At 40.7% G+C, this 72089-nt stretch overlaps 1 protein-coding gene across 2 annotated transcripts; it reads left to right on the forward strand.

The window, feature by feature from the left end:
- The first annotated feature begins 1411 nt into the window (after positions 1–1411).
- On the forward strand, positions 1412–45253 carry tafa5l (TAFA chemokine like family member 5, like). Of its 2 annotated transcripts, none has more exons than XM_085260259.1 (6): positions 1412–1669; positions 2173–2587; positions 15036–15185; positions 26653–26780; positions 40922–40966; positions 43367–45253. In XM_085260259.1, exons 2-5 carry the CDS (start codon positions 2491–2493, stop codon positions 40943–40945), a joined length of 399 nt encoding a protein of 132 aa, XP_085116385.1. In that variant the 5' UTR covers positions 1412–1669; positions 2173–2490; the 3' UTR covers positions 40946–40966; positions 43367–45253. The 2 variants fall into 2 exon arrangements, with proteins under 2 accessions (XP_085116385.1, XP_085116386.1); XM_085260260.1 differs by lacking the exon at positions 1412–1669 and adding an exon at positions 1681–2070.
- Positions 45254–72089: the final 26836 nt, after the last annotated feature.

Below are 72089 nucleotides of genomic sequence, written 5' to 3' on the forward strand. Positions count from 1 at the left end.
CTTAACTAATAAACAGGCTTATCAGCTAAACAAAGACGAGAAGAAGCATAAAGCAGTATGCAGTGGAAATAATCAAGTACATCAAAACCATGATTAACTACAGCACTTCAGTTACTAAGTATATTATCACTTATATCACACGCACATCCTCTTGAATCAGTCACAGCTTTGAAATCTTTCATATTTTTCTTAAGCACAGCACGTCGAAAATGCATATGTATTACTACTATGTTATTACTGCATCATTCTTACTATTATTACTTCACACATTCCCAAATTCAGTACGGAAAAACCGTCTGTATCTCATTGGTAAAAATGAAAATAAATATGATGGGTAAAAATAAACTGGCAGAAACCCTGTCAGTTACAGTTATGGATTATGATTAATTACACTGGAACCCCTGCTGAGACGTCACTCAGACAGACGGAAACGTAGTTCTTAACTCTGAGAGCTGGATGAGCCTCACTGCATACAAGAGCAGAAAATACATTTCAACTCAGCAGTCGGCCCGGGCTTGTAGCTCTTCCACCGGCCAAGTAAAGTAAGCTGCTGCAAATGGTTTCACTAGTGCAGAAAAGTTCAGATGGAAAATCCGCAAAGTATCCTTTTAATATAACAAATGCGTAGTCTTAGAATTGTGAGGTCCTGTCATTTTTCATCTATTACACGCTGACGTGACAGGCATCGGCCCGGGCCAATACGTCATCATAAAAGCCATTGAATGAAAGGCTGATAGCACAGCAGCACACAAGGGGAACTTCTTCATCTGCTAATAAAGTGCACATTCACTGGTCATGGAATCTGGTGAGTGCGTGTGTGTGTATGGAAGGTGAGTTATAGTAATGGTCCTCGAATGGCAAGGGAGTCTTAAATGGTGCTCTTTCAGAAGATAAACTGGCATCTGCAGGAGTTTAACTCTCTCTCCCTCTCTCTCTCCTATACACGCATACATCTATACACACCTGCCTCTGTGTGTGCACGCTTGAGACTTGTGAGATATGATATTAGACAGTATATAATACTGCCATAAAGAGCTCTGAGGCAACGCACATGTTATAACACGGACCTCTCAAGAAGCAGACCTGTCACATTTTCCCGGAATGCCAGTGTGCTAAATGTTAACCATAGTCCCCAGACAATGAGGCCCTCAAGGGCGTTTTCCACCTCCAAAACGGGGCATAAGGACACGGAGAAAAGTAAGTGTCAGAATGTGCTAAGCTGGGACCGCTCTGTTTCTCCCCGTGGGCTCATACTGGTCTTCTTTTGCTGTGTATAAACAAGCAACATCATCATCTACAGTTTGCGATTTATAGCCGGGGGACCGCAAAGTTTTTTCACACTTTGAGGAAGGAATTAGGACATCTTTTGCGCGTGAGAGAACGCGCGCGCACGCGAGGGAGGGAGAGAGAGCATTTGAAAACGTCGTAAGTGAAGGGAAGTCAGGGTGCAGCGGCAGCACGGTTTCTGCCATGGAGTGAAAGGAGGAAACCTCCTCTTCGGCGTCGCCTGCATGCAAATGCACCCGACCGGGGTAGAATAAGGCTGGTTCACCACGCTCAGGTGGAACCGCACCATTGACTTGGCGTGGAGCGGTGCTTATCCTCGAACTTAAAGCAGCAAGACACGGTCGCTCAGAATCTTCCAGATCGCATCCAAAGGCTCATACAGGTGACAAGTGTGCCCAACTTCACCGCACCGGCCGTGCTGACGCGCACAGTGCGTTTGTCCAGAGGTTGCTCGCTGCGTGAGACCCCGCCGCTCCTCTTCTGACATTTCGCAGCGCTGCCGTGCACATGCAGACTGTGCGTGTGTGGCAGCGTGACGCATTTGCGCCTTTAGATTTGATTTATTTATTTTTAAGAGTCTGGAGTGTCGCGTTTTCGGACAAGTTTGGGTACCGATCGGAATGATCGTCATGTCCGCATGGGATAACTTGCGCGTCTCTTTGTAGAGTGACACAGAGCTCGGCTAGGTGCTGAAGTTGGTTGGGAATAATAATAACAGTACGTAGCGCAGAGGACGAAAGAGGACGAAACGGCTGAATTTATTGCCAGCATCGTCATCTCCGTGTAAGGAATCGAAACTGCGCGGGGGGGACTGCTGCTCTTTCCTCCTCTTCATCTGCACACTTCCAGCTTTTTCTTTTCTTTCCCCCCTCTTTTCTCTTGCAGAAGCATCAAAGTGAATTCCAGCTCCTGAAAGCACAGCTGCGTAAACTTGGCCAGATCTGGTGACATTGTAGCCTGTGTGTGTCTGTGTGGGTTTGTGTGTGTGTGATAAGCAGCCTGGATGGATATGCGGCTCACCGAGGGAATTTGAAAAGCAAAGGGGGATTACTATCGGTCCCTCTTTTGTTATAACCTCAAAATGGATGCCCACGTCAGGCTTTGGAGATGCAACTGGATTAGCCACTCTTCCGCTGATCTGCTTGACATCTGAGTGGCACAAGTGTTCAAAGTTTGGATAATCTCAAAGGCTGACGGTGTAGAATGCAGTCTGGAGTGAAGACGCTCTCCGCAGGTGGAGGTGCGTCACTCTGCTGCCTACTGCTCCTCTGGCTCATCTACTCCCATCTGCTCAGAGAGGGTAAGGGCACTTACAGCTATTTATTACTTTGCCAACAGCAGCAAGGTCTCTGAGGGCTTTTTATTGGGATGCAGCTGCACATGGTGTGGTCAGATCCTGTCATTCTGGGGGAAAATTCCTATTACGCCCAATTAAACAGCCTCTGTGCTCATCAGAAGTCAAATTACGGTGACCTTGTTGAACCTCTTTGCAGCCTGATTTGGCATCTCAGTAATAATATTCCCAGTCAGTGTATAGTGATGTTATTTTGCACAGTTTCATCATGTCTGATAGCACTATTATGTACCTAGGAGCTTTAGACCACCATTTCCAAAACACTTTTTAAGAATCTGAAATGCATTAAGAATAGTTATAACCTTCAACCCAAACAACCCTGATTTTTTTCTGTTTTGATGCTGGACCAAAAATCAGGCTCTTTGCTGTCATGTGGGATAGTAATTTGGCGAATCTATAACTGAGCCTTAGGTGAAAAAACATCAGAAAGCCTTCAGCTATTGTTTTTCCACTTAGGTTAAGGCCTTTATATGCTTCCAAGCCATGTTTTCATCTTGAATAATGCATCCACTGGTGCAATTACACCTTCACCCTGACACAGAATAGAAAGCAAAAGGATGTTTCCCTGCACTTCATTGGCTGCTGTCCATAACACAACATTTCCGCCGCTGTCAGAGACAGAGAACAGGCTTAAAGTACTGGAACTTGTTGGGAGATGCTGAACACTAAGTTTGCAGATTAGATCTTTTAATCAAGCATTGGCCGGCAGCATAATTACCACTGTGGAGGAGGGATAGTGCCTACATCAATGTCTTTGGCAGCTTGCCGGGAACAAAAGTAGACACTGATGTGAAAAATGAACTGCCTGCGCGTTGAAATGTGCTCCCTTTGCCTCTAATTTGCAGTGTTTTCTCCCAAAAACGCTGCTGTCACCAGCCTCTAATTCCCACCCCTCTCAAGCCTGTGCATATTATCCAAGGAGCCACAGCTACCCTCCTGTTCCCCACAGCCATTTATTATTGACTCGTTTTCATCTGAAAGTGATCTCATTAGCACATGATTGTACAAATTACTCGATCAATCTCTTGTGAACTTTGTTGCCCTTCATATATTCCCAGGGTAAGTGAGATCTCCCGTGCATGGCCTGGTAGTTAAAACCTCTGGATTTTTGGGGTAGACAGTCTCCCTGTTTGTTGCTGACTGGTTTTAGAATAAAATGTGTCATATATATATATATATATATATATATATATATATATATATATATATATATATATATATATATATATATATGTATATAATCATCAAAACCAAGTCATTTGAAGCTGGCTGCACTGACCAGTTACTGCACTCATAAAAGCAGCTCTGATTTTTTTAGCATTACAGTCTAAAAATATAACAAGATTCATTTGCAGTATTTCTTTTAGCATTTATAGCTAAGCATCACTGTTAGAGTCAAAGCACTGTTCACTTTCCATGAAAAGCTCGGCCAGTATGGCCCCTGAGGGCCTGAGAGCCACACTGTGTGCCGGTGAACTGGCGAGCAGGACTAACTTGAGGTTAGAGGCTGTGCTGCCTCCACCGTCTTCATAGCCCATCTGTCATGGCGACCAGGACAGGAAATCAAAGCCTAGCAGCTCTGTCCATGCACGCCATTGGGCCACCGTCGGTCACAATAAATGGCCTGTCGGCTGCTCTCAATGTTGCCAGTTTATTCAACAATAAATTTGGAATTGTCTGGGATTTTCGTACTTGGGCCACATTCCGGTTCAGTGGTGCAGCCAGGGAGCAGCGGTGACACATCTCTGCTTTGTCACTCACAAACCTCGGAGTTAGTATGAAAAGGGAGGGTGGAGTGCTGCATTTTTACCCACATTTATTCGCTGGAGGTGAAGGGATAGTTGGCCTTTGCTCTAACTCATCTGACAGAATTCTGTTGCCATGGCAGTAAATCATTAATTTGAAATAATTTGCTCAGATGAGACTTCTTAAATCTTTATTCATCTTTGATGCAACAGCAAAATCATTTCTGTGTTTCTCAGCTGCTCTTTCCATAGATTACTTATCAGCATGTGTAGTGTGGTATCTTTTCTTTGGATTTCCCATTAAGGATGTTTAAGCTGTCATAATTTCTCATTTTACCACAGATGATTATGTGAAACGGTTGTAGTAGCTAACCGATTTAGCAGCTCTCGCCTTCATTTTCATTCATCTTTTTGGCCTCTTTATATGCACTGTTTGGGTTTTCAAGCATTCGAATCTTTCTGAGACTAGTCTGATTGCAAATAGCGGTGGGTGACTGCCTTCATCTATAAAGCTCTGATGACAGCACTCAACACTGCTCAGCAGACAAACTTAGCAGCAAGTTGGTGAAGAACGCTGAACCTCTGTTTTTCTCAGTAGAAGATGGAACTCTGAAAAGGGTTGAAAGCAGAGCCATTGAGTAAGACAGTCCAGTCACCGGGGGTTCTGAATTCGGGGTAAACAGTTCCTGCAAGTGCTTAGCGGGCAGTTGGAATGTACGCTTAAAACATACAGCCTTGTTTTTGTTTAACTACCTTTTAAAAAGACATCTCAGACTTCTGTGCTGCTATATCTCTATGGTGCAGCTAGCATAAGTTGCTAACCCCCGTTGCTAAACTTCTGTGAGTCTCCGTGATCCGCCATTGCTGTAAAAAAAAAAAAAATGGTGAAGTGACTCTTCCATTCAACAGCTCTGGTTGAGAGGAGACTCCAAATTCATTTTATCTGCTGGTTAGCGGATCTAAACCTGTTGAACATTGAATGTGACTCTGAAAAACAAACAGAAACATATGATGTAGAGCAAAATATATTTAATACAAGAGAAGGTGGACAACCCAAATAAATGAAACCACAGGGTGATTTCCTGATCTTGGTGTTCTGTTTTGTACAGAAAGTGCTTCTCTATACAGCGCATGTGACGTGTCATGATTAACGTGTCATTTTGGTTTGTTTAAATAATCCAGTGAGTGCAACAATCTATCCTGTCACCCTGCTCTGCTGTCGACGCGGCTGACAGCACATTTATGAGCCACGTCTGTGGCCCGTGTCACTACATTTTGATGTGACTCACCGAGACTGTACAGAGAACAGGCTCATGCGGTTCAAGTATCAAAACCAGACCGATTTTACTCCTGATGAATTATTCTGTATCCTATCATGGTCATTTCCCCCCGATGTATATGAGAAAGCAAATCTTCATGGTGCACCAGAGAGATAAAATTCAAAATCTTTGGTTGGTATTCTCTTTTAACTCAGAGAGCAAGGCCTATCCATCCAAGCATTAAACTAATCAGAGTACCGGAGAATTACTGACTTTTTGAAGTGAAAAGAATGATTTCCATTCCAGTCTTCTTCAAGGCGGCATTTTAAGCATGCAAAGGGAGACCTACTTTGATTATGACCTTGGCTGTAAATTGTAAGCAAATCATTGAGACCTGCTTATATAGGCGGTGGGGCTTTAAAAGTATGAGCATCTTTATGGAACAAAATGAAAAGAATTTTTACAGCTAAATCAATTTGGCAGCACACAAAGCTCATATTTCATAACTCCCCGAATATAAATTCTTTCTAGCCGTCAGCTTTGACCTCCCTTGTGGTTGACTGTAGCGCACTACTCAGTGTATTTCTGCATTGTTATTTTCTCTGCGGAAATCTCTGGGCTTGAAACTGCTCCATCATTGGCAGAGTGGTGTAAATGATTTGAGTTATGTTCCTTCGGACTTCTGTCCCTTTCTATTTTCTGCCTGATGCCGTGATCATATTTTCTGAGAGGGAATGTGCTTGAGTGTTAAAGCTCACACAATCCCGCATTACTGTACAGTACTTATGGGGTCGTAATAGTCCTCTGATGTTCACCATTTTCTCTGTGTTTGCAGTAAAGAAGGAGGGCATCATGGAACGCTATCTGGGGGGGAATTTGAAATGAGTCACCGTGGCTTTATACAGTCATCTCTGCGCTACATTCAGCAGAGCTACTGTTTGCATTTGCAAGGCATATTGTACATTCGCTCTCCATGCCTCTAGCCTGTTTTCATCCACAGCAAATTGTTTGAGCGCACTCTGTATTGTAATATTCTGCAGCTGTGCTGTGCGACAGCAAAAGAAATGCATTCAAAGCCATCTCAGTCATGTGAACCGTACCACAGGACAGACCTGAAATACACTGTGAGTCCTAGCAGGGGATGGATGTAAGGGGAATGTTTTCTATTTTAAAGCTGCCCTTGGCAATGTCACACAAAGGTTGCAGACAAACTGTACAAAAAAATGAACTTGGGGATCTTGAAGTTCTCTAATATGATGTTAGCAGACTACACAGCATGCTTTTGCTTTCTAGTGAGAAAGGAGACAATCTAAAGCTACTGTGCCCCGCTTTCCCCAAGGGAGTGCCATCCTACGGCGGCTACGGGAAGTTTCAATTTGTCATTCCCTGTGGGTGGAGTAGTGTTCACACCTGACACGGGAATTAAATTTGAGCAAATAGAGCCCATTTCTGGTGTCTCAGTTGGCAGGGCGGCAGTGCCTTTCAGTGGTTGCTTGTGATTGTCTGAAAATCACACTTGATGCAGCTTAAAAAATTCTGTCATTCGAATGCAGAGCTCAGCATTCGAATATGAGCAGCTTCTCAAGAGAGAACAACAAGGAGCAGACTGACTGAGGGCTAGCACACTGCAGAGAAATGTTCTTTATCTAATAACATAATTCATCCCACCCCAAATGCTCCAACATCTCCCTACCATTACACCCGATTCCTTTCGCACTGTTTTATTTGAAATTGCATAGTTACCATTACAGGTCCTCTAACATCAGCAGGGAGTTGTTCACTTGTATAATTATCAATCGGACTAACATAGAGTATTCAAATAGCATGTGAAATTAAGTGGTGGCACATGTTATGCTCCACTGCTCTGCTGCCCTACTTGTTTAGCAGCAGAAGATCACGGCGATGTCAGGAAACATATAGCACGGGGTCAGTCAAACATCTGCCTCTCTCACCTGGTGTCCTATTACATGCTACCTACTGCGCTGCACGCGTCAAGTGCTGTTAAGGTAATGAGATGGACTTGGCTGCGGCTGCCTTGGCTACCATATGCACAGTCAAATAAGCTGGCTGTTTGATGTCATCCTGAGTTGTTAATAGAAGCCAGAGCTGTGAGATCAGAATGGACATGAGGAGAAGATCAGGTAAAAGTTCGGGCTGCAGTGGCGAATAAATCCAGATTAACTCACTGAAATTACCTTTATGTTTGTGGGATTGAGTTTATTAGCTTCCTTTGAGGTCGTGAAGCAGAGTAACAGTATTTTAGAGTGATCTCTTACTTAAGTTAGCTGAGTCTATATGTGCCACAATTGGTGTTGAAATAATTATCATCTATTAGAAAGCCAATTTCAAGCAATTTCAAGAACTTTAAACTATCGTTCTTATAAACTATAAACTATAGAAATTCTTCTGTGTGAACAAGAAAGTCATTTGACCCCACAAGACAATAACTTATGTACACAAAAACCAAAACCAAAGGAAAATCCCACACTGGGCTTCACTGACTCACATTACTGAATCAGAAAAATTTGAAAATTATTCAAGGTCTTCTTATTACAGATTTTTGGGATACCAGTAAAAATTAATGGTGTAACATAAAGTTATATTCTAAGTACACCAAGACTTACAGTGGGGGTCCATTGTCAGGCTCAGACTACAGTCATGCACACTCTCACTCTGTGCAGTCCTGTGAAAAACTAAGTGCAATCTTGCTGCTTCCAAAGGAAGTAACAGGGTAAAAATGCAAATGCAAATTAACAGGATACTCAAATGCAGCTGATCAACAGCAAGTGTGAGCGCCTCTATAAAAACAGAGGTTTTTGTAAATTTCCTGGTCAGTAGCAGGTGTGTGTTAAAGATGAAGTCCCAACAAATTCACCAAAAAGCCTTAAAATCGACGTGAATGAACAAATGCCCACAATTCTCAATGACCTGAAGCAACGCTGTGAAGAAGAGTGGCCCAAAATTCGTTCACAGTGATGTGAGAGACTGAGAAAGTCATATGGAAAATGATCACTGTAAGTTATTACTGCCAAAGGTGTTTCTACATACTTTGAATGGGCTGTGCTCAGTTGTCCTTATAACAACTTCCTTTTTCACATGACTGCACATTGTGTCTTTCTGTTACAGTAGTCACTATCTCAGCTTTGTCAGTTACAGTCAAAATCTTGTGACTGAAAAACATGATAGTTTGCATGTTCCTCTCTTTCATGGTGTTTGGGATGTAATCGGTAAGGAGACGTGTTCCAGAAAAAGAACTTTAAAAATCACTGACACACAAAGTGGTTTGTCTGATGCTGGCACTTGTGTTTTCAATTTCTCAGCTCCATCCAGCTTCAACAATTCTTCGTATTTTTCTTTGCTATGTCTAAAATTGTAGAGCTGGTGTAGAGCACTGCGCTCATTTGGGTCATCCTCACAGAGGTGGTGGAGTCATGGTGGAAGAATCAAAACATTTCTATCATGCTAGTCTTCCTGTCATGAGTCATCTCAGGTGCAGCATCAGTTTTCATCCATTATGACACAGCATGCAAGATAAAAAGACCAGTGGTACCCATTTTGTACTATTCCTGGCCCAAAGCTGCACTCTACGTCTTCCAGTTTGGTCTGAAGCAGTTGTTGGGCAGAAAAGAATCAGATAAACAAGAGTATAAAGCCTAGTACAGGGAAGGGTGTTCATTTCTACAAATAAAGACAACGCAAACTGTGTTTTTCCAGTGCTTATGTAACTTTGTAAGTTATCAGACAAAATTTTCAAGGTCCTCTGTGGTTAAATTGTTCAGGAAACTGGTCATAGTTAATGTCACACAAAGAATTTTAACTTCCCTTTATCCGGTCGTTAAGTGATGACATGACGAATCCTACTTCCGAGTATAAAGTAGTCTGCGTTTAATATGGCTTTTGTGTTGTTAACATGTTTAATGTTTTGTATTTTCTTCTATTTAATCTCAAAAAGCTCCTAAAACAGTCAGTGAGCACTGTTGACCTACCTCGGCTTTTATTACCGCTAATCGTTTATTTAAGCTCAGTTTTTAAAACCTTAGGATGTAACTACAGCCCAGCCCATGCAGCAGTATATGAATGACTAACCTCGTATTGTGGATGGATTATCTCAGTTGTTCTCCTGGATGAAGTTTAGTCCTTTTACAGCATAGGTGTCAAACTCTGGCCCGCAGGCCAAATTTGGCCCGCAGCCTACTTACATTTGGCCCGCGAAGCCATACCAAATTACTATCAGAGCTGGCCTACTGGTATTATACAGCTAATATATATATTGTTTAGTATTAAGCTTTGCTTGTTCCATATTCAGTTTTTCAGCAAAACGTGTTTGAGTCCATAAGAAAAGATTCATTCTTATATCTGGAGGAATAAATATATTTCAATAAATATTAACGTTAGCCCGCGACTTTGTTCCAGTTTTGAATTTTGGCCCACTGTGTATTTGAGTTTGACACCCCTGTTTTACAGCATCCTGCCATGCGATTACATTTGTTCCTGACCACCGAGAACACTCACGTTAACTTTTATCGAGTGGAAAAAAGTTAGCTTTTTTATATTATGCTAACATAGCTGTGTCGCTAGCGGTCACGTAGCACATCATTATATACCAGCTAGCCAAACTTCAGTAACCCTACAAACGTCACTGCTGTTTAGTTTTCTGTCTTCATTTATGTTGGAAGTGATAGCAGAGCTGTATGTTTTCATTTGTTTCCAAAACCCCGCAGTCAGGACATGCTATATTGTATTTAGATAGAAGCTAGCGAGCTAACTCCCTGCTAACTTCTAACTCCGTTAAATGTCATAAATTCCGTTTTCATGGATGCCTGATCATTTTATTAAAGATGAAAGACTTTAGACAGTTTTTCAACTCTCAGTAATGCCATAGTGTTCGTTTGATATATGGACCCGCAGCGGAGTTTAGGCCCAGACACGGCTAGTGACGTCAGACTTAACGACCGGATTGTGCAGTTGTGTTTTTTTTTAGCACCACTGATGGCTCCTGTGAACCTTGATCACACCAGAGAGGTTCTAAATAAGAGAAAATGTGTGAACATGATATGTTTTGTGCCTCTTAATATTAAATACACTTTTTTTGAGGGTGGCGTTCTGTCTCCGAGAGACCCTCTTTGTGTCCTTGTCACTGCAGTTTTTGCTATTTTGGGGGGCTTTGGAAAGGACAGTCATTAATTGTTTCCTTCCTTGTTTCCTGTTTCCTTCTTCCCAAATGCTGGGTAAGCATCACTGAGCAAGATGCAGATCCCAAAGATTTCACCTTGACACCACCACTAATGTGTATTTATTTGTGTGTGTGTTTGTGTGTGGCTTAATGAGAGGATTTGCAGAGAGCTTTGTCCTCAGAAAAAAAAAATAAGTGGAAAGCACTTTATAAAAGCAGTCCATTTAAAAAGTTGATTTAATCCATAATCAAAACAATCATTAGTGTGTCCCTAAACACAAGACAACTACAAGGAAAGCATAAATGTGCTGTGTGAGATAGCTGGCTGATGCTGAATGGGGGTTTTAGCCACTTTTAATTACATTTAAAAAATTGATAGAGGCAGCCACTACTAATCAGTTATGACAGATTACCTGCATCATTAACATTTATAATTTTTCCTGCAATGTTTCCAGTCTCCCACAGAAGATCTGCTGGATTCATATCAGATTCTATACATGCTAATATGATTGTCATGCTCTCTAAACTAGCGTTTTGTTGCCAGCCCCATTTTCATTCTTGAGAATGCCACTTCTGTCACAAAAGGAGCGCACAATGGAATGAAGATAATCACTCACACTTATTATTGTATCTGAGTGCGGTGATTAGAGTCAGATTAGAAAAGTGGTCGGAGTCAGTTCCGGATGTTTAGGCCAAACCAGCACAGAGGAGCTTTGTGCTATAGCTTTGGTCCCTATAGGGAATAATTCCAAACACAATACGTATTGTCATGAATAATTAACTGCACCACTCTACAAGATGTGGAATTTTTTATAAATATAGTGCAAAACTGTATCTTGGAAAGTCGCATTGTGCAATAAAACATTGTGAAACCTCGCTTCCATGTGTTTCAAAGCTCCAGTAATTACAATCTATAAAGGAAGATTGTTTTAATATGGAAATGGAATCCTAGTCATAGTTCATTCAGTGCAGCCTCTCATATAATTTTATGGCAAATTCCCTGAGGAGAAACAGAGCTTTTCTCACAAGCTCCCAATGTGGTTTCACTTGTACAGGAGCAGCGCGGCGCTGTCTCCTGCGGATGCCCGTTAAATCTGATAAAGCTTTTTTTCTTTTTTTTTTAATCAGTTAAGACTGACTTCTGATGTATCTGCACAGTCTTAATTAAAGACACAAACAAGGAAAAAAAAGATAAGCTAGAAAGGACTGAAAGTTTTTATTGGTTAGTACAACTAAGAAACAGCAAACTGCTGCAATCAGCTGCGATGTTAACAGGGATGATGATAATTGGCGGCTTTGTATATTCACGGTCCGTCGCTGAGGTCGTGCCAGTGTGGTGTATCTAGAGCCCAACGGCTCTTAGTCCAGCAGTGATGCACACTGAATCAGACTAACAATGTGAAAGCAAGTGTGGACTCCTGGCAGCCTGTTTCAGGCAGAGTTATTAAGATATTTGTGCGCCTGTACTTTGGTGATCTGCAGTGTGTCTGATCAAAGAGCTGATATGTAGAGCACAGACTCACATCTTTGCTCTAACCTGTGTGCGTTTGGTCCCCTGTGTGTGTCTGTGTTGCCAGTTAGCACTAGCATAGTGTTATGATTCACTGATAAGGTGATCAAGCTGCCAGTCGGTGCTTAAAGCCAGTGTCTACTACTTCTTGTTGTCATTTCTGACAGGATCCAGGGCCTGTTCAGCGACCATTCCCATCCTTCAGTCGGCGCTCTCCTCGCTGCCACGGCCATATGTGCATTTCATCATGTGAAACAGAGACGAGGCAAAGTGTCCTCACACCACTGAGTGACAGAAACCCTCTGTCACATGAATTAACTCCTGTACGTATGATGGAGCGCTGGCCATGGCTAAGGGCGCTTTACAAAGCAGCTACCCCCACCCACACACTACACAACTCACCACTTCAACTCCCCCAGCGCCTTACTGTTGTCTTCCTTCAGGCTTATTACATGAAGCCCATTCATCTGTTCAGTGTTGAGCACTGATATCTGATGGCACCTCTGTCCTCCAAGCAACAACCAAGTATACAGGATCTCGCCTCAGCAGAAAAACGAGAGAGGCAGGTGGGCTGAGTGATGGTGGTGCGCGGTGGAGGGTGGCCAGCAAGGCTGATGTTATGAAATTAGATTTACATAGCAGATCTCTGTAGAGCTGGTTTTGTTTTATGGCTCTTAACACTTCTGGAGGTAATTTTATGGAAAAAGTAAACCAGTCTTATCAGCTTAAATAGCAAAGTGTGGCTGTCAGTGGAAACTGCAGCCCATTCGTTGATCTATTAACTGAGAGGCTGAGATACCCCGTAAGCCTGTTTTTGATGTCAAGTAGCACTGCTGGAAGTGAAAAGTACTTCCAGCAAACGAGTAGGGCAGAACAAGTCGGATAATATGATTAGCCAACTCTGGTGTAGAAATATAAAGTTTGACCTGCACGGCGGTAGAGAAAACATTACCTACAACTGAGGAGTCCCTCCTCTGTGGACCAAGTATGTGGACCTAACCAAGTATTTTGTTGCTTAAACACAAACAAACTGCAACTAGAAAATATAAAATGAAAGAAGGTTTAATGCCAGAAAGCTCTGAAGGAAAAGCAGTCAACCCGGCAAGTAAATTTTTGCCCGTGAGTCTATCTATCGCCTACCTAACTATCGTTGCTATGGACAGGAAGTATCTCAACTTGGTGAATTATGCTAAAAGAAATGCCGCAGGGTCACCTTAAATCTTCACAGACATCTTGCTCTGATACTTGGATGTCTCAGCACTGCTCAGGTAATTTTATGAGTCATTTGTGTTCATCAACAACCCTTTCAACCTTTGCCATTATTGCGCTCATTTCATGCTACATAGCAGTTAGCGTCTCACTTAATGAGCATTTGAGTGTGGCGGGAAGCGACTAGAAGCAGCAGCATAAAGGAGCTATGGTTGGTGAATGCCAAGGATTGACCTTACAGGAACTGCAGTACACACTCTTCTCTAATCTGCCTTTTCTCTTAGATGTTTTGAAGAATGGAGAACCTCCCCTTCATACACCCCCCTTGCCCCTCCCATGTAGTTCATCTGCAACTAAAGCATGCTTGCAAAATGTAGATTTCTCCAGTTTGTGTAATTAATTTAAAGATAACACTGTGGCAAACTTGGAAAAGCTGCTTATACACGTGTCCCTGGCCAGGGAGTTATCCATCAATTTGTAATGCCTGGAGAACTCTGAAGTAATTCTCTGTGCTTGGACAGAACTATAAGAATAGCACACACACACACACACACACACACACACACACACACACACACACACACACACACACACACACACACACACACACACACAGATTTCTGAGCATCACTTTAAGACATTCTGTCCATTTGCTGTCTCAGTAGAGCTTAGCTTGGCTTGAAAATTGGTCTGTCTGGTGTAGGAGCAGTGCCCAGCAGCCTCTACTCCGTCAACCAAGTAACATTTTATTTCTGTCAGTGGTCCAACTCATTTGGATAGTCAAATAAAAAAGAGCAAAAAATAAATAAATGTGGCTTCAAACAGGGTGTGAGAGTGTTAACCTCACATTGTATGTTCGGGCATGGCTGTGAGTTCTCTGTTTAATTATTGCGACTGCCTGTAAAGTGGATATTTTCAGGTACATGCGAGGATAAGTTATCTACAAATGGCCAGTGTTGTCAATTTCACGGCGAGAACAGTCTTGATGTTTCATTATTTAATGGGTTGACTGCTATGAAATTTGCAGAGAACATTCATGCTCACAGTCAGAAGAAGTCTTTAGATTTTGCCCATTACGTGAAAAAAATCAATAAGTTGTTTTATGGTGCTCTCATATCTCGGAGCCTCTGACTCGTGTGTTTGTTATTTTGCAGTTATGAGTAGCCAAATGGAAGATGCTCTTTTAACTGATTTTTTTCCCCTGCATGATCCCTGTAAGGCACTTTCATCAAGAGAACTCTGTCATGCTGTATTAAAACTGAAAAAGCATTCTAGCCGCCTGCTTTTAAAGCACTAAAAACTTTCCTGACATTTTTAATGAGAATATTAAACTCTTTAGTGGAACACAAAGCCAAAAAGGTAAAAAAAACGTCTCTTTGCAAACAACAGCCAGCCTGTCGTTTTCACCTTTGAACACCAGTTGCTCCTCTGTAATAAGTTCATTACTGACTCATTATGCTAATGTGATGTACTTTATCCTCACTGCTGTGTTTGGCAGGCCAGTTGGCGGTGGGAACCTGCGAGATAGTGATGCTCAACAGAGACAGCAGTGTTCCCAGGCGGACCATCGCCAGGCAGACAGCCCGCTGCGCCTGCAGGAGAGGCCAGATCGCCGGCACCACCAGGGCGAGGCCGGCCTGCGTAGATGGTGAGTTCAGTGACTTCTCTAGCCCAATGGAGAATAAATATTAGAGAACGTAGCTGGAGTGATTCAGTACAGCGGGAGAAGAAGTCACTTTGGCAAGCAACTGAATCGGCTGGTGTGCTATAAACATAGAAACAATCTAATTAAAAAGTGTAATTGATGAAAAAAAAGTTCAAAGTAATTTCAATATTTCTGTAACACAATGGATTTTTCCCCTATGTTTGAAGAAAAACTATTTGTATTTCACCTATAACAACTATATTGCAGTCGGCATGTCAAAACCTTTTAATATTTCCCTATATGAAGCCTGTTGTATGCAACTCCACCTTTACCACCATAAATTGAACAGCTGTAGTTCAATTAAACTATTAAAGTAGAAATATTCTCTGAGCATTTAGGGTTTTTTTTTTTTAATTTTAAGATTTTTTTTAGGGAAGTGTTTTTCATCAAGAGTTAAGGATCGAGTCTCCTGGCACACTTGTGTGCTACATATGATCACTAGCGGCTGGTTAGCTTGGCTTACACCCTAACCCTAACACCACTAGCAGAGTCTCCAGGATGTACAAGGAATGATCTCTTGTAAAATATGATTGTGATATTTCTATACTACTGTTAATAATGAACCTCAGAGATGCCTGCAGGCAGGGTTTAGTTTTCTTTGTACGGAGCCAGGCTAGCAGTTATTCTTTCCAGTCTCTATGTTAACCTACACTAGCTGGCTGCTAGCAGTGGCTTCATACTTAATTGAACAAGTTGTGTCAAACTTTTTACTCTTGTTGAGTGTGGGATCTCGATCTGTGTTTCTGAACAAGGTGGGAAAAAGTGGGAAACCTAGTCATGTATTTACTTTTGTACATTTTTTGCAGTAATGCAGGAGTGGAGAACAATGAAGTATTTGAATAAATCTCGTGCAAAAAAAAATAATTTGATAGTTTTTAATGTATGTAATTGCATTGTAATTTCACAAACCTAGGAGTGCTCTCTGGATGTTCTGGTCCCGTTGAGAAAAGCTGAATAATACACTGTAAAATAAAACTAAACACCAAAATTAAAGTAGTGACATAAATACTGAAAAAAACATTTTAGTTAATGGAAATAAAAAACAAAACTAAATTCAACTGATGCGATATTTATATGCCAAATCATAACAACAATCAATTCAAGTCTAGCAATCAGACGACCTCCTGTGATGAAGCACTTGGCGAGTGTGGGAAGCAAAAACCTTTAACAGGAAGAAACCTCCAGCAGAACCAGGCTCAGCGAGGGGCAGCCATCTGCTGTGACTGGTTGGAGATGAGACAGAGAGACAGGACAAAAACAGCTGTGGAAGAGAGCCAGAGATTAATAATAACTAATGATTAAACGTAGAGTGGTGTATAAACACATGGAGAGTGAGCCCACAGCAGTCTAGGCCTACTACAGCATAACTAAGGGAGAGTACAGGGTCACCTGACCCAGCCTTAACTATAAACACATAGAAATTTAAGCTTAATCTTAAAAGTAAAGTGTGTCTGTATCCCCAAATCCACACTGGAAGCAGGTTCCCCAGAAGAAGTAACTGCGGAAAATAACACTATTTAAAATAAATTAGTTTTTCATTTGATCCATTCTTGCTTTGGTCAAATTTCCAAAGCAAGGAAGCTTTGATAAATGTATCTTTACTGGAACTGGGATATCTGAATCTAAACTAAACTGATCTGCAAACAAAATGAAAAAAAAAAAATCAACTTCAGGTTAAAATATCGCCAAGACCAATAATACATGCGATAATGACACGTGGAATCATTTCCTCTGCCACAACAGCATCTACAGACCTTTTTCATGGCAGACATTTTGACATAACAGGAACATCATGACAAATTATAAGAGGAAAAGCACAGGTGTAACTATTAACAATAATGTCTCTGTTCCAGTAGGAGTCCCATTTCAGTGAAGCAAAATGCACAATACCGCAGCCCTGCATCGGCTACTCCTGAGTGGAATGCAGTTGCTGTTTTCTGTCTGTCCGCCTGTGTCGTGACTTCCAAACGTGCTGCTGGACAAACCTGCTGTTGCAGGAACTACGGCACCGCTGTGTCAGTCTGACTGTCCTGTCTTTGGACAGTCTTTGTCAAAATGGTAGCGTCGTAACCATGCACTATGCAGTCATGAAACTTTACCAACCCAAGGAGAATGGAAGAAAACAGGACAAAGAGTCATTAGCCACTTTACAGCCAAGTTATTAATGTCAAAAATATCCTAATGCAAAGCAGCATCATCTCCCCCGTTTGACACTGGGTAAAAAGCCAGACTTCAACAACAACAGAGCGCAACCTGTCCTCAATAAGCCCAATGAACAAAATGTATTGGCTTCCTTCTCTCTCCATTAAAAGTAAGTGCCGATGTAATTTGGTTGTTTAACCAGCCAATCAATAATCACTTTGCATGTCTGACTTTTTGATGCCTTTTAGACTGTTTTACTCCTAACTGTGTGATTGGTTGTCTGCATTAGGCCTTCTTCAGTCAGCCACTGTGACATCAACAAATTAGTAATTGCTTTGTGTCTCCAGCGTGTATTGGGTTGAATTTTCCTCCTCCTTTTCCTCCTCCACCTGGGTTTTTAAAAAAAAAATAAAGATCACTTGTAATGGAGACTCCAGTGTTCATCCACTTTGTAGATAAGATTTTATACTTTAGAGCCCCTGTCTCTGAGCCATTGGACAGTATCTAGCTAAGGGTGATAAGAACGATGAAAGGGATGGGAGGGGTGTGATTGGAGCTCACAATATCACAATCAGATGCACCATTAGTTCCATCATGCGATGACTCATGTTGGCCTTAATCTAATATCCCTGACACCAGAGCCCCACAGTCCATGTCATCCTCTCGGCGCGCTGCTTTTAACCACCTCTCCCTCTCCGCAGACATTTTTCCATAACACTCAACAGATGCTAATTAATTTACAGAGAACTATGATTACAGCAGCAGGAAATTGATTATTACTGGCTTCCTGCCCCACCACACCCTACGCTCCATTAATAGCCAGCGCATTAAAGTTGGGACCTGTTGCTTGCAGGGTCATATTAAGATTTTCTGCTGACAGCTGAGCTCGTCAGTCGTTGCCAGGATTTTAAATGGAATTAGTGTGTATTGCACCAAAATGCAGTGGATTTAATGATGCCTGTGCTCACATATCCTCTCTAACCTTTTAGCTGAGAGCATATTCATTTACATTCACTTTAATGGCCCTTCCCATAAATCCTCTTTTGCCCTTCTAAACACATAAACAATTCACAGACTTATAAATAGGTTTATATATTTCTGTATCTCACCAAGGCCGGGGATCATTCTTTCAGTGTTCCACTTTCTTCCTGATCAGTTTTATACAACACTTTCACAGCTGCAGAAGAAGTGGATCACTGCCCTTTTGTGATCCTGTGATAGAACAGTGACCTTTAATGAAAGTGGAACCGTCACTGACTCTCCGTCTGTGGCATGTAAACAAAGGCGAGCTAGCCTGCCTGATACGGGGTGTTTACAGCTATGACTAATTTTGGAAACATATGGTGAACGGAGCACAAAAATCTCATTTGTTTTTCAGGTTAAAGAGTAACTTAAACAAATTCCTTTTTGTGACGGAGAGCTGTGGTTTATATGCATGTCCATATGGTGTTTCTTTTGTGTGCTCGAAGACAAGCAGTCAGCTACATGGCTGAGCGTTTTTTGCCTGGGAGCTGCAGGATGTCAGTGCAGTTTCAAACACAACAAGACTAAGGAACCAATCCCGTGGATGCGGCTTGTTAGAACTGAAAATCGGGAACAAGGTTTATCCGACATTGGCGCATTTTTAGCTGCTTGATTACGCAGTCATATCAGGAGCTTGTGCTATTTATGTGTGCTCCTTCCTTTTTTTTTCTATCCTCTGCTCTCTGTTTCAACATTTCTGCGTCATGGCCTGTGTATTGTGGTGAAACCGACACACACAGAACAGAGAAATTGAGAGGCGGGTTGCCAGACTTGATTTTAACTAGTTATGTTACTGTAAGTGCAATAAAAGTGTTAATAACTCTAAAGTTGTGCTTGTGATAACAACTGGCCTTTTTAGTGCACTCTTTATGACTGAACCTGCCGATGGACAAGTTAAGCAGTGTTTTCTGATATCTGGCCAGGCAGGCGCTGTGTCCTCCTTCATCCTGCAAGAGAACCCATGAGTGGTGCTCTCACATCCAGAGGGAGAGTGGAAGCACGTTGCAGACAAGTAGCTAAGAGAGGATATGGCTTTAATTTCTCTGTATTTGTGGATCCGCATTTGAATGAGGCCACTAAATGAGACAAAGGTGTGCATTTGGGTGTTACAGATTGGATGTTACAGTTTGTAACACAAAGAGGTCTCCTCGTCTTACAAAGTGAGGACACTGTTGCGAATCGCTTGCTCATAAAGGATCATCGGCTCGTTGGCTTTCTCTTTGTAAAGTCTTTAGCTTACAATACAAAGCACCTTGAGATGGCGTTTGTTGTCAATGGGTGGCACATACTCTAGTTAAAACTGGATTGAACGGAATATGTAACTATTCATTTTATAAAGCGGTAGAAAGATCAAGAGCATGCTCATACATAATACCAATAGCTATTAAATGCTGAGACCAAGGATTGAAAAATTAAGATGTGTGCTGACTTATGATTAGCAAATAACTGCAATGTCCCTGGTTCACTTCTAGTGGGATATATTTTTGCCACGTCATAGTCTTCTCTAGTTCCCCCGGTTTCTGCAGCTGGATCTACACGTTCAATATCTAATAAGAAATATGGAAGGTTATTTTTGCGGGGGGATAACTTGTCTTTTGGAAGTAATAGAGCATTTTTGTAAAGGTGTGAGTCACAGATGCAACAGTGTCAAATCCTGTTATATCTCGACAACCTGCACGGTCCACCTTTATTTCCAGTAGTGTGATTAAAGCTGGTAAAGACATCAGATCTAAGGATATCAAAACTTTAGCTGTTAGCATGCAAATAATGTATTATGAATTAGTACCCAAAGATATTGCAGACATTAGGCGACTGACCTAATAGAACAAAGGCCAGTTCATCTACCAGGATCCATAAGCTAGATCAGCTCAACGATCAGCACCATGGACAGCGATCAAGGAAGCTTTATTGAGTGAATTCAGACTTTAGATATGTCCTTTACAAACATCTACATAACTGGTTTTGGAGATGTAGTGTTTTAACACTGGAAAATTAACAGCTGAATACACTCAACAGAGAAGTAAAACCTTTGATTTTCACCTGAGGTAGAATAATGTTCCAACATTTCCATTGTCAGCTATGGTGAGTGGTAATGTGATTACAGTCAGAACTGAAGCTTTGATAAACATCCATTTTTACCCAATAGGTATGACCAGTGTGGAGGGTTATTCGTATTTATGTTTGTCTGTTACTGGATTTTCAAAGAACTGATGCTTGTCAGCTTTGGTTGCTGTGCACAGAACTTTGGGAGATTGACTTTTCACACTACACACTGATAAAGTGCACAGTTTGACATTTGACCCCGTGAGCAGCTGACCTTTTGGAGTGTATACGTGCAATTTACACTGTGAGCACAGATTGGATCAAGTCATCGGCAGAGTTATAATCACCACGAAAAGCTCTGGGATTTGAGGGCCTTTACTGTTTCCTGTAATGAATCGAAACTAAAATCCAAGGCTTAGTCTGATGTAACCTCTGAGACATTTTCAAAGTTACTACAATCTGCAGCTGATGGCTTAACAGAGGCAATTGGACAATTCTTCTTATCTCCCTTGCCGTCCTGCTTGTATTCTGCCTTCAGTAATTACATAACGACAAAACTATCTAAGCCTCAAAGTGAATAAAGTCTGTTGTTACCTGTGAATATATGAATTGATTAGCCTAGACGGTAGCTGCATTGCTTGTGCAGTATGACATATTACCGAGTTGTTCCTCCTGTTTTTTTTTGTTTTTTTTACTTCACTGAACATGTTGCAGCAAGGGCAGTGGCTTTTTTTCTGCAAGTTACTTCTTTTGATACTCTTTTTGTAGGCGTATTTCAAGCTTTTTTGCCCTCTTTTTGTGCTGCTGTATGTCAGGGTTGTGCAGGTTTAGTCTGCACACTGTACACAGGAGGATTATGTGCTTTTCCTTGCTTGTCTCCCTGCTCTCACTCTAATCTGCTCCCCGAGTCTCTCCTGCTCCCTTTCTCTGCATGGCCCGTTGTTGCCATGCCACCACATCACACGGTAATCGTATGAAGCTCGATGGCCACCATGATAAGAGGCTGCAGGGAGACCGTTTATATGCTGGGTTCAAGCTTCTCGTTTTGCGCTCAGTCAAAGCGTTATTGACAATAAACGGGCAAAAGAAGTGATTTAGAAGAAGCATCAAAACAAAACAAAAGCAGAGGTTTTTTTCGTATTTATATTGCAGACGCATAGCCGAGAGGATTAGATGTACTCTTTATTTTAACTGCAGACAGAGCCAGGCCCTCGTTTTAAACAAGCGTGACTTTGAAAAACATGTTTGCTTCTGATCTGACATTCATTTGCTAGTGTTGTTGGCATAGTTTGCCTGCAGTGCTAACAGCACTTCCTTCCATATTTACCTCATCTTGATCATTTTAATATTTATTGAATGTATATTTCATAGCAGCAGTTTCATGAGCAATTTCATCTTTCATATGGAACACAGCCATGATTATTCAGTGTTGCATAAGCACAAAAGAACGTGTAAAGTTAATTTTAATTGAATTGAATTTGTTGCTCTTGTTTTTTTTTTCTTTCTGTTTAGGAGAAATATTTTTATTCACCAAGGAGTTCAAATGTTTCTTTTATTTGCAATTGCAATTTAAAAAAAAAGGATGTGCTGATGTTTCACATTAAAAGCCCTCTATGCAGAGAGTAAAAACACCTTTAAGATTTTTATTTAATAGTTTTTCATGGAAATGGAGTCACCCTGCAATCTACAAGCGTTTGATTACTAGTGTGTCTAAGTGCGCAATTTACTACCTTTGAATGAACTTTCTATGGAACGTTGCTTTCAACAGTGATGCCAAGAAAAGATTCGGTGCAGTGACAAAATTCAGCTTTAGAAAAAGACGAAAGGCTAATGACAAGTGATAAAAAGTCTTGTTGTATCACTGTTGCATTTGTAACTTTGATAGTTGTCCCCTGTGTAGTTAAAGGAGTGTAAATTTTCAGTTGAATTCAATTTTATTGTATTTATACAGCAGCAAATCACAACAGTCAACTCAAGGCGCTTCACATTGTAAGGTAGACCCTACAATAATATGGAACAGGTATTTTCTGAAAATACAATATTTGGCATCTGGTTAATTTTGACCCTCTGTAATTGACCAATAGTTTGTTGCTCATGAAAAGCCAGTTGATTGATGGATTAACCCAGATTGGTTATAACCACTTCATAAACATAAAAAAATTATTTTTTTATGGTACAACTCTACTAATGGTTTATTGATTTCTGATCAGTGGAGCGTAAACTTCCCATCTGTGTCAACAACCACAAATAAAACACTACCCACCAGAAATGCAAAGCAAGCCCCCCCAAAAAACTGCAACAGGAAACTAACTGGATTCTCAACAAACACAATACATGATTATGTGTGGATACATTTTGTAGGCGGGCTGATCATCAGCCCATCAGGCCCATGCTGTCAGGATAATGTTGCAGATTGATCTGTGATTGAAGTTTAATTAACATGAGCCCGAAAACCTGTAAAAACCTGTTACAGTGTTTTTGGTGCCCAGCTTTAATGACTGGCTATAATCTTGTAGGGTGTTTACTGCTGCATAAGAATCATCAGTATTAGTTCCATTATTTCTTTTCAAAAGATGCTCTTAATTAATTGTTCTAGTGATTCATTTGTCGCTTTGTTTTTTTTCTTCGATGCAATTAATCCTTTGGTGTGTCCTTGGTGAGAAAGTGTCTCTCTCTTCATCTGAATACATTTTAAATGAGCTGCCTGTGGCTTGAGTATAAATTTGATGTTATTTTTTGCTCTTCTGCGGTGGCAGAATTTCATCAGATTAGCAGCGCGTCTGGTTTAGAAGTCGCCATTGTGCCTCCTGCCCTGCTCTGAGTCTCGTCTGGCAGTGTTGTGTTGCGCTGGGCAGGGCTTGGCACCGTGTGCAGGGGGGACAGATGGTCTTACGTGTGATCTAGTTTGAGGTCCAGAGCCGTACCCCGACAGGGACCCTGGCAGCTGATAAGCCTGGCTTGACGTCCGCGGTCCCTGGGTGGGACTCCGACAGCGACTGCGACACGACGGGCCACCCAGGTGTCGGCCAGACAGAGACACTCTCCTCCTCTCTTCCAGCCACCACAGCCAGCTGTTTCATCTCTGCTGTTACCATAACAAACAGGAAAACATTACAAAACAGGCCTGAAAATCTGTTCAAACACCATGATAAAACTATAATGCCAAGATAGCCACAATATTTCCAGCAATTTGCACCAGTTGAGTAACCCAACAAGCCAGGTTTATTATACCCACAGCATGTAAAGCATACTGAAGGGTGAAATCAAGCAGCAGACAGATATTTTCAGACAGCTTTAGCACAGAAGCTTAGTGGGTGGGTGGGTGGTTGTAACGTCTAAGCTTTTTAATGTGTCTACAATTGTGCGTGCCAGCATTTTGGGAGCGATAGGTTTGATGGATGGAGACAGGCTGAAGCCGAACTGCAGCGCTGCCGTTTTGTTGCCGCTCGCGTTATTCATGATGTTGTCGTGCATGAGGTTATCACAGCAATGCTCTCATCCCCCCCTAACGCCGTGTCACCAATCCACGGCTCTCAGCACCAGGAGACTCATCAAGTCATCATAGATCAACTCATGTTGTCATGGATGGCATTGAAAAAGTAACAAGGGCAAGCTATCGGGTGCCCGGATAGTACAGCAGGAGCTGAAAACTGCATTTATTTTAGCCAACCTGCGTGACTCTGGGTTGGCTGGCCTGATGCACTCCACGGTTAGTCAGCACTCCCACCGCTTTGCCAGCTCAGCTTTTATTCCTTGCCCTGGAAATTGAGTTTTGCTGGCCCTGTAATGTACTCAAAACTACATCTGCAACTGACTGATAAATCTACGCTTTGTTGCACCTGACGGATAGCTGTGAAAATGAAAATTCACCGCGGCACGTTGCTGTGTCAGGAGGAAGGTCACTTTAGATTTGCCTCTTCCCCACTCAGGATGATGCCAAAATGACCATTTTGTCTCAGAATCCAGTCGCAAAGCTAAACTATCTTCTTAAGCTCGTTCTGTACGATGCGACGACAGGTTTATGTATTGTTTCGTTGAACTGCTGTCTCTCCCTGGCTGCATGGCAACACTATGAGAGCAGGCTTAAAAAAGCACAGCTCCTTCCACGATGAGTAAATAATATCCATTATTTGCTGAGGGAGAATGGCTTTGTATTTACACAGCAGTGATTGTGTGTGCCGCGTTACATACATGAGGGTGCTATTCGGCCAGCTTGATAAATACCACAAGACAGCAGATCTTTATTGCAGACTAGCAGTTGGGGTCTGACACTCCAAAGACCAATTTCAGACCGTTAACAAGGCCTGGACAGGAATACCTCACAGCAAAATGTCACAAGGCCTCCCTTTCCGCATCGCTTTACGCTTCCCCTTCTGCGGCTCCCCTCTCGGTTCCACCATCAGCTCTCCTCCGGACATTCAGCGAATTGTAGTTCCTCTCTTTCAATTTGCCCACCATGTTACCTCGTTCCACAATGTGCTGCCCCGGGGGATTGTGGGTAGGCAGGAGCGGTGGCCCCAGCCAGGTCCGCAGAGAGCTGATAACCTTTCAGTGTTGCTTTAGCACGCTGTGTAAAGAACAATCAGTGCTTATCAACCTCGACGACAGGCGAATGTTAATTCAATGTCATGCAGTCAGGCTGCAGCGGGAGAATGGGAGCATCACTTGGTTACGCTGTGACAGCCTGACGTCTTCTGCCAACAAATAACTTTAAGAAGACTGGAGAAAGGCTTGTTTTTGATTGCCTTTCTGATATGTAATCTCCTCTCTCTAATCTATCTATAAAATGCTACTAAAAATGAATTTAAGGTTTACAGACCCCTGCAGCTGTCATTTGTGTCACAACTGCATAAAGTCTAAAAACAATAAGTCCAGCACCATAGCAATACTGACATCAGAAATAATACATTTGACATTTGCGAGGGCCTAAAACCAAATTACAGCTGCTAGCCTGCCACTAACATGTTGGCCAAATGCCTCCATAAGTGGGTTTACTGTGTAGGGAACACAGCTGCCTGTGTTGTTTGTGGTTTATTTTGAGTAAAACCTGCTAGAAGTGCTCAAATAATGTCACTGTCCATTGGGGCTTAAGACTGCAAGTTTGAAAGTGTAAATCTGGGGGTGCTGAGTGCAACAAAAAATAAAAAATAAATAAAAAAGCGGTCTAACCAGACATCTGCAATCCATTTCCTTCTATTATTCACCATCGCCGCCTCAACAATTCCCAATCTGTCACTGATCTGTTAATGTTCAATTTGCATTGTGGGTTTGTTGGCATCAGGTTTTGACAAGAAGAATGTGTAGACTGAAAAACCCATGGTGCTGCTGCATCAATTTTACTAATGCATTTGTCCATGCTAAATGAACACAGTTTTCTCCTCCCACAGTTACTGGACAACAAGACACATGTAAAAAACAAAAATATATATAATATATAATAATTTTTGAAAAAGGCCCCCTGTCTGTTATTACAATCTGCGTTTTGTGTGTTTTTTGACCAATTTTCAGTCATGTCATTTGTCACATTCTAATATGGCCACAATGATCTCCAGTGTATAAAAGCTATGATCTCTTTAGGTAGGCAGGCTAAAAACAAATAATCGCCTAAATTGTGGCTACACCTGTAAAACACAATGGAGATATGCCACCACCACCACAGCCTCCAGCTAATTAGGACCTCAGTGGGGGAAAAAGATGGATTCATCTGCTCTCTGATGATGCCAAGAAAATTGAAGATGTGTGCATTTTGTAACAGGATCAAATTTATGGCCAAGCTGTAGCTGGACTCAACTTCTCAGAGTATAATTTAGCTTAAACAAATGAAACATTATTATGTTTTAATTTCCACCAAGAAAAAAATGTCAAAACGGGAAGAGGGGGGGAAGCAATCTTTCTGTGCAGTTGCAGTGAAAGCTTGCATTAGCAAGAGAGTAATTTATGGACCGCCAGCTGGCCTGTAAAGGTTACTACCACAGGCAATTCTGACATGCTAGTTCAACAAGAACCTCATTAAAATACTACAGGCTTTTAGAGACATCAACGTATAAGGTTACCTTTGTGTCTGGTGAGCATAAAAACAACAGATTTGTTTGTTATGGGGAAAAAAAAGTTGACTTTTTCCGCAGTTTTTCTCTCTCGCTCTGTGAATCTGTCTCTCTGTCTAATTTACCTCTTTGACCTGATGTCTTTCTTTGCCTCCCAGCACGAATTGTTCGCAGCCGTCAGTGGTGTGAGATGGCTCCCTGCATGGAGGGGGAGGTCTGCAGCCTCCTGTTCAACCGATCCGGCTGGACCTGCACCAGGGGCAGTGGTCGCATCAAGACCGTCACGGTAATTTACTAGACGTGACATTAATATACGCCATATGCACATAACAGCAATGCGCCTACATTTTCAGCATGAGCGAACCCCCGCCAGCCGATAGTGTCAGGTGAAGCCTGAGCCCTGGGCTACAGGGAGTATATTTCAGTCAAACAGCAGGTCAGCATCCAGGTTTCAAACACTGCATCAATAGTGGAACAAAGATGCCAGAAAATTCATGCAGCACTGCTCTCTGTGGGATCAAACTTTGAAGATTTTTTTAGATATCTTTAGGCCTCAGTCTGGTTTGTTTTACACTTTTACAGGAGTTTTGAATTTTGGTAATTCAAACTTTTGAAACACTGAAGCCTGAATCTGTAGCATATACAGTAATAGTGGTGCAAAGATGTGTTGGGAGGTGCATAGGAAGAAAATCTCATGAAATTAGTGAAATCATCATTAGTTTTTACTGATCTGCAGCTCCTAAGTATAAGATGTTCAGCTCCAGAGCTGCTGGATCAGCCCTGTGCTGTATCACATTTGCACTGAAAGCAAGCAGTGTACCATATTACCCGGGCTACATGTGGAAAACTTTCTTTTTCCTACATCCTGGATTATTTTACAGAATGGCTTAAACACACTAGCCAAGGCTCAGTCATCTCCTCCCAAAGCTAAAACAAATCATTTGAAGCCAGTCAAATCTGAATCTGACACCAAATCACACGAGCTAGGAACTGCAAGTGAATCACACATTTGGAACAAATGTTCTGTAGTTATTATTCTGTCTTTGTGTTTTTATGGAGAAGGTGGAAGCTGATGGAAAACGTCTGCAAATGCAAATGCAAGACAGATATATGTAATATGTAAAAATGTTGACCAAAGCATTAGGCAGTGTGCAGACAGATAACATTAGTGTCTGACCTCTCTCTGACTTTGTTAGAGATTTAAACGAATGCAAAACATGTTGAATTTTTAAAACCCTCAATATGGTGTCATCTGGTCCTCTGTAGGCTCCTCTCACAGTGCATCCAATGCCTCAGAGCTGCCAGTGCTGCATCGCTTACTGAGCACTGATTAATTCTCATTTGATTAAGCAGCGAAACAATGCACAAGGAGCATTGCTAGTCTCCACGAGGGTTAACTTCATATATTTTTTGTATCAATGCAAAAGAATAATCATTATGAATGCGTTTGAAAGCAAAGAATAAAGAAAAATATCTACCCTCCAGACATTACTGCTTGTTTAGTGAACATTAGAGTCACCATGGATACAGGTCTCTCTGTCACTGTGTGCTTCACACTATATCTCTAGGCAATTTCACACTATGCAGCTCTATGCTCCATGAAAATGGAGCAATTTTGTATTCTTTCTGTACAATTCAATGTAATGCATTTCTCTTAGCAGGTGGCCACCTTCCTGCTATGACTTGTGGAGATATGGTGTTGATAACCTTTCTTTGACAAGTCACGTGCAACCCTCTCAACCTCTGGGCGATCGCTTATGATCACAAGGGGATTGCGCAGGTTGCCTGGGGAGAGACAACCTGTCTCCAAACAACCGCTGCCTGTCTCATTCCCTCGGACTCTCAATCATTCTCAGAGTGAAGATGTGCAAATAATTGCCATTAAATTTAAAAATGCAGACGGATTCCCAACATATTGCTATCCATCTGAGTTAGTCAAGTGCAACCCTTTTAGACAGCAACAGACTGGAAATGGTTGCAGACCTATTCCCTTTTTTCAAAGGCGACAAGATCATCAAGCTCTTTGCACATGATTGGCAGAATTCTGGCTGCAGCAGTCTCCAGCTAGTGTTGTTGCCTAATGTAGCATGAGATATCTAGAAATGCTTAGCATCTCTTGACAATGCTTCGGATGAAAACAGGATTTTTTGTTTTTAACTCCAGATCTTAAACTTTATAACAGTTGCTTCGTCTGACAAACTGAATACACACAATCACTGAAAAATAGTCTTTTTTTAATGAATAAAAACATAATTTCTGTCAGTGAGTATCAATCTAAAAAACCTTGCTTTGGACTCAGGACTTCAGTTCTGCATGTAGGAAAAGGATTTACAGTGAAAGTACAATCAAATATGAGACCGAGAGGTCCTGTGCAAGCATCCATGCGCAACAAATTGGAACTGAGACCAATCTCAATGTTGGCATAAACCCATTGTGTCACAGCGCCAATGCCAAAGTACCAGTTTGTATGTATCTGTGGAATACCATGTCCTTTAAGCTATCTCCTTTCAACAGAACATACATGAGTTCATTGGATCATTTAAATAACTGTAAGTGGCTCAATACAAAGAAGTAGGCTCATATTTATGGACAAACACTATTTTGATTGTACCTTCATGCCAGTAGAGTGAATACATTTTTTTACCTGCCTGATATCTGCCTCAGGTAAGATTATGTCAACAGAAAGAAACAGAGGGGTATAACTTACAGAGGCAGTGCAAGTGAAACAGCTTGGTGTTGTCAGCAAGAGATGACAAGATGGACAGAGCAGGAGAGACCGCTGTCCTTCCCGTCAGGTACAAGGCCAAAGGTCAGCCTCTGACCGGCTCTGTTGATTTTCACTCTCTCTTATCTCTCTCATTTGATGTCTCTTCATCTTGTTCGCTCCTCTGCCTCCTCCGTCCAGCAGCCCTGGGCAGCTGTGACAGATTTCACGCATGCATTCCCGCCGTGCTGTAATGTATCCTGACAGCACACTTAGGTTAGTGTTTTGCTTTTTGTACATACATAAACAAAAAATGCAAATGATGTGTTCCTCTGCACATTCTTAATTAGCTGTTGCTGAGCAGATTTTTGTTGAAGAAGTTAATCTGAAGTGATGTCAGTGGGTTTCTTTTTTTGGGGGGGGGGTTGCTTGTTTGTTTTTTCTGTTATGTATTTTTGAGGGGGCAGGGATAGGAAGGATTTGGCAGTAGAAAAGAGGAGGTATCAAGAGGTATTTGTTGTAAGACCTAAAATGGGAGGAAAGCACATTCTGGAAGATAAATGAAAATGAGAAATCTATAAAGAGGATTGATCAGGCTGGAGGGGGGATAGAAGGATGAAGAGAGAGAACAGGATGGAGGACTTGGCTGCTTCTCGGCCTGCGGCCAAGCTCTGTCTGTCCACATCTGCAAGTATCTGGGAGAAGGAGAGTGCAGAGAGGAGGTTTTAATTGCGAGACAATCTGTCTTCACGTGGTTAATAATCATATTACACACTGGCATTCGGGGAGTGTGTTTTTCTGAAAGCTGATAATGGCTCTTTATTCATGCTGAGGTGCACAGGTTTGATGTAGGTGGAGCTAGCAGATACAACAAAGTGACAAATCTACCTGATGGTGGCAAATATACATTGAAGCCGACATTTTTTCTTTTTCATATCTAAGTCCAGTATGAAATCTCTTTCTAATAACTTATCAAATCTATATGAATTCAGTCAGCCAGCTAGGGCTGCCACGATTAGTCGACTAGTCACGATTACGTCGACTATCAAAATCGTCGACGACTGATTTAATAGTCGACGCGTCGTTTGAAGCTTTGTAAGATCACAAAAGAAGCAGGAATAAGTAGCAGGATTTAAGAGTGTAATAACGGACTGAAACAGAAGATGGCAGCACTGCATGTACAAGGATGCCAGCTGCCGTTAAACCCTGAAGAAGAAGAAGCTTTGTCCCAGAATTCATAGCGCAGCCCAGCTCAGTTTCCAACAATGGCGGCAGCTAGTTAGTTTTAATATTATTCTATTACTCTTATTATTCTTTCTGGGTCACAAAATAAACGTTTAAAATATTTTTAGGTGCGAATGTAGCTGTGTAAACCTCAAATATCTGCTCAGTTTATCAAGACACCACATATTTTCAAAAGCGCTCCGACGTTTTCGGAGACATCTGTTACCCACCAGCTCGATAGCTAGCCCGGGGGCAAGGCTCACTAGAGCCCGTGAGAACACCGGACTCCCGGCAAATCGTTTTGCCGCTGTCTTTCGCTACTCAGGTTAAACATATATAAGTCACTTAGGTAACTTAAAAATGTTATTGTTTGGCTTTTTTTAGTATTTTATTTGTTCCTGAGTAAATCGGTTTGGCTGAGATTAAAGTTATAGTTTTTACACAGCTGAATAAACGTCAAGCAGACAACTGATTATCAGAAGTGTGAGATGCTGGAGAATATAGCAAGGAGTTTATTAAACTTCACAGAAACAATCTGCAAATTTCATTGAAATTTAATAAACTATCATCTTTTAATTTCTGTGCAGCAGCATCTTTCATCGTCTTTAGTTTTAATTAGCACATACCTTAAACACTTAAAGCTGTAAGCTAATGATAGTTATATAAGAGCAGATGCTGCTGGTGCAATAAGCTGTAGCTGTACATCCAATGGATGCATGATCTGATTAGTCGACTAATCGCAATAATAATCGGTGACTAGTCGACTATCAAAGTAATTGTTTGTGGCAGCCCTACAACCAGCTCAAGCTAGTTTCTATGGAGTGCTGCTTTCATTAATGAAAGGAAGAGACGTCAACCTGTCAGCCTATCACTTTCGCCCAGACAGAGACATCTCAACAACTATTTGACTGATGTCAAATAATGAACTGTGCAGGTCAACACTGGAAATTCTTTTTTTTATATGAATCTACACAGTCCTCAAAAAGAATAGGACTTTTGTGTGTGTGCGTGTATGTGTACGCTGTGACCTTTCCTCTAGTTCAAATATCAGGCCCGAATGTAGATAATAAAATTTATAATCTATTCTGGACATGAGCCACCCTCAGGCCAAAATACAAACTCTGCATACCAGAAATCTAAGCAAACAGGCAAATTGCCATTAATTTGATGCTGCACACTAGTGCTCCCATGGGGATAAACTCTTTTTATTTTAACAACCCCATGGCCTTCCCTACTTTCAATACTTGACATTTTTGGGGCAACTAGATGTTAAAAATGTTAGTATGTTTCATTAGTTGTTGAGGTCTTTGTTCTTTACCTCAAATACAGTATCTAAAGAGAATATATATATGTGTATATCCTCATGCATTATATAATTATTTATTATTAATAATAATGATAATGTTGAAAGAACCTTGTGATATAAAAGAAAATACACAAATCTGTGCACTAATGCTCCATATACAGTGCCTGGATGACAGGAATTTTGCGGCTGTACACACACAGTGGCTTTCAGCTTAAAAGCTTTAATTCAAGGGGTTTAACAAAAGTATTACATTAACCGTTAAGAACCATTAACAGCCATTTTAAATACACCCTGCCAGCCACCTAGCCATTTTCAAAGTCTCAAAAGAAACTGGACAAACAAAAAAAAATATAAAGATTGTTTGCAGGCAATGACTGACTGATGTCTAAAGCCCATGGAGTGTTTCCTCCCTTGTGATAACCTGCCAGGTCTTTATGTAGCTGCTGTTGCTGCTTGATTGTGCGTCTTTTTACCTTCAGTAACTGAAAAACGTGCTCCGTTGGGTTGAGATCAGGTGGCTGATGCTGTCATGGAAAATTTCTTTGCCTTGAGAAACTCTTTGTTTGCTTCAGCAGTGTAGACTGTCGACTTTAATTTAAAAATTATTGCACTTTTATATGCTGACTGTACGTGATGCATTTTTTGGAGTTGCAGTGTCAGCGTCACAGGTATAATAAAACCTTAAAAAAAAGTCTAACTATTGTAACACACATTAATTAAGTGATTTGTCAGTTTTACTGCAATATATAGACACTCCCATATTAGACACATGTCACTGCACCTGCAGCTCTTTATAAACACAACCACCTCCCATCACCTCAGCCTCCTCCTTACCGCCCGCCCTCTTGTGAGTGCAGCTCATGGTGGCACTGCCAGGTCACACACTCCAGCCTAACCTGCTAATGGAGTTTGCATATGCAGCCCGCTCTCCACTGCCAGCTAGCCATTAATATGAATCACTCTCTAGAGGCCCCTCCAAACAAGCTTGCAATTTGTCTTCACTAGTGAGCTGCTGAAAGGTCTACATATGATATTCTCCAAGGTGGAAAGCGCAATTCAGGAGGGCTGGGGTGGGGTGTTATGAGGTTGGTTTCATACACTTGACGGGGACACGGGGGGGTGGGGGGTGGATTTAAATTGCGGGGTTACACAAGAGCACAGTTGCATGCCGGGGTCTGTGCTATTGAACGGAAGCTGGAAATGTTCATAAGGTGGAAAATTGACAAGACAGCCAGGGAGAATTTAGGACAGTGAAATTAGTTTTACTCCTTTTAGGCAAGTGAGAGGCTTGTGAGATTGCATCACTTGCTCTCTGCTTGGCGAGAGCTCTGTTGAGAGCACTACTGAGCTCTAATATCAGCCTTTGCTAATGCTTTGCGTTTGCAAAGTGATGGGCTCAAATTGAAATTCTGCATATCAGAAATGCTTCTTCAGTGCAGAAAAAAAAGATAGGACTATTTTCCTGAATATTGTTACTTCACAGGCTAGCGGGAGCTTAAAGTATGAAATGTAAGTACTTGAAATCCTGATTTGATCATAGTCAGACTGCAGACTCGTGCGCATTTCGACCCACAGACAATAACTCGATGGTTGGTGGGGAAAAAATACCCCAAAAATCTTCATACACCCACACAACAAATGCCATTGCTGGGCTAGTGTGTGGCCTGGAGGGGATTCGACCAGTCGTAGTTGGGCATTTTTTGGCAAAATGAGGAGGGTTACAAAATGAACAGGATACGCACAGACGTACACACACTGAGTGACCCAGTAGGTCAGAGAAGCTTGCATGTTTTTTTTTTTTAGCATTTTCTCTTTTTTTCTGCTCTGGTGGCCCTCCTCCAGCTATGTGCTCTTTGTTCCAGCATCAGCCATGGTAAAAAAAAAAAAAAGCCAGCGCAGTCTGTGTAGTCCTGCCAGTGTTGCTGTAAACATAAAGACATCATAGCCAGTTAGCATTGCCGGCTTTTTGAAAGGATGCCATGACACAAAAATCTTGATTTGTACAGGAAGGAATAAGTAAAAGGTGTGCCTTTATGAGAAATAGAGCAAAGAAAAACAGGTGTTTGGCTAGAAAACATTCCAAATATGACACCAAAGGGCAAAACAAACAGATAAAACTAGATTTTTGGCACTGTGTCAGTTCAAATGTTCCCGTCCAGTTATGAAGGAGTTATGAAATTCTCACTTCTTTCATAAGAAGTGAGAAAATTACATGGACAGATGATGTAGTTCCACAGTGTCGTTATGTAACACTTGCTAGCACCTCAGTTATAAAGGCTTCAGTGTCTACGACAAAGGACCAGGCAGCCAAGTCACGTGTCGCCATGGTCACTGCTGTGCTGGCAGCCCATCTGACCAGAGACAGACTTCTAATGAGTTTGCTTCTCAAAGGCAGCCCAACACACTCCCAGGCTCTGTCAGGGACACAACTATTTCTCTGCAGCTTCTTGAAATAAATTGTTGATTAGTTGGTGAGGTTGGAGACCTGCGGTAGAGATGACAGTTCTCTGTATGGCTTGGAATCATTAGTGTAAGAGGCTAGAAAAGGATGTTGTGTCCAAATAGGAACAACAAAAAAACAGTACAACTGAGCCTCAGGTGCACTGCCAAAAAATGTCAAAGCATGTCATCTATCTCAAATGGTGTTCTATTTTTCCAAACAGCTGGTGAAAACTAACACTGCAGTCATTGTTTCACCTTTCCAGTGAATATAATTCTACCGAGTGTGTTTGATTTCATTTATAACACTTAATTATTCAAATAACATGAGAAGCAGGTGGTATTATCTCAACCCTACAGGTAGAACATGATATACATGATAAATCTCACGATAACCACCAAAAATGAATTATCCTAATAACAGGTGGAGCTAAAGTCAGATAAATATCATTCTCCTGTGCCACAGACCCTCATTCTTGTCCCAGAATTATTATGATACAGTTATAACACACTTTTTCTATGGGCACTGTGTGAGAGAGAGTGTGTTTTATTTTAAGTCAGCTTGTCATACACCACAGCCAGAAATGCTCATAGATCACCAAAACTGAGAGTAGTATCCAAGTTATGCAATTAGCAGGTAGGTTACAAGTAAGCTGCTACATGTAGCTAGCTTCAAGCTTTCCCCTCAACTAGTCTAAACCACTGGACTGAATGTATTTTCTAGCATACGGGCTAACATGACTTGCTGAGCAGTTGAAAGTTTGGTGAGCATGCTTCCAGCATATTTAGCTAACTAGTTTCAGTTAGCTAATTAGCCTACCATATTGGACTCCTTTGACTACCATACTGGACATGAGGGAAAAATGTCTGACCGATTTTCGACCTGTTCATGCTATAGCAAGAATCTCCTTATCATTGATTTGCTTGCTTGGAGATTAGAGCGGTTGCTTGTAGTTTGCATGATAGACACCAACTCATATGATAACAGAGAACATTTCTCCTTCACAGTAAAAGCTGTGCCTCAAAGCTGCTTTGCAGTCTATTTCTGCTTTGCATCTTGTTTTTCACAATTTTACTAATGCTCAGAGAGCAGCTGTTTACTATTTGCAGACAAGGTGGCATGTTCCGTGCAAACTGCTATCTGCTAGCAAGCCACGCATTTGAACATTTCGAGATTTTCTAGTTGAGGATTACTCATTTTTTCCCTCTCAACTGATGGTTGTCATATGGTCTCTACGGCTGAGTGATTACTTATTCACTTGATCATACACTGTCACACTATCCTGTTTTAGGGTATGAGGTTCCTAAAATTACAGTGATATTCAATGTGGCTGCGCAGTTATGAGCTGAGCTGAGATTTCTGTCTTCAGTTGGAGGCAACGACTAGGTGTTACAGACAAAGTGTGAAGGTCAGGAAGTACTGAGAGATGTCCCAACACCTTGATGTCTCTTGGTCTTGATAGGATTCACAGTAAGAAGAACATAGAAGCATTTTTTCTTTTTTAAAATAATTAATAAACCAAGATAGATACAAGACGTTTTCACAGTCATTTAAGTGTAGCCTTCTTTAAAAATGTCATAGCTGTCTCTGAAGCAATAATAACACAAAGAATAAGAACAAGAACAAACCAAAAACAGTGGCTGTTTTGATATATTATAGTGAAGTGCTGTCTCTGTAGAAAAAAAGGAGTATATATGTGTCAAACATACAAGCTGCATTACGCCATAATACTCGGTAAAGTCGTTTTCAAAAGTAAAGTAAATGCTGCAGAGCTGGCTGCTGTGCTGAAGGCTCAAATTAGCCGCCTGTCTTTCATCTGTACATGTAATTACATTTTTATAAGAACTCTTTATAATCGCTTTAGTTGCTATAAAATCTTTATCAAAACAACTAGCCCTACTGAGAATAAAAGCTCTATTTCAAGAGGTCCTTCAGTGTTGGTTTAGTTTTACTTGCAGTTTCATTAGCATATAACTTTGCACTTGTATTTTATATGATTTCACTGTATTTTTTTAGGATATGTAAATTATTTCTTTTTTGTTTTCTTCTTTGTCGCCTCTGGAATCTGTTCAAACCGACTCACTCTCAGTGGGGCACCATCTTTAGATAAAGGTGGTTGTGATGATGGAATCTCTTTGATTAGGTGCTGTAGCACTGTGACCAGCAGCATTAGTTTAGCCCAAATAAAATGCATAATAAGAGAAGTAAAGTAGGTTATTTTTGTAATAGCAACTGCTTGCGCCAAAGGCTCAGAAGGAAACATACAGTAAAATGTTCTTCCAATAAGAGGAAATGGTCTCGGGTCTATTACAGAAAGAAAATAATGATTCAGAAAATCAAAACTGGTTGTCATTAGAAAAATGTTTGCATTTTCAAACTGCACTGAAAAACCAGGCCTGGAACATTTGCAGATATTAGATATGCATGCTGTGCACCATGTCCTTCATTGCTCTGCTGGCTTTCAGTCTCATTCAGTGCCGAAATTATTTAATTTCTGTGCAGCAGCAAGTAAAATTCCAACAATAATGCAAAAACAAACTGTTGAAATAAATTCTAGTGTGCTCGCTTGAATGAAACAGGGTTTAACTTTCACTGCTTTTGTAGTAGTACTGCTGTCTGCCACAAGAAATCTGTAATTTACTAAAACTGTTCTTTTTAATTCACTCATAATCGAATGACAGGAACATGCCGCCGTTGTTTCTTTGATACATACATCAGACAAAAGAGCATGGGGTCTAGCTTTTATGTTTTACTGGCCCACCTCCAGGCTTTCGTACCCATTTCTGCTTGTGAATTGACGGTACTCCTGTCATATTGTATCTGACAGGCCCTCTCTGGATCATCGGGGATAACACACTGTAGCTGGGCTGCTTTGCCTTTGGATGTACATTTATAAAATGACTGATGTTCGAACGCTCGGGTGCCCCTGCCGAGCAAATGCATAGTACACAGAGGTTACACTTGATAAGCAAATATACTATTTATTTCAGTTTCATTTGCAGATCTTCTATTTATCAAGCAGAAAAGAAAAATGTGCTTCTTTGGTTTCTCCTCATCTGTTTATCACACGCTGTGGCACGATCATCAGTCTTGAGCAGATAGCATGGGGAGAGATGCCGAAAATGTATTGAAATAGGCTAGATTGATAGAGACGTTCAGAAAACAGAGAAACAGCTAATATATTCCCACCATTCCATTTCCTTTTCCATTTGTGTTATCATAGGTGTTGTGTTATTGTGCAGGAATTCTGCAGGACGCTTCATGATCACATTCTCAGTTTATAGTGTTTCCTGTGGTATTCATTTACATGCTATAATAAAGTAACACATTGTGTTTTTGTTTTTGCCTCCTCTGGTACTGCCATTATCTATTAAAGAGTTCTTTTGTCAGTTTGACTTTGCCAGGCGCATGTTGCCCCCTTCTCTTTCCAGTCCAGAGTGAATGCGGTCCCTTCTGCTGTCACTTTCAGCACACTGTACCCGGCTCCCCTATTTGAAGTTCTGTCATTGGCAAGCTTTGAACTGCCATTTGTGTTTTAGCCTGCACTCTGCCTGCCTCCAGAGTTTTGTCTGGTGTAAATTTGTCAAAGCCAAAGGGCACCAACACGGGTTTTTTTGTAACAGTGATGCAGAAAAGCTCTCTCGTAGACCGGACATGCAGGCTCAGCAGCATCCCGTTTCAAAGCTAGGATGTTTTTGAGCCCTTTGGATCTTTAGTGTATGTATTTTTAATAAATTGTTCAGTGCTGCAGCCCCATGATGCACCCGGCTACAAGCTAACATTTCTATCTAATTTAAAATGCTGTAGTCATCCTCAAAACAAACCCCAGGCCTGTTTCCAGTGGTAGAAAGCAAATACAATTACTCAAATGCTGATTTAGTAGCCCAGAACATTGTTTTTCAAGTACATTTGTTAATATGTTTTTAATTGTAATTAATGCATGCAGCACCATCTACCTATATAATATATAGTTTTTATTTTTGACACTTTTTCACCAGTATATGTACTCAGTCTTGCATTTAATACTTTAATATAAAGCACAATATAATGGCTTAGTGAAGTTTTAGCTGATGGTAAAGACTTTGTATTCCAGCTGGCCTCTTTGCAAAGCATTTGAAACTTTAAATGTGTCTTATCATCTTTCTCTGGGGGCCTCATGAATTTCTTTACAGCATCAAAATCAATACACAGGCTGTTAAAATACGCTTGATTTGTGTTCTACTTTGCACTGAACATGAATTCGGAATTTGTTTTCATTTATTTAACATTTTCATAAGTGAATACATGAATCTGTGTTCTCTGTAGTGTTTGTGTATGCCACATGGTTCAAGTCTTCCGGATCATGCCAATTTTGTGGCTATAGCTTGCTTTGTATGAATTCATTAAATCCTGCTTTAAAGAGCAAAACTTAATTAGAAGATTTGAAAAATAGAGGGTTTTTTTTCTGCAGATGGCACATCAGAAATAAAGCAACAAACAGAACATGGTGCTTGGAAACTAATCAGGTTTTTTCCTCTGAGGCAGCTCTGGGTGTGATGCTCTGATGCTTCAGTACATCAGGCTCACACGGTGAGTGTGAACCATCCACCCAGGTTCTTCAGTAAGCTCTGGCTATGGCTAATAACAGCAGAAGCTCCAGTGAATTGTTATGACTGGGACCTTTCTGAGGCTCCGGTTGATGAACCCAGCTAAGTCCTGTGCAGGAGTCCACTTGTTAGGAGAGACCCCTAGGGAAAGATTCTTACTTACTGCAGTGATGGCGCAGCATAGCACCTCTCTCTACAATGACACGCTGTGCTGTTGGTGACAATTTTGCAGCTCGAAGTGCCACCAAATATGCAGCCTCTGCATTGTTTCCCCTTGAGCACTGAGCAAACAAGCCGTCTGCTGTGCCTGCAGTGGCTTTTCGTCTCAGCTACAGAGGTTTCTGTGAGTTGCAATACTACCTTGGCTGATGATTTTATTTTGGGTAATGCGAGGCATACTGTATCTCAAAAATACTTTGATCCTAAAATATGTTGTGTTGATGATAAGGAACGACGTTAATTGAATCCCTTAATATTATTATTTTTTTGTTGCCAGTCTCCACTGGCACCCTCTCAAAGATCCGTGCTGCACACCTCATTTGAACTGGGAAACTTTATCATTTATGCACAGTGCTCAGTGTTTACAAGTGATGATGAAACGAGGGCACCCCGAGCTCAGAGACGAGGTCCAAATGTTTCAATTTCACCGCAATATAAGCAATTAGCAAAGCGCTTGTTAGTGCGCATACTCTCTCTCTCTCACTCTTTATCTGTAAATCTCCCCCCATCCCTTGTGCCGGCGGGAGATGAATATGTCTTCGATGTCCTTGGATTTCTGTCTTGTAAACACCATAGGCGCTAAGCACTGTTTACCGGTGTGCATGGCGGGCCAACAGCCGGCTCCGTCTCTTGCACAGTTGTCCCGCGGGGCCAAACTCACCTTGTTACCCTTTTAATTAGTAGGAGCAGTTAATAGTGTCGGCCGCTTCTGCCGCCTCAGCACTTGCCCTGACTTCAGGAATCGCTCCAATCGATAGCAAAGACTTGGGCTCAGACGGGGAGATGGGGGAGCGGGAGGGAGTCCTTATTGCGGGAGTGGCTCGGGCACATATATGATGATGTTTGAAGTGGACTAAAACAACAAAATTATATTCTTTGAGGGACTGTTTAGGGGCAAAAACCATGCCTTCTCTGTATTCCTTGAACATTTAAAAGTATAACAGGGTCTCTCATGCTTATTCACTCAGTTTCTCCCCTCCCACATTTCCTCTCCTTTGAAAATGAATGTAATCAAAAAGCTAAGGGTTTGCTTGGTAGATTCTATTGTGCCCTTATAAGCTTTTATCCCCTCCAAGCGCTCACCTCCCGTGCTCATTTCTTTTCTTGTTTTGATTTAAAGATGCAGTGGAAGTACTTAGCATTTAGATGACATGCTGCTGGAGAGGTGTGATGGATCAGCGCCTCTTCAGAGGACTGAATTTCTTCGACAGCGCGGGGGCCAGTCGGCTGGTCAGACAGACAGAGAGACAGATCACAGAAGGACCGGCCGAGCAGGCAGCGGAATACCAAGTCTGCCTTAGTGCTGCGAGCCTGGCACAGCCGAAGGGAAAGCAGCGGCTGCTGGGAATGCCAATGCACAGCCCAGACAGCCGTCTCGCCTTAGCTCCTCTGATTGGCTAAACAGACCATTAGCTTTCTGATTATGATTAGCCGAGTCATTATCTGCACAAAAGTGGCTCATTCACCAATATTAAGAAAGCGAGGAAGCTGTATCTCTCCTATGGTCGAGGGGAAAACAGCATGTTGTCGTGTCCTCCTTGAGATGAATGTGGGCGGCAAGAAGTTCCGTTCACAAAGAAATAAAGTGGAACACTGTTTATCACCCTGCCTCACAGCTAATGTGATGAAAAAAAAAGTGTGACGCCACTGATGGAAGAAAAGAGAGGTCCTCTGCTCTTTAATGCAGATGATGCGTTGGCCATTACTTGATCGTATTTTCTGGTTGAGGGGAGAAGCAGTGTCCTCGGAGGTCATAAAATCTGGTAGAGAACAAAATAACCTTCAGCTTCCTTCGTCTCGCCTTAGATATAATTGGAAGATGTGCCATCTGTGCTTTTAAATGGACATATGCTGCTCTGCGTCTTAAGGCCAGTAAGCTGAGGGAAAACTGAATAAAATGAAGGCCGGCCCTCTCTTCCTTAGTGACCTTCTGCTTCTTCTTTTCCAGCCTTTGCCCAAGGAGCCGTCGTAGGATGCAGAGGAAAAACAGCAAGTATGAGTTTTGTGATTATCTGCTATTTTGCATAATTTGCATGCTGAGTGCATAACCCTGTTTCCAGTTCATTTGAAGAAACCAAGGATGTTTTGATTGTTGGATCTTGTAGAAAGCACAAATACTAACTTTGAAAAGAAGCAGCAAATAAGAGAGGCCCTGCCTCGAATGCATTTCATAGTGTATTTTCCAGGTATGTGTTCAATGGCGAGCTTGAATAAAGGTCCAGGTCTGGGACAATTTCCGAGTCACTTTGATGTAACAATGCAATGAGTTATTGGCAGTTTTTTGAAATGCATAAGAACTGAAAGTAAAGAGCCCCTCTGTGGCTACATCAAAGGGAGCGGCTACTTCAAGGTTCAAGTTCAAGTTCAGTTTTCTCTCAGGACATATATCGAAAGCATGTCTACATGGAAGAATGTTTTTAGTAACCAAGAGGAAAGCTACAAAAGATTTCACAATAGATTCAAAAAACAGAAAGAAAAGAATTATACTTTAAATCCCTCTAAATCAGTACCACTTGTTTTAAAGTCAGCAAGTAAACTGGAGTGGGTAGCAAGTTAGCCTGACTCAGGTTTACTTCACATCCAGAAACTTCCCTCCGGAAATGAAGTAACGACTAAACTGAAATCTTCATCGGAGAACTTGACTGAATATATCTGAACCTTTTATATTCTACAGAAAAACCCCCCAAAACAAAACAGGCATTTGGAATCTGCGTGCCGTGTGTCTCATAGCCAATATTCTAAGATTGATTTTCCTTCTTCCACTGAGAAAACAAAATGAATCACGCACAATTACCAAAGACGGGGAGAAAGGGGGGAATTGGGGGCGTCATAAATATTTATCTGCCAGCCCTGGGAATTTGTGCAATTCTGTGTGGATTTGCCAACTCATATTTAAGTGTCTGAATGATTTATGTGGTCAGTCCTGGGGTGTCACATTTGTCCACTGTCACCCTGAATCATTTATGTATTAACATTTATGGATTCATCCATATAACATATTCATGGCAGAATTCTATTATCATTCAAATGGTTTTTTTGATCAAATGATTGGCTAAATTAAGCCATTAACTGCAGAATTTCACCGCAGGTGAAACGTATTCCACCTAGAAAAGAATATATGACATATGAACCCATTTCTTCACATAACTCATATAATTAGATTTTTTTTTTACCTTTTAGACGTGGCATAATTAACTGTGGAGTCACACCAGTGCTGTGTTTATTCACTGGAAGCAATAGTGATTTCAAAAGAAAAGAAAAGAGGTAACTATATTCAGGAAAAAAGGTGTTTCCTGTTCCCTCACAGGCTTCAATGGTGATGGATGTCAAAGCATAAATCAGTTACCGTTGAGTGTGAGGGACGTTCTATTAATACATTCCTCATTAAATTTGTCATTTATTTGATGGAATTAACAAAACAAATGTTGAAGTGTGCCTAACGCAGAGTCCTGATGCCTGTTTTCATAATGTCAGACAATGCACAGGCAAAGAATGACAAGACCTTAATTTGAGTCTCTCGTTAAATTCATAATTGGCTCATATTCTGTATGTAAAGTGTTTTTCTGGAGCTGACATGGATATGAAAATTAAAGTGGAAGGAGGGAAGTCGGTGGGTGGGTGGTGGTGCTGGTCTTGCAGTTTTTTTTCCTTTAACACCTTTGAATCTGTATATTGGCTGTTTTTGTTGTTAACTAAACTGGTTTTGTTTTTGATTTAAAAAATAATGAGGACTGCAGTTTGGCCCTGACAAAAATGTGACACCAAGAAAAGGCGTTTCTGATACTCACAGTTAGGCAGTGAATGCCCTAAAAAAAAATCAGGGCACATTTTCTTTTTCTTTTTTTACTGAAGTGAAAACGCTAATTTAGTTGTTACATGATTAAAAACAAGACTGCGTTTATTTCTTTTCCTCTGTGCACAGGAACCATAATCTAATTAAAGCTGCTTTTGACTTGCTCCCTTAATTCGCAAGGGGTCACCACAGCAGGTAGCTCCACATGTTTGATTTGGCAGATTTTTACACTGGATGCCCTTACTGACACAACCCCAAAGGGATTTGTGTCTCCTCCCGGGATTAAACCGGGGATCTTTTGCTTGTTAGGCAAGTGTGTAAACTACTACACTAGGGATCTGCTAATTAATTTAGATTACTAAAGTAAAAGTTAATTTTTCACAAGCAGGCAAAAGTGACAATAAAGGCTGCTTTGTGCTGCTGCTGTTAATGCGATAGCATTAGGTTCATGGAAAATGTTGGAATTTGACATAAAATTCAAAAGGCTACACAACACAGAAAATCGTCTGCACATTTGCATAACAAGGCGCATGTCTGAAACGATCTAACTTCACAGTTAGTGTCTCACGTTTGTCTTTGTCTTTCTTTCTTCTGCTGCAGGTTCATTGACATCTATGTTGCTAAAGAAACCGAGGCCAGTCATTACACCCAAGATATTTTGTCCGTTCACCAATGAGGCTCCCAAAACTTACATCGGCTCTGACCTTCAATAATAAAAAATAAAAGATAAAATAACCCATAACATCTCCAGTCACCGCAGTGAGAGACCTGAAACATCTGAAAACTCCACGAGGGCCGCATGGTAACAACATCAGCATTGAACGTTCATCACACCCAACTTCATGGGCTAATCATGGAACAAAATCCCTATGAGAAACCCCAGAACAACCAGTGGAAAATTCACTGAAGGCCTTTTTTTTTTGTCTTTTTGTCTGCCACTGCCCGATCTGCAGGGGACAGCTCCTTGAAGATTCTTTTTATACCTTTGTGGCTTGATTTAGACTTGTCACAAGGCCTTTCAAAAGTCAGCCCCTTCATCTTCTTTACAGTCGCCGCCATGAAGCAATCCAAGGTTATATTCCAGCCAAGTTTCTTTAATGACAGTTCATTGCTTGAGTCGTGACTTTACAGAGGTTGAGGCAGGCCATATTGTCCGTTGGATTCTAGCTTTTAACACCTTTCTCTCATTTGGCCGGGTGAGATTTTTACAAGGCCATAGCCGCCAATGTCTCTGCATACACATAACGGGACGGATATTATGAAATAGCATGAAAGTCACACAAGAGATGACAGATGAGTTGACTGTCTTTGCTCACTGAATGGAGATCGTGATGGTGAAATGTGGACATTTTGGATGACTTAGCTTATACCTTATGTTGTTTGGTTTTTTTTATGTGGTGCCAACATAGACTAGAAAAGTAGTTTTTGTCAATGAACATCTTGTACACACAACTGGGAGCATTTAGCAGATGTGGACCCCTGGCTTGTTTTAATGATCTATACTGTGTGTGTGTGTATGTGTGCGTGGGCACAAGGGTGTGGGTGCATGTTTGCATCTGTCTGTGTGTGAATATGTGAGTACACGTGTGCTTGTGTGTGTATGTTTTTCTGTATGCGTGAGTGGGTAGGAACATCCAGAGATACACTGTGAAATAAGTCATATCCGATGCATTATTCATACTCTTGTATATTTTTGGGACACGCCCAGACCAGAGCTCACCATCTGGCAAAAAGGAAGCATTTGGGATTTTACAGATGTTGGATCTCATTTTAATCCTGGGTTCGCCTTTTCCTTTCTTCCTTCTTGTCTTTTCTTTAGTACATAGAAATATTTATATTGGGGATAAAATATAATTGAAACTGAAATTGAAACAGTATTGTCACATAAGTTAAAATTCTGTAATTAAAATCGATTTATGTGTGATTAAATGTATTTCCGAATCCTTGTCTAAACCGACTATATTTTGATATGAAATGTTTTGGCTGGCCAGATGTGCTATTTGCCAAGAAATGCTTGATATATTTAAAATTATGTACATACATACATATTGATATATATATATATATATATATCCAACTAATGTATTTTTTGTTCTATGGGTCTTACTCTAAGGAGTTATAGAGGAGCAGTAGCACAAAAGGCATCAGTCTGAGAGAAGCAGAAGAAGTGGACACAATAACGTGAACGCCAGTAATATTTTTCCAAAAGAATACAAATAAAAAATAAAACACATTCCAAACACATCGAGCTATGGTCTGCAGATGAATAACATCTCTCCAAGCCATTTGCAAAAATAATAATCGCCACGGTGATACTTTACTAGGGGTGATTGCAGTTGGTTGCATTATAATGTACAGGTGTTCCGGTTAATGTGCCTGCTCCTTGCTCCCCTTTTTTCATTTCTTTGTACTACAAAGCCCTGTACATCTCCATCTTAATGTATGCATTTGAGGATATAAAGAGAGCATCTGCTCCCAGAAGCTGTGGACTGTGCATTTGGTGTGTGTGTGTGTGTGCGTGTGTTTTCCAGGTCAGTACACAGTCTTCTGTGTTGTGAGAAAATACCAATTTCCACCTGATCCCATTTCTTTGATTTCATGCTGCCTTTATTTATCACTTCTATGGTTGGCACTCACCGTAAGTAAATTGTCCCTTTGTTTTGCCTCACTGTCAGTGCAGGAGCTGCTGCAGTGACTCTAAGCAGGACAGTAACACTGACGGATTTTACTCAATGATAGATAAGAACAGATGGACATACATAAACCTCCTCTGCCTCTGCATCTGAAAAATGTCCAAATCTGACAAGTATTTATGCTAGAACATGTCATCAAAGTAAGTCTGGTATGGTCCCAGTCACACAGGGCTAGCGACTGGTTTTCGACCCCTTGACAGCCTCCAGTTGCTAGGCAAATATGTGTATTGTTGTTGAGAGGTTGCTGGCTGTCACTTGGTGAAATCATTCACAGAGGGCATTACCACTAAACCCTCCTTGTGGTTGCTTTGGTTAATAGCACGTTGCTACAGTCGCCCATAGTTTTCATGGAAGATTCCGGACATGGATGCGAAAACTTGCTAAGTTTGACAGCACGTGGTGTCCATTTCTAGGTTGTGCCCTTTTTATAATTTCCCTACCAATTCGCAAGTAGTTGGCAACTGTTTGCAGACAAGTTGGTGTTTTGTATACAAATTCTTGTTGGCCACATCTGTAACCAAAATATTCTCAAGGAGGTTTTCAGTGCACTATCATACAACTTTTTGGGACCTTCAAAGTAAAAGCTGTGCCTTTTGACCACTACTTTCACTTTCTAGCATCTAAGCAACAACAAGGTTCTCTATGGCGGTATATCATCTTTATGACAGATTTTTTCCCGGCAACACATGGCTGTAATGTATATAGATATTATATTTGTATTTCTCAGACAGCATTTATTTTAAAAAATAGCTGAAAAAAACCCAGAGTCTGAAAATGATATAGTAACGGTATATGAGATAAATTATGATAATAATGAAAAAAAATATTGAATGCATTGTGTAATACTATACCTGAAGTAACTGTAGAGAATAGATTTCATTACAGACAACCGAGTTATTCACTGTATAACATATCGCTTTACAAAAGTTGCCTTATGTCTTTATTATTTTAGTATTATTCCACAATATGGCAAGTGGATATTGACATATAATGCTACAAGTTATAATTGCATATAATTGCATCAGAAATGTTCCCATACTTCTCACAATTAAAACAGGCAGAGTAAATATTAATCTGATTTATTCTATGTCACAGTTTACTCAGAGCTGTGTGGCTATATGAAATCAACGCGAACCCCTAAGGCATTGTTTAGGAACTAATACTCTCTTATACCCCTGCTTAATATATAATTACCAAATGTTAATGCCTATTTAGTTACTTAATTGCTCAGAGCCACTTAACCCATTGTGCATAAAAGGTTGAAAAGTTTTATAAATTTCATGAGGCTTTTGCTTTCTTTCACAGGTCTATAAAAAGTCCTCATTAATGGGAAACTAAAAGCAGTTTTAAATGTAAGTGCTTGTAAGTATTTTTAATTAACTGCTAAGCCAGCATGACCTTGCATATACTGGTCACAGCAAAAGCCAGTTAGGTGATAATTTGCCTACCGTACTGTATATATTTAGAGTAAAGTACGAGAGTGTAAATGCATCGGATTTCTACTGTAAATCTCTCTTAAGACCCACCTTTCCTGCTAATTACTGTAAAACTAATTAAACTCTATACAACTGTGGCTCTACGGTGGAATTCATTTAGTGTTTTTCTAATCTTATTGGCCACTCAAAAATTTTTACACTGCAGCCTACACACAGAACTTTGTTCTTCATTCAACCAGTAATGGACAGTTTGACATGCGGGCCAGTGGAGCAGTGGACTGATCAGCGGAGGCCGCCACTCTGCCTCCTGAGTCAGCTGGCTCTACTGTATTCTCTCAAATGACCGAGTTCTTTCCAGGAAATCTTAAAGAAATGTAAAATTAAGGGGAAGTAAGGTATTCGTAAAATGCTTTGCCTTGCTATTATTGATTTATGAATTGGCACTGTTTTTCTTATTGGCTCACTGCGAGTGATATTTCTAGGTCATGATGTAGCATTAGTACCATCAAGAATATTAGGTGTTCCACCTGACTGTAAAAAGACTGAGGCATGTGGTTTCTGCGGATGCTGCTGAGCCAGTATTCCCACTCAACTCCCACTCAGAGATGTCCTTTCAACAAGGCCTGTCCCTGCTGCTTCCTTCCACTTTCCTTGTATGTCTTGCTGTCTCAGGGTTTTGGATGTGGGCTTCTGTCGGGATCAACAAATGTGGTATTTTTCCTCCATTCCATCTACATTACAGCACAGTATTTCACTGGATATCAGAAAACCTTTACTACACCAGACAGTGAGCTGTCAGGAAGCTACTGTGACAGAATAAAAACTCTTTGTAATGTGGATTCTATCATATATTGATGTTATAAAAATATGACTTTTACATAATCTTTATGATTATCTAGCATTTGTTAAAGGGAAAAATTGAGTGTGATAAAGGTTTGAAGAAAATCTGATGTCACTTATTATAACGGGTGGGCCATTTATATGGATACACCGTAATAACATGGGAATGGTTGGTGATATTAAAGTCCTGTTTGTGGCACATTAGTATATGTGAGGGGGCAAACTCCTCATCCTGGGTGGTGACCATGGTGGCCATTCATGGTGGCCACACTGAAACCAAGCACACCATTGTTTTTCTTGTGACATTACCACTAAGTTTGATGTGTCACATGGCCCTCTTCCTATTGAAAAAACAAAAGATGTATCCAAGATGGCCGACTTCTAAATGGCCACCATGGTCACCACCCATCTTGAGGAGTTTGCCCCCTCACATATACTAATGTGCCACAAACAGGACTTTAATATCACCAGCCATTGCCATGTTATTACGGTGTATCCATATAAATGGCCCACCCTGTACATTTGTTAAAATGTGTAGTTGCAGATATGAACTTCATAGACGATCACTTCTCAACGCAGATTACCGCCATAAAATCTGATTACATTTCTCAATCAGCTCTGGGAATTGCCCTGTAATTGACACATAAAAAAAGTGATGCTATGTATTGTAGCTACAGCCGAATAACCATGCAGTAAATGTTTGACCATCATGGAATAACACTAGAGTGGGATCAGTGGAGGGGCGAAACTCGTCATGCTATGCTTGCATGAGAGCATTTTTTTCCCTCAGATATATCGTAGCTCGAGTGTTATCAAGTGCCTTTAGCTTGTGTCTATGTGAATCCCAGCTAGCAGCAACCACCATGTAACACAATAACACCTGACACTTGATCTTACTGGCTGTTTTTGTGCTTTTAAAAAAGCAATTGTGTCAGCACTTGTGGGATATCTTTTTTCCTCTTGAATAAAACCATCAGGGCCAGCACAAGGGATAAGTGCTCCAGCACTGCGGGCCTTCATCGCTGTATTTCAGTTTTGCTGCTGAGTCTTCCCTATCCAGAATGGATCCCTGGCCGAGCCTAATGAGACACAAACACACCCTCGAGGCTCAGACTGTCTTGCTAAACACAGCATTGTTGAACGGCGCCGCAGTGTAGCGAATTAGCATTTATGCCCACATAAAAATCCATTTACTGATCCATTAGCTTAGCATAGTGCTAATGAGTTGCTAGTGATGATTCGCAAGGGACTTTGGTAGCAGAGCGTCATTAAAGGTTGACTCTTACAAAATAACAGCTTTGCATGTTGAGAGAGGGCTGTAGAATAACACAACTTCCTGTACTAACAATGTTGTTTTTATTTTATATAATCAACTTCTTATATTAAGGGCCAATTTTTCTCCTCCATCCCCACTCAAATGGTGCTCAGGAACCTGCATGTTTTGCTTGTGGGAAATTGGCATGCCACTGTCACAGGAAATCTATTTAGCCATCGCTCAAACTAATGATGAGGAGGTGGCTGTACTCAGCAGCTTGTGCCAGGTAAGCAGAGCAGAACAGGCTGCAGAAAGCCCCTTCTCAATGGTAAGTTAAAGGTAGAACACAATCAAAGGTATGAGTGAAATAAGCCCTAAGCAGATCATATCAACCCAAAGATTTCTCGAGACATTTTATTGCTTGACTCTTGCTTTCTATTACACCACTAGACACTTTAGTTTTTAATTCAGAATTGAGAAGAAATGTGTGGCTCCACGCTTTGCTCACTTCCAGCAGCACAATGAATGTGAGAAGCAGATCTATAACTGAATGAAATGTCATTTGATTTCCGTTCACAAGAGAAACCAGCAGAATGATATTAGCATCATCGGAGAAAAACCTCATTGCCAAAGCCTCCCGGTCCAGGGCCCATTGCAGTGCTGCCACACTGAAGGGGAAGCAGCTCCGGGGGGGAGATGAAGGTATAAAATGGTCGTTTTACTAGAGCAACACAAGCTAATTTATCATTCTCCAGGGGTCAGGCGACGCTTTCTTGGTTGTGAATTTTAATGTTGTTTTTTATGGGTCTTAATAAACTCTATTTTGCTGCGAGCGTTTATGCAGAAGAGCACAACATCCTTCACTCGGCTCATTTAGTGAGTCAAGGAGAGAAGGGCCGCAGCCAAATTTATCCAATGGAGTCATCAGTTTCTTGCACTAATATGACTCAGGAAGGTGAAATATTGACACTATTGGGAAAGTCATTCATGCTCTCTGCCGCATGCTCAGATTGTGCATGTTACCTTAGATTATTTCACTAATATTATGCTAACATGTAAGAATTTCATGCATAATCACTTTGGCTGTATAATTCAGGATTTCCGCTAAATGGTCAGTGATCTTGATGTGCCTCGCTTGGCTATACTAGCTGTGTGGCTCTACTGATGGCAATATTGGTCCGTTAGTCTGCGCCTTTAGTGCAAACAAAATGTCCCAAAAGATGTTTGGACTGTGTTGAAATGCTGGCCTGAGCCTTTATAGTTCTCGGAAGACTCTTAGTGACGTTGGTACTCATCTAATTACAGCTCCTCCAGGAGGATGATGTTTTGGCTTTTTCGCCAATGTCTCTGCAACTGTTTGGAGCCATCCATTCATCTTAATTTAATTAATTCCCTCTGGTATTTATACTAAACTAATATGATAAACTTGGTAAACATTACATCTGTCCAACTTAGCTTTTTTACCATCTTAGCTGGCCATTTTAATTAGCCCATTGATTTAGCATTTAGCACAAAGTACAAGATTTCTTGTATAGATGAAACTTCCAAATCTTGTAATACTGTGAGTTTCAAACAAAAGAAAACTGTATGGACATAAAGGAATAGTAAGCAAACAACAGCAATGAAATGTTGGAATTTACTTTCTAAATATTTTTTATTTTTTTTCCAGAAAAAGAAATTTGCTTTATAACTAAAGTCCAAGGATTTATCTAAAAGCACTGTGATACTATGGTATTCAACTTTACGGGTGAATTGTAAGTGTAAGGGCTACCTCTTATTAGAAAGTCACAGGTCACATTTAACCGTTGACATAGTTACGCAGCAGGAAAATCAACCCTGATGGGGGTATAGATCTTGTGCCAGCCTACTGACTTGTTTATCAGATTTTAAGAGGTTGAGTGACACCATTTAACAAAGGGGTCAGTTCATCACATGATTACTTCCCGTTACATTGGCTCAGTGCTCCCAGCTCTGCATCCAGTCAATTACCAGGCCTAATGTTGAGGACCCGGGTGTTTATTTGAATGCTTATTGCCTTTGGACTTGACAGCAGCTACCCGTCCTTGGGACCAAACACAGAGAACGTCCAGATGTCACACAGGACGCTCAGTACTCGCTCAAGGAAAGATCGAATGTACGTTTTATTAGGGCAACATAATCTGCAGAACAGAAGCACAGAACTCTGTTCGAGGACAGCATTCGGGGAAATGTATTTCTTTATTTTAAAAAAAACCTGACACACAATAAAAGCCTGATGAATATTATTATGGATAAAGGCAAATAAGCGGCACTGGAGCTGCAGTGCATTGTTTGCGCGATTGCATTATTTATTAAGGAAGTGAGGGTAAGGCACCCTTAGAAGATAAGTCCGACCATTTCTAAATTTTTCAATTTCACATGGAAAAGCACCCATTCGCATGGAAAGACCTAAACCAACAATGAAATGTTGTTTGTGTTGCCTATGCCTCATACAGCATTCATAAATATTTATATTCATTACGGTAATTTATTATCCTATGTGCTAACATTCTCCTCTTATATATTGCAATGTATTTGGCCTTTTCTTTTTTAACTGACATAAACAAAGGCTTTTCTGAATGTATTATGATCACTCTTCATTCTGCTGTTACTGAAAGGCCGTAACGTATCATTTTATAACAATTAAATAATACCATGTAGCTTACAATGTTGACCTGCTGTGGTAATAAAATATGTTCCTTTGTTGTCTCTGAACCAGAAAGAAAGCCAAGATAAAATCTGCTTTGCACTATTTGCTTTATTTATTAACATTAAATATGACTGAATAACCCGGAGCTTTCTGTGCATTCAGACTTCAGTGCTGTGACAGTGATTAGGCACGAGCCATCGCTGCCCACCAGGACAAACTCTTTTTTCCATGCCTCCAACCAAAGAAATGAGATATCCTCAACGGTGAAATATGTAAAAGTGAAAAAAGGTCTGTCATTGCAGGCAGTCTGTCATTGCCAGTCTTGATTAGCGCAAACTCTGCTGAGCTCAGTGTACTGTCCAGACCCTCCTGACTCGAAGACGAGGTCCTCTGGGTTTTAGCTATGACAGATTGAGGGTGTCAGGAGGGACTCCCAAGGGTGTGTGTTTGTGTGTGGGGGAGTGTGCGCACCCATGCATGAGCAGTTTAACCATTTGAGTGTGGGTGCATGCATTTGCCTTTGCAACGGCCCATGATCGTAATGTGTATACAGTAGTCTGTGTGCTTGCTGTCCGCGTTCTGCCAGCGTGACTGCACGTGCTGTGTAAAATGTGTGTGTGTGACACTGTGGTTGGAGGCTGAGTGTACAGGGCCAAGATCTCATCTGTGAATCACATGTCTCCCATCAGTCTGACAGCATTAAGTCGAGCCCAATCAATACCCCGAGGGCCTCCAATTGCTGCAACTCAGTGACACACACAGAGAGACAGACACACTAGAGGGTGACTGAGAAAGGGTGAGAAGGGGAGATAGTGTATTGGAGAAATGACTTGCAAAGTGATGGATAAGACTTCAAGCCTATGTTTACTTTGCAGCTAAATTGTTCTTTATCTCATTTATCTTCCTACATTTGGGACACATAACTAAGAGGAAAAAATTGCTTTTTATATAGGGGTGTAATTACTTTTTGTTGGTAGAACTACAGATTTTATAACAAAGAAATTAAAGACGACAAAGTATATGAAAACTTACAAAAAAGTAATCTGAGAAACCCCAGAGCTCTATTCTTGGCAAAAATGGAGCACCATTATTTTTTTTCTGAGATGCTGAAAAAAATTCTCTTTATCTGCTGGCTGCAGTAAAACTAATCAGACTGAAAAAAAAAAAACCCACTTTCCACAGCAGATTGGCTGAGACTTTCTCTTCTAGAATAAATGAAGGTAGCCACACCCACACAAAGTGAATTCAGACCATCGCCAAATGTGCATGACAGAAATATAGTCTTCCCATTCATTTTTTTTGCATCAAATCTCCAAAGCAAAAAACCAAAACAAACCCCAAAAGCACCCCCCCCCCCTCCCCCCATGCACATACACACGCACACACTTAACCAAACATGTTTTTCTTAACTTGGCTGGATGGCATCCCAAACACTCCCATGGCCAGGAGTAGTACACGCAAATCCACAATTCTGGTGACATGCTTTGAAATATAAATAACTCATTAATGCAACTCTAAATTAAACAGTAGCTGTCACGAAAACCCATGGATCTGTTATTCAAACAGAAATACTTCATCTCTGCAGGACCTGAAGCAATCCTTTGCATACTTTGAACCCTCTATGGCATGAATTTTAGTTTTTAAGTGTTTAATGCAACAACTGAATAAATGCTAACTGGACTGCCGTTTATGTAGCGCTTTTCTACTCAAAGGGTTTTATACAACACGCCTCATTCACCCATTCTAATACACATTCATACAAGCACCTTTTCTACATCCAAGTGCTTTCTGTCTAACATCCACACACAGATTCAAACTCTGATGAACACAGTGGGAGTAACTTGGGTTCAGTACCTTGCCCAAGGGTACTTTGGCATAGAGACTGGAGCAGCCAGAGATCAAGCCTTCCAATCAGTAGTTGAGTTGTATGAATTTTATGAATTACTTGGGGGTGGTTATGGCCTAGGACGAATGTGGAATACCATGCATGATGCATGGGTCTGCATGTGCAATTGTGTGTGTTTCCGTGTGTCTGAATGCGCTTAATTGCGCTGTGTGGAACTTTATGAATCAGAGGTGGATGTCACATTTCTGTCATTTGACATTTGGATTACCATCACGTCCTGGTGTCTTACATCTACCTTCATAAAAGCTACAGACACCCACACAGACACAGACACACCATTATGTACATGCACCTGCCAGTGCTTACACACACACATCAGATATGTATAGTCTTTAACTGACCCATGATTTCCTAACTGTTCCTCAGACCTAATTCTGGGATCCTCTTGTACTCGCTGTTACTTTCATCTAGTTCACTGTCCTCACTGAGGGAGTGACCTTATGACCCTAAATGTCCAATCAAATTCTTTTTGTCCTCATTTCCTCCAACTTTTTACATGATCATTTTAGTGCATGATTTGATTGCTCACACATCCCATCGCTCAATCCTATCAAAACTGATCTCAATCCCTGCTCCAACATACTTGATTCAAATGACCAACTTATGTGCATGAACTGTCGGATAACAGACTGATCATTTGAATCAGGTGTTTTGGAGTGGGGAAACACCTGAAAACCTAAAACAAGGTGGTTCTAAATTCTAGTCCACTGCTTTACCATTATTGCCTGAAGAAAGGTGTCCTAACTGCACAATCTTGTCCTGAGGTAACCAACCAAAATATGCTGGTTTAAATAAATTAAATCTGAATCTGTCTATAAACAACTAAAAAATACTTCTTCAGATGTTCTTAAGTAATGGAAACAGGGAAGGAAAAAAGTCTGAGGTATGCCTAATTACTCAAGAACTGCACTGAAAATCAGTGACGACATGTCTTACAGAGCGATGAATCCAAAGTTGAAGTTTTTGGTTTGAATGTGTCTACACAGTGGAGAAAGAAAAACATACTAAGGAATATCTATCCTTTATCTATCATTTATATTTTCATTGAAAAATCAGATGGATGGATGAATGGATGGATGGATGGATGGATGGATGGATGGATAGATAGATAGATAGATAGATAGATAGATAGATAGATAGATAGATAGATAGATAGATAGATAGATAGATAGATAGATAGATAGATAGATAGATAGATAGATAGATAGATAGATAGATAGATAGATAGATAGATGAAGAAACAGGGGAAAAGGAGACAGATTAAGCATGTTTTGCTCTGTCTCCCCTGGGGAGGCCCATGTCCAGATGGCTCATTGGAAACTATCCTCCCCCCTCATGCACAAGAGTCCTGTCTCTCATGCAACACAGAGGCCTTGTTATTTTTCACAGTTTCATGGTCTGCAGACTTTAATCTATATGACCCATCATGTATTTGATCCTAGCATCAACCCATAATCCCAACCAGAATAGTATATACTCTACGGGAACTTTGGTGTGTTCCCGTATAATTTATGTGTTAGCACAAATGTCAACTCTGATAAACACTTAAGGAAGCACACTGCTCTCTGCAAGTGTTTGAAGGTTTCAGCATAATGTTTATTGTTTGATTTAAAAAAAAAAAAAACAGCTAAAGAATTATTTTCTAGGACCATCATGGTGGGCACTCTTGGGATCAACACCTAAACTCTCTTCATTCTTCAGTTTTAGAAAAAATAAAAGTCCCACTCAGCACTACTGCTTTTCATTTAAGTTTTTAACGGGTACTTCTTTGACATGCAAATCAATGAGTTAGAAAACCAATGATTGGATTTCCTTACGTGTTGGCATTTGATCAGAATTTGCACCGAGATCATGCGGCAAGTCGATCAAGTGTAATTCACTATGAAATATCCAAAGTTACGCTTCAGTGGGTGCATCTGGACCCCGCCATTCATTTTGTTTAGCTATTCCAATGTGGCAATCAAAATGAATTAGCATGACAATTTTATTTCTGAAAAGGCTTAGGGCAACCCATTTTTATTGATGAATTTCAATAAGGATTTGACAAAAGCTTCTTTGAAATTGACTGCTCCCCCCTTTCACTTGACCTTCAGGTATCTGTGTCTGTTCTCTGTATGAATGTGGGCTCCGTAAATGTCCATATCAGCCTTAATCGTTTTATATCACCATCTAGAGCTGTATTACTCGGGACTTGAGAAGGTAAGCACCCGAGGTGATGAAAAGGTCTGAATAGATGGTAATGATTGCAATAAATCTCCCAATGTGTTGTGTTAAAGAGTCACACTGCTCATTCTAATCGTTTCCTCAATTTGTAGATTGGTTTAATTTGTTGTAATTTGGATGATTGATGGTTTCCTACAGCATTAAAGGTGATACATAAATGCAGAATATCAGGTGTCACTATGCTCTGAGATTTATTAGAGTATGGAGAAGGTACATTGTGTCACAAGATCTGAGCCAAAGCGGATTATGAAAATGGCCCCGACTTCCTTAGTTTGCAGGGTTAAAAATGTTTCTAGTCACACACTGATCTACAAATGGATATTTTTACAGTTTTAGGGCAGCCTGTGCTAAATATGGCTCCTTTAATTATTTCAGAGGAGCCTTGTTTTGTTGGGTTTTCTTTTCCCCATTGGCCTGGGAAAATACAAAAAACAGCTGTGAGTTGTGTTTCTATTAAATGATTCTCTACCTATCTGACATTTTATAGGCAAAATGACTAAATCAATTATGTAATTAAGACTAAGAGACTACAGATATGCTGCATTTAGGCACATGGCTGATTCTGGCAAAATATCACCACTCAAACATGTCCACATGCACAATGAAAATGCTGTTGTTGTTCTTTTTAGTTGTCTCTGTACAACCTGGTACGTGCTGCCTACGTGTAACAGTCATAAGCTCCTGTTTGGAAAGTTCCCTACTGAAAGTTTACTTTTATTATAAATGCTACCAGACTAAATTCCACTGATAAAAACTTGAGCACTTCGTGGGAACATTTCGTTTTCTTCAAGTAAGACATGATGATAAAAAAAACAAGGCTCGCTAAGGCTATTATAAATTCATCCTGGGTCACCAACTTTATAGACTAATCAGTCCTACAAATCTGAGACTCAATTCAGCTGATAACATTTCATTTTTTTTGTTTTTTCCTTCTTTCAAAAGGTGTCATACTGCTCTTAAGACTTTCTGAAAATGCTGAACTGCACTGAATGCAGAATACCAACTGTGTTCTTGAAGGCTCATCAGAGTCAAACAGTAGACTGCAAGGTTGTTATCCTGTGGATTTTAGTGATGAATGGCACTGCCTGCTGACTTTGGTAAGCCTCTCACCTACATTATGGTTAGGCAATACAACTTTTAAAGCCTTTAACTGCCGGCACGATCGTGAAAAGCTCTAATTCATCCACACAGTAACTGATAATGTTTGGACAACTTTTGTGTAAGTGATCCAGGAACAGCTGGCTCAAAAACATCAAAGTTGGTGGCAAGAGAAGAAAAATCAGGTGATCATGAAAGGCTTAAGCATGCATAAATTATGTCTAATCTTCTGATAGTTCACTGACCGAGAGAAATTTCCACCCATGGGGAAAAATGAATATCTGTACAAAAATTCCCAAATCCTTTCAGTGGTCAGCATGAATCACAACAATAGATTTACTGACCAGCCAACCTGCTGACATCACCCTCACTTGTGTTTTTTTAAATTCACTAATTTATTGATAATTAATTATTGATAATTAATTTGTTTTCCCCTCTCAGCTGTTATTCATCAGACAACCGACGTTAATACATTATTTACATCGCTTGTAATTTATGGTTTATTAAGTGCGCACATGAAATCGTTGTTTCCCACAAAAGACACAGGACTTTTTAGCATTGCTGCAGTAGTCTGATCCTCCATCTGTGAGCATTGATATTTGATAGTGTCACTTATTATGTATCACACAGTTCTTGGCTCCACAATCTACACCACTATGTTCCCCACTACAGCAGCTCCTCAAACACTCCCTGAGCAGTGACAGCCAGCAAAATCTACACCCACATCTTGCATCACCACAGCCAGACAGCCATTATTTATGGTACCTCCTGCTATGAGCCTTCAGCAGCATAACTGCAGGCCTGCTGCTACAGGTTGTTAGGGTTTTCTGGTGATAAATTGAATGGGATCCAATGCCCTAGGATCCTTAGCGCTACCACCGTCAGTGCTATCATCAAAGAGCAGGCAGTGTTTGATCTGGTCTGGATCAAAAGGTGAAGGACAAAACTGTCCTGTAGTGCTGCAAGACAAGAAGAGGTGTCACGCTGAGAGAGACGTAGACTAGATATAGATGGAACGCTGCAACGCCAGTGGAGGCTGGCATAATTGAGGCCAAGGGGAGTCCATCGTGGGTCCACGGGGAATTTTCCTAAAGGCCTCATCTGTGTTTCTTCAAAGGCAAAAGCTGCATGTAACTTTTCTCACACATTTTTATCCTCAACAACAGTTGAATCCCATAGAGGATTCGTGGGGAAGTCAAGAAGTCTAGAAGGGTACAAGCTCTAACAAGTCGACGACAATCCTCATTGGTTTAAGAGGATCCTTAACCGAATTCTTAATAGAAGTGGTTCTTCTTTCTCCTTTTTCTTTTTTTCAATCTTGTGTCCAACTGGCTTTTCTTTTATTGATGTTAGATGGCCAAGGAAGTAGCTTTTGGCCCCGATCATTTGAAAGCACATCATCTCCCTCCCGAAGGCAAATTCTCATTAGCTTCGAAAGTGCATCAAAGAAAACAAAGTCAAGATCATGTAAAAGAAAGGAAGAAAGAAAGAGGGGAAGGAAAAGACAAAGAGGGAGAGAGAGATCTGGTTTGCCTCACCATTCATCATCATCCATCTGTCTTAAAGGCTTGGCTCAGATCCCTTGTAGTGAAATATGTTGATGAGGAGGAAAGAAGCAGCGGCGAGGGAGAGAGGAGGAAGGAGTGATTAGCAGAGTGAAAGGAGGAGAGGAGGAGGGGCACTGGATGAAAGAGAGAGAAAGGAAATGAAGCGAGAGGAATAGAGGACAAATGAATGAGAAAAAAAAAAGTAAGTAACAAAGAGGCAGACAGTGTTCTCCATCAGATCAATGCTGCGTCTTGGAGGCCGCAGCGGCAGTCCTGAGCGCAGAGATCCTGTCTATAGTCAATTAGATGAGATGGTTCACCTCCTCCTGTCAGATGCTGGCTGAAGCCCCCAGCAGTCATAGCAGGTCTTCGTCTTCCTCCAGACTCAGACAAGCTTCCTGTTGCTCAGTGTTTTCATCTACATGAGGTTATGTGATGTGATGTTTGTGTGTGGTACTCAGGGTGCATTCAAGTGTGAGCACAAAAGTGTTCAAGTCTGTGTGAGCTGTACGTCGAAAAGTATCCTCAAATGCTCATTGTATTCCTCATAGCACAACTTTACAACTTGTATTTTAACGTAAATTGAATATTTGTATTACATATGCATTAAGTGCCTCCAAAACCACAACACTGCCTTTAACTTTCTACATTTACTTCATAAGAATGAGCCCTTCTTGCAAAGTGACCTACCTCTCTCTAACTCAAGAAGAAGTGAACGTCCCGAGCGCCTGAGTGAAGGTGCCAGGATTGCACAACAACAACAGTGCCTCTGAAACCCCAGAGAGCTGCTTTGGAAAGGCATACCTGAATGAGCGAGACTGCCGTACACAGGAAAGCAGCCCATAAGTCATTTGTGTACGCATTAAGACCTGCTGTTGTGTTTTAATGTTAAGTGACTTCCAGCAGCTGTGTGAATAAATGTTATCAATTTACATGGGGCAGAACTCAGCTCCATGGCAACTGAAAATTAATGAGATTTGCAACATGTTTAATGTGTGTTTTACTCCAATCAAAATCTTTGGCTAAGCCTAACCAAGTAGTATTTATACCTAAACCTAAGTAAGTAGTTTTGGTACCTGAACCAAACCCAAATTCAAATCAAAATGACACTCACTGAACACTTAATGTGGTACACCTTGCTACTACATCTTTGGCTTCAAACTGCCTTAATCCTTATGGCATTCATTCAGCAACAGTGTCCTCTCTTGTGCACTGTCCAAATCAATGGACGGTGCACGAGAGAGGCGGAGAAGAGAGTGCAGGCAGGGTGGAGTAGGTGGAGATGAATGGCACGGGTGATTTGTAACAGAAGGATAGCAGCAAATGTCAAAGGGAAGATTTACAAGATGGTAGTGAGACCTGCTGTGATGTATGGCTTGAAGACGTTGGCAATAACAAAAAGACTGGAGGTGGCAGAGACAGCAGGGACAGCTCAGGTTGAGTAGTTTTAAGACACATGCAGAGGAAGGATAGTGGATATATTGGACAAGTGTAGGTGCTGAATCACCACCACATCCCAAACATGCTCTATTGGATTGAGGTGTGTGGAGGTCGTTTCATGTTCAGGTTGAGAGCTTTGTGATATGACATGTTTTTCTACTTGAAGCAGTCATTAGTCTTTTGGTTTTATGCAAGAATTTTCAAGTCTCTTATCAACTATCATGAGAAATTATAAGAGAGAGCTTTTTCTGGGTGACTTCAACTTTCATGTCTGTTATGCCTTATTCTCTGTATTTGCTTCTGACTTTATCAAAATTTTGGAGTCTTTCAGTCTGAATCAACATGTGGAGCACCGTCATATATATGTGCATGATTGTAAGCTTAATGGACTTTGTTGTCTCAGACCACAATGCTGTGCTGCTCCAGATCCAACCCATCTACAGTGATTCGCTCCCAAACACTAAAATGTAGCTTTGTTGCTCATTTTTGTATAATTTTCCACATTTACGCAACAGCTTTCATAAGCAGCAAATGTGATGTCGCTGTGGATGTCTTTGTAGGCACTTTTAATAGCTTATGCTCGAAATTTCTGAATACTGTAGCTTGAAAACTGAAAACTGCTACATTTTCTTGGTTTCCTTGGTTTAAAGAGGCAATGCAGAAACGCTGAGAGAAAATGGAAAAAGGACAAACTACATGTTTCCCTCAAGAAGCTGATGTTCATCTACCAGCTGAAATTCAAAGAAGTGAGATCCTGTCACAACTTAATACAATCCCATAATACTTCTTAATTCAATAAAATCTGTTACTTTTTCCTATCCTGTCGAATCTTCTGACAAGACTTAGCTTTGGTGTCCGGCACCCAGGTTAAAGGCACAAGTATAGGTTTGCTGTGGTTGCTAGCAGATTTCCACTGTTGCTTCTACTTTTTAACGTTTCCCTCTAAGCAGTCTCTAGCTACTAGCCAAGCGGTATTAAAAATGTGACACAGACTGGAAATGGAGAAGGTCTGCCTTCAAAGTAAAAGTTGCACTTTAAAAAAAACCACATTGGCTGCAACTGAGGCGCAACTTTTTGAAGGTGTATGGTTTCCACTTTCAGTTTGTGTCACCCTTTTTACAGCTTCACTACAAGTGTTTGTACACAAGCTCATTACTTCCTTCTAAACTATGGCCTCGGCAATCAGCTAGCAACCCAAGCAATCACAAGTAGGTTTTTGCCAACCTGTTAGGGAATGCACAACTTTGTTAAGATTAGTAGTCATCAGATGCTCACGGACCAGTCTCTATGTTTGTGTGACTGAGGCCTTATTCACCCGTCGTCACCATGATTCAAAATAGTAGACAAGCTAACATCATGTGGTTAGTTGGTTATGCATATGCAAACCTGAACAAATGGTATGGAGCTATAGCGGCAGTTTTTTGCAGCTTGTTTTTTTGCTCAGGCCTGATTGTGTGTGTCCATTTTTAGCGCAAGTGGTCACCAGATAGTTGGGCGAGCTGAAGGGAGCAAGTGTGATTGATTGAGTGAATGACTGAGTCCGACTGAGTTTGAAGGAGTACGTGCACACTAGAAGCCACTAATAAAGTATTAGCAGGACAAGCAATTTGCTTCTTAGCCAGGCTCCTTGGCATGAAAAGAAGGACTTTTACAATAATGAGAGAAGCAGAAGAGGCAGTGGAAATGAACTCTTATCTCAACTAAAAGAGGAAAAGAGGCAGACTTAAATGGCATAATATATCAGCATAGCACAGGGGGGTAGAGAGAGATAAATAGAGACAGAGAGAGAGGAAAAGCTGATTATTCACACATTAGCCCTTTTTAACCTCTAGTTAGGATGAACCAATTATACTATGGAGACAGCGATGGTAACAGAGCACCTGAAAACACATAGCTGATCAACAGGGCCTAAGTTACAGCTCATTATCATGATGACAATTAAAAGGTATAAGTGTGAGAAGTCAATCACACTGATATATGAAGCCTATGTATTCCTTACATGGGAAGCATGAACGTGAACATCATCACAATCAAAAATCAAGCTCTGCTTCACTGATGATAAATGTGAGCCTGGTTTTACTCAGACACCTGTATATTTAAACGTGTTAACCACTGCTGAGCCCCAAAATGTACTGATCGTGCTGCAAACACAGTTGGGTGCTGTTGGTACTGTATTACTTACGCACTAACATACCTCAGCATTCAACTCGTGGCCAAGACTACAAGTTAGCAAGACTACAGTTGCTGGCAGTTCTGTGAAGCTGTGGAAACTGTTTAGCATGTGAAGATGTTTACTTTTGGGTATGTTGCTTTTGTGACTGAAATTATACAATAAGTCATATCATTTTCAGATTTTTCTCTGACCATGTGGGGTGAATAAAGTAATGCAGATGTTACCCTTGTGATTATTTTACATCGTACATCCTCAGCATTATGCTAACTTGCTACATTTCTCTTTCATTAGAAAGACTGTGATCCTCAAGCCTTTCTGGCTTTGTTTTCTTACACAGCCTTCTGTTAGCTCACTCCAAGAATAGGCTGGACTCTCACTCTGTATTTTTGTTTTAGTATATTTTATCTGTGCTCTGTGCTTTAAATTTTGATGCGCTGAGGGACTGTAGAGTGGTGGGAGGGCTGGCCCAGAACAAACACTGGAAGTGACTCAGATGAGCTGGATGCAAGCCTGCATTCAGCAGAGGACCACAGGCATCTTCATAAAGCCATCTCACCAGATACTGAATGACTGGCACTACAGAAAGCCATGAAGGAGAGAAGGGACAAGGAAGTTTTGTCCAGTGTAGAAGACGAAAAAGCCCCAAAATGTGCTGCTGAATCTTGCTGCTACTTGCATTCCTTTGAAAATGATCAAGTTTCAAGAGCTGGTGCAGAGGATTGGTGTTTATTTTAAACTCTGTGCTAGTAAAGCACATGATCACCTTATTCTGTGCTCTCAAAGTAAATGTAACTGGATTCTACATGAGCCTGTGAGTATAGTTTTACAACTAATATATTGTGTGGATTGTTCATAATGGAAACTTTACCTTCTTCATCTGCAGGGAAATTAAATTTTGGAGATTTCATTCTCATATGCAAAAGTAATGCTCCGTGATGTTTCATTTGTCTCACAGACAACAAATGTATTGTTGATTAATTACCTACAATGAAGCACTGTATCTCATTAGATGTGGAATTTGCTGACTAGCTGGTATCTGATCTTTAAGTCCATCTGGGAGCAATATATCAGCGCTACACTAATAGCCCACTATGCATCGCTTTGGAACTTTTTCTGCATGAAACACAAATTTCATTTGCAGTCAAATGAAATGGAAATCTCTGAAAGTCAAAATGAAAAAAGATGAAAGGTATGAGCAGCCTGTGAGATTGTGTATCCTTGTAATATTTCAGTGATGCTAACTTTATTGTTGATCGTCATGGCAAGGATAGATGAGAGAAGCTGGCAGGGAAAGGTCATTTTTCATGTCACTCTTTATCCTCTCCCCTCTCGTACTTCCTCGCTGTCTTTCTTTTGTCTCCCTCTTTTTTTCTGCCAACTTTGCAAATGTAAGGCTTCGCCCTCTCTCGTTTTCCCCCCATCATTCCTCCTCCACCCCTCTCCCACCTTCTCCTCCCTCCTTCTCCTCCTCCTTGCATCTCCCTCTATCTCTGTCATCATCTCACCCCTCTTGCTCCATCGCTCCTCTCTCTCTCTCTCACCACGCTCCCCCTCCCTCTCCTCTTTCCTTTTCTTTCTCGGCGTGAAATGTGTAGCTCATTAGTTTGCTCGCCACACCGTCTCACGTCAGTCTGTCCTTCACATCTCGCTGCACTGCTAAGAAGTCATTTACGCTGCTGCGTAACCCCACCCCCACCCCCTGCAAACCTCACCACCACCAGCCTCCATATGGTTTCATCATCATTTTGCAGTAGCACAAGAAAAAGACATCCTGGCCCCTCTGAACCCCCCCCCCCCCCCCCCCACACACACACACACACACACACACACACACACCCCACCCCCTCCAAGTCTGAACACTCTGTAGAACAGAAGAAACTGAAGGGTGAGGCTCATCTCTTGGAGGAGGCGGGAGGGGCGAGAGGATCAGGATTATCCCAGGCGTAATGATACAGCACTTTGATAGAACAGAAAGGGAAAGGCACAAATAGGGGGGGAACGGAAAGGAAGGAGAAGGATGGGTGGAGGAATAAAGCTTAAGCTGCTCCCGAAAATCATGTAAATGCTGAGATAATAAAGGAACTGTTTGGCATTCATAGGAGTGGGTGGCGCATCAGTGGGGAGAAATCTAAGTGAGAATGTTGACTAATGCCAGCTCTCTCGCTCACTCTTCTGATTCAGAGCCAGCGGGGTGTCTGGGTATTTTTTAAGAAGGCAGTGGGCATGGTGAAGGGGGGGGGCTTCTAGGGTGGAGGCCTGGGAGATACTTGGCTTGAAAGTCAAACGTGCCCTGTGATTAGTTTAAGTTGCTCTGTAACATTTACTTATAAAAGTTTACTGTCAAGTAAGTTGGGTACTATGATGTTATGCCAAATTATATGTATTTATCTCTTCCTGCTTACTATGTTGAAGGTAATATTGAACTAAATATGAATTATATTTATGTGTGGGTCACAGTTACTTTGTGAATCACATGGCAAGGAAAATTTTAAAATACAATTTTTACAATGTATAATGTAAACAAAGTGAACTTCACCTTATCCAAGACTAGAAAGCGGTTTGCACATTCACTCATCAGTAATAGTCAATAATAAAAAATCAATCAAATCATGTATGACATGCTTACTATTAAGTCCAAGAAGGCAAGTGCTGATATGGTGCTGATAAAAATATGTGAAAATATTCTAATTGTCTGTGTTTCATTCATTGAAATGGCTTGTGTTATGGCTTAGCATTGTGTTTACTTCTTATATTTCATAAAGATGATGATAAAATGATAAACATTTATCTGGAGCAATGGAACTCGTCACTAACACCTTTTTTTTTTTCTGAATAAAAGACCTCATGCTCCACTTTTGAAATGCTCCTGGTGTGATATGAAATCCTTCAAAGAGCAGCACAAAACTCTGTTACATAGATGCAGAAACAGACATGGCAGATGCAGTGCACTCCTGAGGTAACCCCGGCAGAAGAAACTGCCTCTTTATCAGGTCAGTGCACTCCTGGGTAGCAGGTAGTGTTACACGGTGTTACTGTCTAAAACTAATTACACTCCTTTCGAAGCATTTAGCAGTAATAACTTTAAGTACTCATTTCCGTGTGACTTTATCAGCATCTCACATCTTTTTTACAGCATTGAGTTCATTGCAGGCATTCACGTATGGAAGCTCTCTTATAGTTCAGCACTTCAACCAGGTTGAGGTTTGGACTTTGGCCGGGGCTTTCAGCACATGGTTCTGTTTTTTTCAGCCATTCTTAGGATAATTGTTTTGTTGCATGACTCAGTTTCATCCAAGCTTCAGCTGTTGGGGAGATCGCCTCACATCTGACTCTAGAATATTTATACAGAGGAGTTCATCGTCGACTCAATGGCTGCAAGGAATCAAGGTCCTGTGGCTGCAAAACAAGCCCAAATCATCACTGCTCCACCACATTGCTTTATCATTGTTATGAGGTATTTGTGCTGATGTGCGCATATATTTCTGCTTTTATAGAGGTGTTCACACCTTTTGGTGATCATTTAATCAAGTGTGCATTTGATTAGCAATTCCTGGCTGCTACTTACCCTCCTAATTCCTATGGAAGGGGTGTACTTCCACAGACTTCACAGAGTTTCCTTTTCACACGACTGTATCTTTGTCTGCTGCTGTGATCTCGCAGAGCTGAGAGAGTGGCAGAAGAACATATTTAGAAAGTTTATTTAATGTAACAATACTGCATGGAAACCATATCCCATATGATTAAAATGTACTTTAGATATCCAGCATAAAATCACTTTTTTACAAAGTGGATCTCAGTGTTTTATGTGATTTGCTGTTGCTTAATGATTTTTGACATTTTAGCTGAATGAGATGGAGATAATGCAAATGATTTGTTACCCTGCTTAGGAGTTTAGTCGCGTAATTGCAATTTGTTTGGTTATATAAAAATATTACATCATTTACATGTGTGATCTCAAAGGCCCTGCACGCCCACAGTCTGCCCACACAGTCATTTTCACTTATGTTACCTAATAAGTGATGTGCTTGATTGACATTCAGCGATATCGCTAATTCCCAGTACAGCTTCACTCAATTTACACCAGAATAGAGGTCTAAGTGAAAACACCTGTGTAGGTGTGCTGGGCTTTTAAACTGCAGAGTAGCCCAATGTGCATAAAATATATGTAAATAAATGAAAGATGGCATATAATAAGAGTAGAAGTGTAAAGAAGTATAAAAAGGAAAACGTTCAGTAGTACATTAGTTTAGTGCTAGTGTATTAATGTTTTCCGACTGAGATTAATTATTGTCCATGCTTTATTTCTGCTGCTTTCATATGAGACTACAACTCCAAAACAGAGTTACAGTTATTAAAGTTTGTCATTTTGTAATTAGTTTTTATTTTTATGTCTTTTTTTCAGTTTTTGTTTTAATTCAATTTCGTTCCAGTTAGTTACCAGGGTTAGTTTTTAATGTTTCGGAATGTTTAGTTTTACTTTTGTTTCTTATGAATTTTTAGTGGGTAGTTTTAGTCTCATTATGTTTACGGGGATATGCCAGAGGCAAGATTTTGAAATATTAGTTGACTCGCAGTCTTGTAGAGATCCAAAGTCTCAATAAATATGTCCTATATACGCTTCATAAGGCAAGTTGGGATCATTTTGCTTAATTAACAAATACTAAAACACTGCAGGGTCTTCACTGAAGGAGAAGGGCCATCTCTAACAGCATAGAGGCAGTGGAAAAAAGGCATCAGGTGGCTCTGGATAAAGAGAGCAAGCAAAGGCTTGATCAGCTGGGTCACCTGAGTGAAGGTGTCTGATGTTCGAGAGACCCAAAACACCCGATGACCTCAGGACACACCACAGAGGATGTACCATAGCTTGGCATCTGAAGGTGTGTCATTACAATAAACAAAGGCTACTTCCTCTATATGTATTATTTTATTTTAGTTCATTTTCACAGCTCGTTTGTCAGCTTTTGTGTTTTTAAACGTTTGTTTTAGTTAACTAAGTTTTAGTTGTTAGTTAAATTTTAGTTATGTCTCCAGAAATACCTGTTAGTGCACTTTCATCGAGCAGTGAAGTTGTTCTACATTTCTAAAGTGTTGCTTAGATTTTGACCCCTCAGATTTGATCCACCTCTCCATCTACCGTGAAATCTGGTGACGTTGCGCCAAAAACTTCTACTCCAGCGTTATTCTGTAATTGAGAGATGCACTCACCAGGGGAGAGAAGCAGCAAATATACACATCCAGTCTCTCACTGTGCCATGATGACAAGCAAGGAGCAGCTGCCTTCTGTTGTTTTAATCCCCAAGGACGTTTTAAAAAAATGCCTCACTTTTTAAACCTGATGTGAATTATATGGATCACCTGAAGAAATGAGATGCTGGAGGATCCTTCACAACACGTGCAATCTAATTACTCCATCTGAATCAAGATGAAACTTCTGGGGCCAAAGCGAAGTGCCCAAAGTGCACATCCTCTAATAGCTACTTAAATGAGTCAGCCCCATAGACTCCAATGTAAAAACTTAAAATCATAAAGCGTGTTTACAGAAATGGTTTTCGCCTCTATAGATAGCTTCCTCCTTCATTACAAGTGTACACTTGATCCCATGGGATCCTCATAGATTATTCCATGAGGCTAAAGCAAGAATAATCCACGATGTCCCATAATGCCACAGTCAAGTTAAAAAGTTGTCCTGTGGGTGTTGCTGGTATTGATTTCAACCTGCTAAAGGATATTCTGAATTTGTTTGATCTACTCATAAAATAATTCATTCTCATTCTTATTAAATGATGTGTTTTGCTATATCACGAAGACATTAAATTTCATAACAGTCTGAGTTTTATTACATTTGAACTAATTTATGTTTTAACCATTTTTACAGTTCCCACACTTCAAATTTAGCCAACTAAGTGATTGTAAACTCGCTAAAAAATGTTTTTATCATTGGTTGCTCTCCATTTTTGTTTATGTGCTGAGTAAATATTATTTTGTTTGATTTGGATTTTTCCAAGCAGTTACAAGGCTCATGAATTATGTATTATGGCTGCACTTAAATTCTGTTCTGGCATTTCACGCATGTGCATGCTTGTATTTTTAATATCAAGTGAAACTACTTGTGATTCTTCCAAGTGTAGATGAAAATGCATGACAAAATTACGCTCCTCATATTCTTTTGGTGTCGTAACAGTGCCTCTCTTTATAGCTTCCAAGTTTTATATAGTGTTTCCTATATTGTCCTTTATTGTCATTTCTACTGGAATGACTACTGTCGATAATGGACCTGATTTTCATCATTATTCACTATCAAAGGTTAAAGTGGATTTGGCAGGTGGGGGAATTCTAATATCAAGGGGCAAAGGATTACACAGTAAATTTAATTTTGGTTTGTTTTTTTAAAACTATATTTCAAAAAACAAGAGTAGTGCTGCTACGCCAATATTAAATGTTTTAATATTGGTGGGGTGGATTTAGGGTTCCAACTGATTTCAATAAGGTATAAGCAGATGTTTCATGCTTTTTATGGCTGATTTCAACTCCTATACAGTATAATGCTAGTATAAAAGGTAGAATTAGGTGAGTGAAATGAATAAAAAGATGAGATAATCATTAAATATTATAACTGATAATATATAAATTCATAACAACTCTTAATGTACACTAACACTGACCATGAAGAGGCTGCTTTGTAGCAGTCCAGCATACTGAATCACACTGTAAACTTCACCACGGTGCTGCAAACTAACCACTGTAGCCTGCTCAAAACAATCCTCAGTTTCTCTTGCAAGACGTTTCACAGAGACATAATTCAGCAACACATTGTGTATATACAATGTATATCCAATATCTGGTTTAAAAGCTCTCAATAGAAATGCAGACATTCTATGTAAGCTTGACACTTCCTGTTTATCAAAATTCACATCCTGAGCTATGTTTGAAAATGTTTGTCTTTCAATGGACAACACAGCAGCTGTATCTTTAGCTAATACACATATTTTGTGACAAGCTGTGCAGAAACAATTTGTGTGTTTGGAGATTTTTTGAGTTGATTGAAAAGTTAAATTTGCTCGCTCGTCTTCTGTGCTAGATGCTAAAGTACCCCAGCTTTATTTACATCTGCACCATGAACGCATCACAGGAACGAGAAGGGCACGAGCGTGCCGTGGGATGTCATTATTTTAATTGTTTTCTTATTACTGAGCAAGTGTCGCCACTGGAAGCAACACCGACCTACAGCACACAAAAAACTGGGCTCATTGGACAGTAATATGCATTAATCAGATTTAAATGCTCATTAATTTAAGGTGTCTGGACGCCGTTCTGGGCCACTTTAACCCCTGTTCATTTACTGGGTATACATAACATTTCCTAATAATTCTGCTTCTCTCTTGCAGAGTAAAATCATTATGGGAAAATCGTTAATCCCCAGAACAACCAAAGGCTCCTGTTTGGAGTGTGGCCACAAGTACTTTTGAGCGCTTAGAGACCTTACATTCTACGACTCTACGATACATATACTGTATAACTGAAGAGAAGTTTTGGTTTCAGAAGATTCATAGCTCATTAACTGTATTTATTGCTTTCCCGCAGTGGAAGGCACTGCACTGTATTCAGCATCAACAACCCTCTTTATTACTGGCAAAAGACAGGATTTATGCGCTTTGTGTTATAGCCTGATTCTGTCAAAAACCTGTCACAGTAGTGGCTAGTCCACCCAGTATTACTTCCCCTAATCTTCATGTTTACAATAGTGCTGGGATTTTTTAATTATTCTATCTATATTATTCATACAATGCATGCATAATTTTGGGCAATATTGTGTTATGTGATGGCTTCTGGTTAACCATTTTCATACATGCACTGCAGCCGGAGCTTTTCAAGGCGTTAGGTAATGTGTGTGAGAAGTCCGACGCAGGTGGTCAGATTGGACATCCAACAATCTTTAACTAACCAGCTCTGTAATACAAAGTCTATATGTGGTCCAATTCTTCTGATGTGAGAATAAAAAAGCACTTGTCTGTAAATTCTTCGCTAGCGGGTGGTCATCCTGTGACTTGCCTCCCGCATGCGCTGCTCAGTCAGCACGCTCGTCTAAACAACAGTGAGTATTTTGAAAAGTCAGAACTCCTGCTATGTGCTGCATGTGATAAAAAGGCATTTTTGGAAAACCTCCGGCCCTGACTGATTCTGCTGTTGTCTGATATTCTGGGATATACTTCTCTTTTGAGCTTTATCCACTTTTAACTTTTGATCACAAATACACGGTTAGGTGGTGAAGGCCACAGCAAAAACCTTTAAGCTTTTGCCTCAATGAAGTAGTCTGTTGTGGATTTTGAGATGTGTTTACAGTCCTTTAGTAGAGGTCATCCTTTTTTCGTCTGCAGCTTTAGCGCGGAATGATGTCTGACTCAAGAATCTGCCGCTATTTAATTGAATCCATTCTTTCTCTGCAAGTGGAATGTAGCCACAAGCTACAACACAAGCCCAAGGCATGATCCATCTAACACCTGCTTAACACTTAGAGAGCTATTCTTTCTATATAAAGAACAGCTCTCCATTTATCTACTGTGGCTAAAAATTTATATTTCAACCGTAAAGTCTGGAAAACTTCCAAAGTGCATCAAGCTAGTTTGCGGGTGCTTTGAACAGCATTTCTAGCAAGCCAAAGAGCAATTCTCATAGATTTATTTCATATTTATATATCACCAAATCATAATAATAATTACATGAAAGCACTTTGCATTAGAGGACAAATAATTCATAAATAATCCATCAATCATCTATGGGATTAAGAACCAGAATGGGCATAAAACTTTCTCTAACAGAGATAAACCTTCAGCAGCATGAAGCTCAGGGTGCTGGTTGAAGGTGAAAGAAAAGTGGACCTCCATTTACAGCCATTTCTCACTTACATTACTGATTAAACATATATGTGAAAAAATACATCATGTTGGCTTCTCTTGCTTTATGGCCATCAAATATTTTAATTGTGTGCTAAGCAGCTTAGAAGAGCCCATGGCAGCTGATTGGTCTGTCAAGGTTTGAGAAGTATTGAAAAAGCCCTGAGCTTTCTATCACTTGGCTTTTATAATGACGACTATAAACAAGCCAGGGTGATAGCAAGGTTAATAAATTCCGAAATGTTGGTAAAAGTAATCATTGATACCTTAGACCTCATATCTCTTGAAGAGCCTGAACCTTCATATGAAATTTCAACAATTTTGCTTAAAAAGTCAAAAGAAAATGTCATTTTCACTTTTCATTTGTTGTGAATGACCAGAGGTGACCAAACTTTTGCATGTCACTCAGTATGACTCAGGATGACTGGAGGGGGGCATTACTATAAGTGATGAGGTGCCTCTATTAAAGGGGATACTCAGTGCATTGCAAAATGTCAAGGGCAAGTATGCCTTAATGTGAAAATGAAACAGCCATGTGCACACATGCTGAAGTTGACATTTTAGTGGAACGCGGTGACCGGTCAACCCCAAATACAACCTTTTACCACTGCCAGGGTCCAATCACATTAGGATTATTTTTGGCTCTCGCTCCTTTTACCAGAATTCATCAGATTTTTGTCATTTATACATATTCCCTTCCTTAAACAAGAACCAAGAAACCTACCGGTATGTCTTTTTTGAGGGGAGGGGACGGCAAAGGTACATGCATCCTCCAGGTACAGTTTTCTTCTCGCTCTCCATCACCTTGGATGTGGATTTAGAAAATGAAAACTCAGATTGCTCTATCCATTGCTGTCTTTCACGGTTTTCTTTCTTTCTGGTTGTTGACAAGGATGATAACAGAGTGATAGCGGTGCCTGCAGAATAAAACAATAAAATACATATATATTGTATACGGGCTTATGTAGGACAGCATGAACTAGAATTACGTTACCCTGATTGTGACAGATGATCGTTGTTCTGCAGTCTACCTGCTCAACAAAGAGAAATGTTTATGACTGCCAGTGTGTATGTGTGCGCACCCAATCAGGCATGCATTTTTGCCTCTGCATATGAGTGGGAGTCATTTTGAGCCACAGTCTGCATTTTAAAA

This window comes from Mchenga conophoros, linkage group LG20 (assembly GCF_057382185.1).
Source record: "Mchenga conophoros isolate Kocher_MC1m ecotype Shallow Benthic linkage group LG20, M_conophoros_male_GT1.1, whole genome shotgun sequence".
In the NCBI taxonomy this organism is placed as follows: domain Eukaryota; kingdom Metazoa; phylum Chordata; class Actinopteri; order Cichliformes; family Cichlidae; genus Mchenga; species Mchenga conophoros.

Excerpts from the sequence above, each read along its gene's own strand:
- tafa5l (XM_085260259.1), top strand. The coding sequence starts at position 2,491 with ATGCAGTCTGGAGTGAAGACGCTCTCCGCAGGTGGAGGTGCGTCACTC. Across the intron at positions 15,186-26,652 it reads GAGGCCGGCCTGCGTAGATG|CACGAATTGTTCGCAGCCGT; the intron begins GTGAGTTCAGTG and ends TTTGCCTCCCAG. Across the intron at positions 26,781-40,921 it reads GTCGCATCAAGACCGTCACG|CCTTTGCCCAAGGAGCCGTC; the intron begins GTAATTTACTAG and ends CTTCTTTTCCAG.